The sequence below is a fragment of the Quercus robur genome, chromosome 3, assembly GCF_932294415.1.
Source record: "Quercus robur chromosome 3, dhQueRobu3.1, whole genome shotgun sequence".
NCBI classification, from domain to species: domain Eukaryota; kingdom Viridiplantae; phylum Streptophyta; class Magnoliopsida; order Fagales; family Fagaceae; genus Quercus; species Quercus robur.
In genome coordinates, this window is record NC_065536.1 from 48108441 (window position 1) to 48173110 (window position 64670).

The 64670-nt window shown below is 35.9% G+C and overlaps 2 protein-coding genes across 2 annotated transcripts; both read left to right on the top strand.

Annotated features, from left to right (window-relative positions):
- Positions 1-28444: 28444 nt before the first annotated feature.
- LOC126718137 (agamous-like MADS-box protein AGL27) lies at positions 28445-54734 on the top strand. The gene is made up of 7 exons (XM_050420219.1): positions 28445-28793; positions 49911-49989; positions 51248-51324; positions 51411-51510; positions 52602-52643; positions 54237-54278; positions 54408-54734. Exons 1-7 carry the CDS (start codon positions 28609-28611, stop codon positions 54522-54524), a joined length of 642 nt encoding a protein of 213 aa, XP_050276176.1. The 5' UTR covers positions 28445-28608; the 3' UTR covers positions 54525-54734.
- Positions 54735-59592: 4858 nt separating this feature from the next.
- On the top strand, positions 59593-60375 carry LOC126719689 (uncharacterized). The gene has a single exon (XM_050422218.1). It carries the CDS (start codon positions 59593-59595, stop codon positions 60373-60375), a length of 783 nt encoding a protein of 260 aa, XP_050278175.1.
- Positions 60376-64670: the final 4295 nt, after the last annotated feature.

Below are 64670 nucleotides of genomic sequence, written 5' to 3' on the forward strand. Positions count from 1 at the left end.
TGGTACATCTAAACTGAAGATTGAAGGTGATTGTTGAGTAGATGAAAGATCCATGCCCACCTCCTGCAAAAGATTCTTTCCATGAGCTTGTTAGTAATTAGTGATTATAAAAATGTTTTGGGCCAATGCCCTTAGTTTAGACATGCTTGCACAAAATTGATGATATGCTTAATGCAAAACAGATGCTCAGCGTCTTGATTTTGAGTCTTTGAAAATTTTTTTTTTTTTTTTTTGAGTGATTGTGACTAGGCCTTTTGAAAAGGTTGCCTACACACCTCTCTCATAGAGAAGTAGGTCCAAACGTAGTTCGAAAACAAAGTTTTGAAAAAAATGAAGTTTTGAAGAATATTTTTTGAAATGAAGTTTGTTTTTGGGTGATTGTGACTGGGCCTTTGAAAAGGTTGCCTACGTACCTCTCTCATAGAGAATCAAGTCCAAATATAGTTCGAAAACAAAGTTTTGAAAAAATGAAGTTTTGAAATTTCTTTTTGGGTGATTGCAATCGAGCCTTTGAAAAGGTTGCCTACGTACCTCTCTCATAGAGGATTAGATTCAGACATAGTTCAAAAACAAAGTTTTAAAATTTCTTTTGAAAAATGAATTTTTTAAATGAGTCTCTTTTCCCCCTTTTCTTTGGTTGAAAAAAAAAATTTAATTAGAATGAGATTTTTTGAAATTTTATCTTTTTCAAATGAACAAAAAGTGATCCTTTGAACAACCTCTTTGACCAATCATAATGCTCAATTGTTAACTCGATCTCATTGACTAGAAAGGATTTGAAATCATTAAAAACATGTAATCAAATTTGCTTCTTCATTCTAAAAAATTTTTAGATTAAGTCTTCAAAGAAAATCAAAGGAATGAAATGCTTGGGAATCACACATATTGGGAGTAAGCAAGAAAGGGAAAAATCCTAAGTTTGAATATTTGAAAATTTTTGATAATTTGGAAATTTGTTCTCTTGAGAGTTATTTTATGTTGGGAGCAAACAAAGTGAGTGTTTGGAGCTTAGAAAAAAAAATTCGGTCACTTGAGAATTTGTGAAATTTGTCTTTTAAAGATATCAGCCAATGGGGCTTGATAATCTTGAGCAATTTTCCTTCTTAATCCAAGAGAAATTATTATCAGAGCTAAATGTGTGCTTTCAATTAATAGGACTTCAATGAGGGCTTTATTCAAAGGTTGTAATGTAGGTCGGGTTTAGGTTATTGAAAGGAAGGATATAAAAGGCTCAAAACCCCTATGATATTTTCCCAAGTATGCAACACTTTAAATTCAACCATTGGAAGATTTTTCCATATCTTCCATCATTAACTCTTGTGCTAAAATCCTTGTCATGTTCATCATCTTCTCATCGGTCTTCATTGATTCCTTTCATTTACTCTTGATTTTTATAGCTTAACAACTTCCTTTTTTTGGTCTTCTTGGCATCCTATCTTGTGGTCAAATCAGTCACTCTCATTTCTGTTTTTCTCATTTTTTGAAAGATTTTTTTTTGAATTTTTTTTTTTGCTCTAATTTTTGCCTAGACTGCCCTTTCGAGTTTTCAGTCTAGTGAGCTCTTTTTTCTTTTTCTTTTTTATTCTTTTTTTTCTTGGATTTTTTTTTTGGAATTATTTTGGCTTTCACTCAACTGCATTTTTTTCTTTCAATTTGACAGACTTCAATCTTTCCTAGATGAATTTGCATTTCTCCTTGATACCCACTTATCCTTTCTAATGCACTTTCATTTTTCTTGACTTGATTGAACACACTTTTTTTGATGAAATGTATCTTACTTTTTCTTTTCCTCATCTTCCTCACCTTGATTAAATTTCTTCTCTTGATGAATCTTCATTTTTTCTCATCCTTCTCAACTTGAATGATCTTTCATGGAATCTCATATCTCTCATGTCTTTTGATGAATTAGAATTCTCTCACAACTTGATGAAAATTCTTGCATTCACTTCTCTCTCTCTCTCTTTTTGGTTGAAATCTTTTTTAGCTTGATGGCCTTTTTTTTTTCTCACAGTTTGATGCTTTCTCAAAATCTTATCTCTCCTTGATGGATTTCCTTTCTACCTAGCTTTGATGAACTCTCTTTTCTGAACTTGATGAATCTTCCTCTTTTGAACTTGTCATATTGTCTTCATTGAGGACCTTACTAAGTGGTGTTGAATCCATAAGGTCAACACTTGCTCATCTTGAGATTTAAGCATGCATACTTAATTTCTCCACCCAAGGTTTAAGTTTTTAGTGGGTTCATTGAAAAATAGGCTAACTGTTTAAAGGCTCAAGTTGGCTAGCGATGGATAATTACTGTAATAGGTGTCAAGGAATAATGTGGGTTATTGAAGGCGGCCTCCTATCCCTAGCGATGCTTACTTGTTAGCACAGTGTCTTAAGCTCTTTTAATAAATTATTCTTGGAATAGAAGCATAAATGCTCCAACAATGTGAAAAATTCTATAGAGATTGGGATTGAGTGTATGTGGTTTGAGAAATTTGGATGAATGGATGTATTTATTTGATTGCCTTTTAGGACCTTTTCTTATCATATTTTGAATGTTTAGTAAAAGTCCTTACATGGATTGAATGAAGTTAAATCCCTATTCGGAACAAATTGATTGGTAGAGCAATTAATCATCATGATTTGGAAGAAACTTTGTCAAATGGATATTCTTGTATTCTCTTGAAAAGAATGCTTTTGGAAAAAAATTTGGAGTCTTTGAAGGAACAAAAAAAGGGTTTTTAGGAAAAGGTTACTAAGAAGGCCCAATGCCCCTAGTGCAATTTTTTTTTTTTTTTTTTTTTTTTGAGTTGACTTACATATGAATATCATGGCAAACCAAATGCATCCAATCACAGCATGGATTTTATTAAGCAAATAACCAACTAGAAAGCAAATCCTAAATAAAAAATAAAACCAAAGAACCAAAATGAAATTCAAACAAAGTCAAGATGACTGGCAGATGATGATGGAGTAACAACTTGTAGCTTGATGAGATCCTGAATGTCATGCCTCATGTTATAACATTTATCAGTTGTATGGCCTTTCCCTTGATGACATCTACAATGAGCATTAGGATTGTATCTTCTATGCATGGGATGTGGTATTGGCTTGGGATCTAATGGTTTCAGTAATCCCTTAGTCTGTAATTTTTCCAAGGCTTCACTCAAAGTCATGTGTAACTTTGAAAAATTCCTTCGGTGCCTACAATTGCTAGTTGATGGTTTGATTGCACTGTTACTAATGTGGTAAGGCACTACCTCCTTAGGGGTTGAGTCCATTGACATGTTCTTTGATAGGCCAAAAATACATTAACCCCTTTGGTAAATTAATCAATTAATTATCCAAGTGAATTAATTAGATTCTATTACATGGAATAAGCGTGGTAGCACAAACAAATCACCAACTAAGTTAAATGTTTTAGTAATCCCAGTACCTAATCCTAGCCTATAGTTGAACCCTTATCCCAATACCTAATTGGACTTATGATGTAGCGACAATCTCTCCTTTCAATGCACGAATCCTAGTACGTGACTAACCAATGATGCACGGATCCCAGTACGTGACTAACACACAAACTTAAGGAAAATGTTGGTTGCAAATTTCTTCCGTTCATCCAACAATGAAGATCAAGAAGTTCCCTGGTCAAAAAACCCTTGGCGCAATGACGCAGTAGCTTCTAGAGAGAATATGATGAACTAGAGCAAATTGTCTCCAGTCACAATATGCATGTATTATCACTTTGCATCACTTGTGATGGCTCTTAAAATAATCTTTATATATGTCTAGGGTTGTGAGAAAAGAAATCCTACACAAATACTCATGGATATGCATGAAATCAGATCTGGGAATTCTAATTTTGTAATTCTCGACAGATACAGCTTCTGTCGAGCTTCAACATTAATCCTTGATAGAAATGATTCTGTCGAACTTTAATGAACAACAATTCTTCTTCACTTTTTTCTTGGTCAGACTTGCATAGCTTCAATATTAAACTTGAACACTTATTTCTTGAAGTACTAAACCTATCCTAGATCTACCCAATTACAAGTAAAGTGCATTTTGTCAAAAGATTAGCCAATTACATCAAATATGTCCCTAACAATCTCCCCCTTTAGCAATCCGTGACAAAACCACAACAAAAAAAATGAATTATGAGAGAAGTCTTAAATCACTAAACTCATAACCACTTGTTGGAATACAAAACAGATCGAACCCTAACATAGACTCTTGAAAAACTTTGCTAGAAGAGAGTTCATGGCATGATAGATTTTCACATTCTGTCTTTCTGAAACACTTTAAACAAAACTCATCAAGGCATCTTAGTGTAAAATAGAAATAAAGATTGCATACATAAAGAAACATGTATATAAAGAGAAAAAAGAAACAACACATCATCATATATATATATATATATATATATCTATATATCAAAAGATAAATACAATGTATGTCATAAATAAATTGTCACAAGACCAGTGTACAAGAGGATAATGTAACTAAAAAGTAAGAAAATAAAAATACATAAAATCCTCATTAAATCCCTCAAGAATATAAACACTCCCCCTAAAAATATATCCTATGCTAACTCTCCCCCTAAATACAAGACTACTCTCATCCCAAAATTACTCCCCAATTTTGTCACGAATGACAAAGGGTGAGTCATCGAGAGGTCGTCATCTCATTATCACCGGAAGAGCTAGCATCCTCATCCTCATTATCATCACCATCCTTATCTGCCGAAGCCTCTGGAGAAAGAGATGGAGTAGCGGTGAAGCCTCCAAGATGAGCCTATTGTCATGCTATAGAAATGACACAGGTGTTCACTTGACACAACTCATCAGAGAAAGTGTCAAGGGTGAGCATCCATGCGCTGAAGCTATGCCATGATAGCCTCGAGGGTCACATCACCAGTCGAGGAAGAAGGAGTAGAGGTGGAAGGAACAACTGAAGCTGTAGGACCAGTAGACTCCACACGTGGCTGCTTCGGTCGAAGCTAAGCCTCACTCCGTTGAACAAAACCAGCGTCGATGGCACCCATGGTGGTATAGTAAAGAGAATCAAGAATGGGGATGGAAAAATGGCGAAGGATCCATGTGATAGCTGAAGGAAAAATGAGATTATCATGGGTCGCCGTATCCCGATAGACATCAAGGATAGAAGTGATGAAGTGATAGGGGAAGTCAATAGAAAGATCCTTTAAGAGGGACAAAAGAAAACGAGCATGAGGCTTTGTGATAGAGTTATAGTGAGACAGTGGAGTAAGAACAAAAGTCATCACCATGTTAAGGAATCTCTGACCTTTTGCAAAGCCCGAGCATGGGGTGTTTTGCTTCCCACCCGATGTGGAAGGTGTCTCACAAAAATGAGACAGAAGCTTGTCTCTAGACACAGTCCGAAGACAATCACAACCGGGGTAGTCAAGATGCGCTACCCTCGAGACATGTAGTACCTCAGATATAAGATCTGGGGTAACTACGATATGTGTACCTTGAAATGTCGTGGCAAAACAAGGTACAGAGGTATCGATACCTTGTATGTTGAAGTAAAACTCTTGTATAAACACGACTGGACACCTCAAAGGTTCCTCCATAAGAGAATCCCAGCCCCGAGTCCGAATGACACTGGGTAGAGGAGTGTCAGAAAAGTCCGACAAAACAACATGACACTCCGAATGAACGCCACATTTCTGAAAGTTCTCTGAGAAGTCCTAACGGGCCTTCTCAAAACGGAATCGAACGTGAAGAAGGGGAAGAGGATTAGAAGAAGAAGAAGAACCAGAACCTTGAAGAGGATTCCAGCCTGGAGTAGATTTACGCTTAGATGCCATAGCACAGTCTATCCGAGAGAGAGAGAGAGAGAAAGAAAGAGAAAAAAAATAAACATCACAACTAGAAAAAGAGAAAAGAAAAGAAACGTATCCATGAAATATGTATGAACATGTGACGTGCAAAATATAAATTGCATCATGGGTAAAATCTTAATCCAAACATACCAGCACACATTCTAATAATCAAACACACATCTAAATGCATGAAACATTGTTAAAATGCAATTTGAGTGCAATGCATGAACATATAACAAAAATTCACAAAGCCTAACCCAAAAATTTCAGGAAAAACTCAAAAACCCCAAAAATTTTGAAAAACCCCAAAACCTAGGTCTAAAATGCATGAAAAGAGAGAAGATTTGAACACTTACCAAGTGTTTTGATCTTGATATAGGCCGAAAAGCACAAGGGTAGAAGGTTTTGAGTGAGAGAGAAGTGTTTGGGGCGAGAGAAAAAGGTTTTTTGTTGAGAGAGAGAAGAAGAAATGAAATTTGATTCGCGCTTTGAACTTAAATAGAAATCGCAGCTCGATGGATTGAGATATCTATAGAGCACTAAATCTCGATAGAAATGAATTTGTTGAGGTGTTGTCAAGAATCTATCAATGGAAAAAATACCTCGATGAATCGAGAAGCTGTCGAGAATTTATCGGCCAGACAGAAAGTTGGTTGATGGATCGAAGAAGCTATCGAGCATCTATCGAGAAGAAACCCAGAAACCTCGATGGATCAAGATTGTGATAAGATCTATCAAGACAAGAAGAAGGAGGGGCTCAATAAAAGAGAATCTATTGAGAAGCTGTCAAGTTTGAAGAAAATGAGTTTTTCAAGGAGGAAAAACACAAAGAGATGAATGCAACAAGCAAGCTACTCAAACATAGATCCAATCAACATATTAAGCTTTCAAAATATCTCTCAACATATATGCAAAGCATTTGAGATCCAAAACACACACACACTAAATAAGTCTAACCAATTTTATATTTCAAAAACAAGTTATGACAGTTTAGTTAGCATATATTAACACATGTATTCCTTGTGATGGCCAAATCACATTGTACCTGCATATGTATCAAAAGTAGTAAAGAATTTGCGTGTTGTGTGTGAAAACATAGCAAGAGTGCATGTGTCTCATATTATGAAGATTTGAGATATGTGAAAATCAATTTCACTCACACACAATCATAACTGTTTAATGGGGACTATCACTTTCAAGGTAAATCCTATAATTCTCATATCTCCTAGAAACGCGCTTGCAACCATATTTAAAGCATTTTGATTCTTTTTTTGCTTTTGATTTTATTTGCATATATTTTTTTCTTGAGCATATCATGCATGGGCATATATATATATATATATATAGAGAGAGAGAGAGAGAGAGAGTGAGAGAGAGAGAGAGAGAGAAGAAATACCCAATTATGTAAGCTTAACATCACAATTTTGCTATGCCGAAGCATACAGATGTTATTCATGATTGGCAAGCTTTAGTGGTGAGAATTTTGCTATGCCGAAGCATACAGATGTTATTCATGATTGGCAAGTTTTAGTGGTGAGATGGTTATTTATACCTTTCTTTTAGGATTTTCTAATCCTTTCCGTAAAAAAGAGTGATATGAGTGTTAAGTATAAGAGATTACTTAATCGTACTCGTCACAAACACAAGCCACAAAGCTCACTTGCTTAGTTATGCATTGAGATGCTCATCTAAGTTACAAGAGATACAAAGTTTAGAAAACTTTGTTTCAATAGCCATCCAAGGTACAAAAGTACCAATATACACAAACACACACTGTTTTTGTACTTTTTTGATTTTCCATTTTTTTTTTTATGAAAAACAAGATAAAGCAAAACTTAAAACAAACAAATAAAAAGATGTTAAACAAAACAAAGCATAAAACTAGACTGTCTCAAAAAACAAAGAAAGCAAAACAAACACGTAATGCATAATCATAAGGGGAGAGAGAGAGAAAAAGTGACTAAATCACTTTGAGCCTTTTTCCTTCCACACCTTGGAAGAACCTTTCCTTTGAGTGAACCTTTGATCTAGTGGTGAGGGGGAAGAATTGGAACCGTTCAAGTTCGAAAGGAACATGAGGACCTCGAGAAGATCTCCAAGAGGGGCAAAAAATGATGGAAACTAATTTTGGTTTCTGGACGAGAGCATACTATTGCTTTGTTGAGTGGCTAACCACTTGTAGGAATTTGGACGAGTATGCCCTGAAGCTCCATAGTGATAACAGAAATGCAGCTTCTTCGGTTGAGATTTTTTGTTGTTAACTTTCTTAGTCCTAGCATTTCTAGTCTCTTTCTTTTCTACCTTAGGGGGTGCTCCTAAAATAGATTTACCTTTATCTAAGTTCTCAGTAGCTATTTCAGTTTTAGCTTCATCATTCTTAAAATTAACATTATTAACAGGTAAGACAAACATAGTTGTACTAAATGAGGCAATATTAGGAGAAGAGAAATCATACCCCAAACTGGTTTTATCAGAAGCAGCTTTCTAAGCTTAGCATCTTATCGAACTTTGCACTGGAAGTCCTCTCCAATTGAGCTCTAACCTAGAATAGTTTCCCTTTGAGCTTCTTTGTCCTTTTAGCAAGGAAGTTGTTCTCAAATCACAAAGCTCCAATAATTTGATTTGCTTCATCAACCTTTGAAGAGAGGTCCTCTCGATTTAGCTCCACATCACTCAGCTTCTTGGTGGCCAGCCTATACAGCTTCTCATGCTTCTTAAAAACCTTCTATAATTTTGCATAGACTGTATGGATGTCATCTTGATCGTCTATTTTCTCAAACTTAGAATCCACCAAGTCCTCTTCATCATCTATTGTCTCTATAACCCCTTCAGTAGGATTAACTGTAACAGTGAAGGCATTTAAAATTCCCTCGTCATCACTGTCATCTGACTCAATCCTAGGGTCAGTGTCACTCAAGGCAGCAGTAAGAGCCTTGCTTTTTCCAACTAACTTGAAATATGTTGGACATTCTTGTTTCATGTGTCCAAAACCTTGACATTCGAAGAATTTTGATCTGGAGGGAATAGTGTATTGACCGCCATCCTTAGTATCCTTCTTTCCTCTATCTTGGCTCTTGAAATGAGAAGAACTACATTGCTTATGGTCCTTATCAAATCCTTTCGCATTGGTATTCTTCATGAACTTCTTGAACTGCCTAGTGATGTAAGATTTCATCTTGGAATCTTCAACATCAGAAGACTCATTAGGCTCATTACTTTTGGCCTTCAATGCCATGCTCTTACTTTTGCTTCCAATTTTAGTCAAACCCAATTCATAGGTTTGCAAGTTGCCAACCAACTCTGTCAAAGGAATAGAGTCAATATCCTTTGATTCTTCAATGGCAGTGATCTTGGCATGAAATCTCTCAGGTAGAGACCTTAGCACATTTCTTACAATCTTGGGTTCGAGAATGGTTTCCCCAAGATTAAAGGTTGAGTTGACTATGTTCTTTAGTTTGGCATAGAACTCAACAAATGACTCATCCTCCTCCATTTTTATCTCCTCAAAGCTAGTAGTGAGCCTTTGGAGCTTTGAATCCTTGACAGCCTTAGTCCCTTCATAGGTTATTTGGAGGATAATCCATGCTTCCTTTGCAGTTTTTGTCGAGAATATCTTCTTAAACTCCTCATTAGTGACTACACTAAATAGGGCATTCAATGCTCTACTGTTGAATTTCGCTGCTTTGATCTTGGCCTCATCCCAATCAGTTGGCACTTCCTTTGGCTTAGTCCAGCCAATCTCCATAGCTTGCCACACCTTCTCATCTAAAGACTGCAAGAAAAACTCTTATGCATACTTTCTAGTACGCATAATTAGTGCCATCAAATAAAGAAGGTATAATAAGAGATTGTCCTCTATCCATGACAAACAGGGGGTTAGTGGATCACACAACAAAGATTAAACCTAATCAGAGTGTACCCGCTCTGATACCACTTGATAGGCCAAAAATGTATTGACCCCTTTGTTAAATTAATCAATTAATTATCCAAGTGAATTAATTAGATTCAATTATATGCAATAAGCATGGTAGTACAAACAAATCACCAACTAAGTTAAATACAGCAGAAAATAAATTTGACATATGTGATTTGTTTACGAATGAGGTAAACTACCGAGGCAAAACCCCACTGGGTGAATTTAAGGTCACCACTCCTGAGAATCCACTATTATCAGAACAAGCGATTACAAGTAAAAGGAATCCCAATACCTAATACCAACCTACAATTGAACCCTTACCCCAATACCCAATTGAACTTGTGATGTAGCGGCAATCTCTCCTTTCAATGCACAAATCCTAGTACGTGACTAACCAATGATGCACGGAACCCAGTACGTGACTAACACACCAACTTTGGGAAGATGTTGACTGCAAAGTTCTTTAATTCATCCAATAATGAAGATCAAGAAGCTCCTTGGTCACAAAACCCTTAGCACAAAGGCGTAGTAGCTTCTATAGAGAATATGATGAACTAGGGAAAATTGTCTCTAGTCATAATATGCATGTATTATCACTTTGCATAACTTGTGACGACTCTTAAAACAAACCTTATATATGTCTAGGTTTGTGAGAAAAGAAGCCCTACACAAATACTCATGGATATGCATGAAATCAGATCTGAAAATTTTAATTTCATAATTCTCGACAGATACAGCTTCTGTCGAACTTCAACATTAATCCTCGATAGAAATGATTCTATCGAGACATCTGTCGAGCTTTAATGAACAACACTTCTTCACTTGTTTCTTGGTCAAACTTGCATGACTTCAATACTAAACTTGAACACTTGTTCCTTGAAGTACTAAACCCATCCTAGATCTACCCAATTACAAGTAAAGTGCGTTTTGTCAAAGGACTAGCCAATTACATCAAATATGTCCTTAACATTCTTGTTGATTGGAGAGGATAGTTGGAAAGACAACTCATTGAAATCCCTAGCTCTTTTCTTTAGAAATTGGAAGTGTGGGATCTCTTCGAGTTCTGGTGAATTATCCTTACATAAGGTAGAGAGCATAGCTTGATTGGCTAAGCTGACTTGTAATGCAAAGTTGGCTATTTGGGAGATTTGGGCTAGCTCTTCATTTATCTTCTCTTGACCTTCTAGGATGGAGTTGAGAACATCTTCAATTCTTTCTTGACTCATTAAGGTTGAACCTTCCTTGAGCTTAATGGGCTTGACTTTTGATGAAATTTTGATCTAAAGGGTTGAAATCTCGATGAACTTTGGCTTTGGGTTATCTTATAGGTTGAACATGGGATTGTGATATTGCAGCAGTGGAGTGTCTTCTATGCTCACCGGGCTTCAGTACCATGATGGGCTTGGAATTGGAACTGCTAGGTCGAACACGAGATTGTGATGTTGTAGAATCGGAGTGTCTTCTATGCTCACGGGCTTCAATACCATGATGGGCTTGGAACTGGAACTATTAGGTCGAAAACAGGATTGTGATGTTGCAGCAATGGAGTGTCTTCTATGCTCACTATCCTCACGGGCTTCAGTACCGTGATGGGCTTGGAACTGGAATTGTTAGGTCGAACACAGGATTGTGATGTTGCAACAATGGAGTGTCTTTTATGCTCACGGGCTTCAGTACCATGATGGGTTTGGAACTGGAATTGCTAGCTTGAGTGTCAGCCTTGGGTTCTCTTTGCAACCTTCCATCAGATCTTGACCAAATTCTCCCCTTTATCTCTACCTCTCTCTCTCTCTCTCTCTCTAGAACAGGCTTTCTTGGGTCAATTAAAGCTAGGTCACCATCTACATCAACCAACCAAGCAAAACAAACACACACAACATGCAATACAATTTTAACATGGACCCGCTTAAGGGTAGGTTCTAGGTCATTACATTGTAGGGTGGGTTTGTTGTTTCATTGTTTCCCATAGCTAGGACATTACACCTCCCAACTTGTAATGTAATGAACATTGTGTTGGTCCAAACGGTATGGTCTGTCCTTTACAGTTAGCAGGAAATGATCCAGTGACTTTAGGCTATGAGTTGTTGAGTTTGCTACTAGGTACCCAAATCTAATGAAGATGGGTGATCCATGGTTATACCACCACATTGTTGTTGAAAGGGGTGCATACATATTTGTTGTTTTGATGGCACACACTATGATAGTTAAAGAAAGCTCTTAACAAACAATACATACAACAAAATATCATACAATATCTCAACAAACATAAATAAACAAACAAACAACAATATCATGCAAGACCATGCAAAAACAAGGGTACACATTTGGTCACTTAAGTCTAATACAAAGTTTAGCCCTTGACATCCCTAGTGGAGTCGTCACTGTGAGAGACCGCAACTTCTTGAGAGGGTGCTCTCAAAAAAGAGATTTGGGTGCTTTGAAGGGCACACTCTTTTTGGGTAAGTGGTGTGGAGTCCCCACTTATTTTTTATACAAAAAAATAAGAAAAAATTAGGTACAAATTTACATGACTGAATTGTTCCATTCTCATTGATTGAATAAAAATACAAACTTAATAAATTGAGTATTACATGGCTTTGGGTCCTAATTACAAGCTACCAAAGATACATGGCTTTTTGTCCTAGTTACAATCTACCCAAAAAAAAAAAAAAAAACAAACAAACAAAGATAAAGCCTAGGTCTACCTATCCAAAGACACTAAATTTGGAGGCTGGGTTACGGAATGGGAAGATGTTAGGCACCCATTCCGCCCAGACAAAGTCTGGTCTTTTAGACTCCCATGACTAATGTACCCCTTTATGCATGATATGAATGATATGTTGCATACATGAAACACTTAACTAAACTAAGTCACATACATCTATTTTATGAATGTGTCCTCTTCTTTGTTAAAAATTCAGATCTTTGTTGTAAAAAAAAAAAGAAAAAAAAATGATTTGGTTCATAAAAAAAATCAGATCTATTTTGGAATAAAAAAAAAATTAGATTTGGCAAAGAAAAAATCTGATTCCATTTTGTTAAAAAAGGGTCTTTTGCTTAAAAAATATCAGATCTGTTTTCGAACAAAATAAAAATTGTTTTTTAGTTTATATGGAAAAAAAAAAATCTAGATTTGTAGAAAGCTTTTAAACAATCAGATCTGATTTGTTATGTGATATAAAAATAAAAATCTTTTTTTCTTTTTTAAGAAGAGAACTACATTTATGAAATAAATCTACGCTACCTGTATCAAACAAAACAAACATGACATTACTACTCATGACTTTCTTTTTTATTTCAAAATCTGCTATGTTTAAAAATTCAAACCTATATCTTAAAGAATATATAGATCAGTTTTTGTATTAAAAAAAAAAAAAAAAAAAAAATCAGATCTGCATCTAAAAAAGATACAAATCATTTTTTATGTTTAAAAAATTCAAATTTACATCTAATGAAGATACAAATCTACTTTTATTTTGAAAAATTCAGATTTACATCTAATGAAGATGCAAATAAGTTTTTTTGTTTTGAAAAATTCAGATTTACATCTAATGAAATTCAGATTTACATCTAATGAAGATGCAAATCAGTTTTTTTGTTTTGAAAAATTCAGATTTGCATCTAATGAAGATGCAAATCATTTTTTTTTTTAAATTCAAATTTGCATCTAATGAAGATGCAAATAAGTTTTTGTTTTGAAAAAAATCAGATTTGCATCTAAGAAAGATGCAAATCAATTTTTATGTTAGAAAAAATTCAAATCTGCATCTAAGGAAGATACAAATTTGTTTTTGTATTAAAAAAAAATTCAAATATGCATCTAAGAAAGATGCAAATCAATTTTTATGTTAGAAAAAATTCAGATCTGCATCTAAGGAAGATACAAATCTATTTTTGTATTAAAAAAAAATTCAAATCTGCATCTAAGGAAGAAGCAAATCAATTTTTATGTTAAAAAAAATTCAGATCTGCATCTAAGGAAGATACAAATCTGTTTTTGTATTAGAAAAGATTCATATCTGTATCTAAGGAAGACACAGATCTGTTTTTATGTTAGCAAAAATTTAGATCTGCATCTAAGGAAGATACAAATATGTTTTTTTGGTTTTGAAAAAGATTTGTTAATGAGCAGATTTTTGAAATTCAAAAGAAAAACCATAACAATAAAAGAATTAAGAACATGTTTTCAAGGAAAAATTTAACAATACATGGCATCCACATCAGAAATTTAAAAAAAAAAACCTAAATCTATTCATGCATCACCAATAAAAATTAATAAAAAAGAAAAGAAATTATAAAAAATCCTAAATCTATTCATGCATCACCAATCAAAATGAATAAAAAAGATTAAAAAAAAAGAAAAGAAATTCACTACCTCTTGCATGCATGCTCTTCGTTGTGAATGGATATTTTAGGATTCAAAGAAATTTATTCAATTTTCTTTGAAGCCTAAAATATTTTTCTTACAATAAAGAAATTCTTAAGGCAAGAGCCTCCAGAATGTCTTTAACGTAAGAGGGAAAAGAAAAGAATAAGAAAGAGGGAAATCTCAGAGCCTGAAAAAGTGTCTTGAATTTTGAGACCTAGCCTCTATTTATAGAGGTTGGGAAGCTCGAAAAAATAGCTAGATGATTAGAATACGAATTGGGATGCGTCCTTATCTCTAAAAAATAAAAAAGGAGGTGTTTCAACTTAATCCAAATGCCCTCGGGCCGGGGCCCGATTTTGTGCCATTTGGCACTTGGAAAGTGGCACTTTCCAAGTGCCGTTCAACACTCCAAAAGTGCCAAATGTGCTAGGCCTCCTTTCAAGTTTCAGTCCATTTTGGACTCCTTTTTTAAGATTTTTTTTAACCGGGACTTGCACTTAGTCGCATTTTTAGTCCATATTTAAATTAAACTCTTTTGTGGATAATTCAGGTCCTCAGCAACAATTATCTTGTAGATATTTACTCTAAAAAAATCTTGATTATCCTTAATTTTGTAATTATCTGATTATCCCCTTTATTCCCATGCAAATAAGCCTATTTTTGACACTAACTAACAACCAATCACAAAATTATTTAATTCATTTTAATTGTTTAACCAGCTAGAATTAATTTAAATTAATCATGCGTGATTGATTCTACCTAGGCACAATGCATGTTGACCATGCAAACTTGATTATGCGATATCTTTCGATCCAACAATCCGATTTGGAAACCGAGCATACCGTCGTGACTATTAGAATCTCAAGATTATTTTTATGATATGCAATGAACAAATTAATGCATGTAATGCAATCATGAATTTTGGGTACATGAACAGTCATTTTAGTCATCTTCCTTGATTAAATTATGGGTGCAAAATCAAGTGTCTACAATTTAATTTGTTATTTGTTGAGTGGGGACTGGGGGTGTGGGATAGGCCAAGAGTGATTGAGTGAAGACAAAAAAAAATTTTCTTAATATCTATTTAGGAATAGTTTATCTAACTTTTTACTAAAAATATAAAATAAGTAGGAACTCACATGAGACCCGCAAATAATAGGAAAAAAATATGAGGTAATAAGTTGGCTTATAATCAAGACCCAAACACACTTAATACAATTACAAAGAATAATAGCTGTCAAAGTTGAGTTGAATTGATAAATAAAAGAATTGTAAAGGGTTAAAACAAACTAATAGATAAAAAGAATTCTGAGCAATAATAATTAAAGTTCACTTAGCAAAAATAATTAATATGTTTATTGTATTTAGAAACCATTGATGATTTCCAAGATTTCATCTTAACAATAATAATTAATATGTTTATTGTATTATGAAATTATATGTCAAATGAACTAATAGTTTATATTTTATTTTCTTACTAGTACTATGGACAAATTTGTAATAAAGAAATATCATAGACCACAAGATTCATTTCCTATTTAAGATTTATCTTTTTATTGACCCACTAGAGAAAAAAAAATAAATAAAATAAAATAAAAAAAAATAATAATAAAAAAAAAAAAAAAAAAAATCTTGGAGCCAACACTAGTTGTTAGTTGGCAGTGGCAGTGGATGTGGATGTGGCTAATCAGAGAGAGAGAGAGAGAGAGAGAGAGAGAGAGAGAGAGAGAGAGAGAGAGAGAGAGAGAGAGAGAGAGAGAGAGAGAGAGAGAGAGAGAGAGAGAGAGAGAGAGAGAGAGAGAGAGAGAGAGAGAGAGAGAGAGAGAGAGAGAGACTAATTAATAACGGGCTAAGCGGTGTTTAGGACCAAATTGGTCAATTTTAAAATATCTTGAATTTATTTGGCATTAACCCAGACCAAATTGGTCAATTTTAAAATATCTTGAATTTATTTGACATTAACCCAAACCTCAAGTTATATCAATGGAATTTACTTCTTCTTATTATTATTTGATAATAGAAACAATTAACATAGGAAAGGGATTTGAACTTAGATGGCAAAATGTTTACATTTAACACATTAAATAGTTGTTGTATGCTAACAAGCAATGGCTCATTGCCCTTTCATTTCATAACTATCTTATTCCAAAAAGCAACAAAAGAATTTCTAACTCTTACAAATCCTGCATTAATAGTGGGTCAAATTCTAGATTTTGACAAGTTTGATTAGAGATTTTTAGTATTGTTGTTTAAGTGTGATGAAAATATGTGTGAATTGAAAAGTGTTGTGAAAATATGTGTTTCAGTATTTAAACACTGAAAACTATTATTTAAATATCCCTACTAAACACCCAACAAATATCATTTTATGAGACCATCATTTAAAACAAATTTTTTTTTTTTTTTTTTGATGAAACAAAAATGTTATCGAAATCTCACAAAGTTTATATTAAACAGGAAAACACGTACTTGTGACCTTCCGAATATAAATTAATTTTACTACGTACGAAGGCCACATCACATGGATACATTATAATCCAAATTTTGACAACTTTTACAGATAATATATTCCTCCTAAGAAACTGTGTGTACCAGATGTTAGTGCCTACATGCGCCGTACGTACATGCATGTCTTCACGTTTGAGCAAAGGTACAACGGGGTTGTATTTTATTCATGATTGTGGTACCACGAAGCTGTATTTATTCGTGATTGTGATTTAAGACATACTAGACTTCTCATAAAAGAAAATAAAAAGACCCAATAGACTTACAGATAGCCTGGATCAGACTTCTTGTACATGACAAGGCTTCTTCCAGACCTAGCGACTAATTTTTTGAGCTGAATTCTGAATATATATACTAAAAAGGCACCAAAATGATTTTTTTTTTTTTTTTTTTAATATCAAAAGGGGAGTAGTTAGGGGAGTACACGGTTCAGTTCGGTCAGTTTTTGAGAGATTTTTTGCACCACGCCTAGAGGGTGGGGTTTCACCCTATGCTTGACCGCACCTCACTTTTGGAAGGTAAGAACTAACCCACACAAGCTGCGGTTAATCTTAGCGGCTCAGTGCAATTCATTCGGTTATATGGGCTAGACTTTTAAAAAATACTATTCTAAGTTTCGGGCTTTTGGGCCTTTAAAAAATAGCATTTTGAGACCATTTTGACTTCTTTTTAACTAAGCCTTTCTTTATCAAGTTTCAACCACAAGAACACAAAATGTCAACCTGTCACAAGACTCACAACATTCCAAATCAAATACACAATTATAGAGTATCAAGTCTTGACTATAATATGACTTAAATCTCAACCTATCAAATTAAACATGTGTTTATTAAACACATTAACACATTAATAAATCTAAACTTGTCACAACAATCCAAATCAAACACACAATTCTAAAGTATCAAGTCTAAACCATAACAAGAGAATTCTAGTATAGAAAAATCAAACATTAGTGAACTCAAAAAAAAATTATAAATAGTATGAGAAAATACCCAGGAACTCTTTGAGCCTTTGAGAAATCTAGGCTAAAGCTGAATCTCTAAATTACCCCTGAAATTACAAGAAAATAACCCCCAAAAAAAAAAAAAATTAGAATCAACAAGAAATATTCAGTGAACTCAAAATAAAACCAAAAAAAAATAGGGGTTAGGATTACCAAAGACAGAACTACGTAGTGGCAAAGCCACGGTGGAGAACGGAGATAAGAAGGAGATTAACTGACTTAGGGATTAGGAATTCCATGAGACCTTGAGAGGAAAGTCTTTCATTGTGAAAGAGAGACTGAGAATCAGAGACGAGTCTTGAGAGTGTGAGACTGAGAGCCTTGTGTTCTTAAAGAGTAGAAGGTTAGGTCATAGGTGGGACTAGGAGCCTAAGATTGAGAATTTGAGAGGGAAAAATTATTGTTTTCTCAGCAGGATTAAGGTATGGAAAAAAAATTATGTGGCTGAGGGCAAAAGATTAGAGAAAAATGGTTAGGTGGGACTTAGGAGCTTGAGAATCTGAGATTGAGAGGAAAACTTTACTATTTGTTCAACGGGATTAGGGTTTGGAAGAAAAATTATGGACTGAGAGCAAAAGAGGAGAAAAATGGTTAGGTGGGAGAATGACATTGTGAGATTGAGAGGGAAACACTAGACTTTGTTTGGTGGGATTAGGGTTTGGAAGAAAATGAAGGTGACTGTGAGACTATCTGACTGAGCTAAGTGATGGAGTGAGTTGAGTCTGAGAGACTGAGAGCAAAAGTCTAAAAAAGAGACAGAGACAAGTTAGAGTGTTAGACAACTGAGTATGTGTGTGGCTGAGAGTAAACAAGAAAAAAAAAAAAAAAAAAGGTCTTACACAGTGACTTAAAACACTAACCAAATACGGCATCGTTTTTCTTTTTCTTTTTCTTTTTTTCTTTTTTTTTTTTTTTTTTTTTTTTTTTGTTTTTTTTTTTTTTGTTTAAATGCAAGACAACTTAGACAAGACCGAGTGAGACTATTCAGACTTTAGGACTGACGCACGCTAACATTTTTTATTTATTGATAGACACACTAACGATTTTTTTTTTTTTTTGACTTTGTACGCGGGTGAGAAAGAAACTAAGAGTCCTCATAAAAAATAAAAAAAATAAAAAAAATAAAAAAAAAAAACCTAAAGTTTGAGCACGATGTGCTCAGCACGCCATATATTTTTAAACAAAGCATGAGCCACGACGTGAGAAATTGAGAGCATGGCGTGCTCAGCACACCATATTTTTTTTTTTTTAAAATTATATATATATTGAACATACTCAGTGCGGTTCAATTCTCGGTGGTGTGCAGATCTCAGCACTGATGGCCGCACCGATCCGATGTTGGTACTAAAGAGATACTACTGATCACTGTGCTGGGAACTTTCAACAAAGCTTTGGGGGCGCGGATCGATGTGATCAAACCGGTTTTAGTTGATGCCGGTAGATCAACGAACAAGCCTTGGAGTAGTACTTGTATAATTATATAATAGAGCACCTGCATCAATGTATATATAATAGAACAAGCGGTATAAGAGTGGGCACACTTTGATTAGGTTTCTAATCTTTGATGTGTGATCTATTGACCCCTGTTGTCATGAAAAAGATGAATCGATTGCAAAATTGAATGAAGCCAATAAATTGAATGAGAATTTAAAAAATAATTTTTCATCTCACCACTAAAACTCGTCAATCATTAACACTGTTTGCAATTCATAAAAGCCATGCTTGGTAAGGTATAGCACTTGCACAGTAACAAAAATGGTGTTTGTTTTAAAAAAAAAAGGGTATATCTTTTCTCTCTCTTATATACTCATGCATGATATGCTTCATTGTGCCTAAAAGAAAAGAAAAAAACAAAATGATTCAAAATACTTTTAAATATGATTGTAAGCGTGTTTCTGGGAGATGTGGAAGTTATAAGATGTACCTCAAAAGTAATGGTCTCCATCAAACGGTTATGATTATGTGTGAGTTTTTATGATTCTCTTGTATCATTATTTTTGCATGATGAGACACTTATGCTTACTTGCAAAAGTTTCACATACAACACGCAATTCTTTGCTACTCTTGATACAATGTGATTTGGCCATTTAAAGTTACTCTTGTACTAGTATGAGTTTTTTTTTTCTTTTTTTTTTAATACAAAAATTTGTGTTTTTGCTTTTAAATTATTTTGAAACTTTGAGTTTTTCATTCACATGTTTAACTCTTTTTAATCTAGCTTGGTTCATGATTTTGATTATTTCATGTTTGCATACACTCCATTCTTTTTCCTCTTTGAAAAGTTCATGTTTTATGCATCTCAACACCACCTTGATGCATCGAGTTTATTTTCTCATATTTCTGTTTGCTCGATACCTATGTCGATCTATCAAAGTCTTCTCGACATGACCCTCGATACCTCTCAATAGATCAAGCTCCTCTTGCATGCTTTTCATGTGTGATTCATATTTTGCATTTTTGTTGTCCCTTTTGTGTCCATAGCATCTTGTTTTCATGTTTTTCATATTGGTCTATGGTTCCTTGCTCTCCTTGTTCCCTCTATGTCAGTTTTTTGTCTGTCTATGGTCAAGTTTTTTGGATTTCTATGCCCTTTGACAATTGTATCAAAAAGGAGAGAAATTTGAGATTTGAATGTTATTCCTCAGGAGAGTAATAGATTTAGGGGGAGAACTTCATGTTAAAGGGAGTTTTTTTTTTTTTTTTTTTTTTTTTTTTTTTTTTTTGTGTAACTAACTTAGGGGGGGTGTTAGTTTGATACACTTTGATATTGATATGTTTTGAGATGTGTATCTTTGTGCTTTGGTTCACATGCTACCATTGAGATATTCTTCTTGTTTATTCTACTAGCATTGTGAATAAAAGTTTTCTTGAGCTTATTTATTTAACTTGTCAATGTTTTCCACATGATACCTTGATGCATCTTGTTTAGCACCTTTCAAGAAAGATAGGTTAAAGCAAAGTCAAGATTCTGAGCTTTCTTCTTGCAACATCTTCCAAGGTTCAAATCTTTTAGACTAGGCTTTTGTATTTTTAGTGTAAATTAATTTGGGAGATTGTTAAGTTAATGTTCTCTCATGATTGTTTTTGCAGTTTTGTCATGGATTGCCAAAGGGGGAGATTGTTAGGGTCATATTTTTTACATATTGGCATATCTTTTGATAAAATGCACTTTACTAGTAATTGGGTAAATCTAAGATGTGTTTAGGATATCAAGAAGTGTGTTGATAAGACAAAGCAAGTGGTTTCATTGAAGACAGGAAGATTACTCAAGAACTACTCAAGAAAAGCTGAATCTGCAGGACCCGATACCTCTTCAATACCTATCAATCTATAGAGATTTAATGAAGCTTGATACCTATCTCGATACCTCTCGATTTATCGAGCTGCGGGATTTCAGAATATAGCATTCAATGTTTTAATCCTATTGGCTATTTGTTTTAGGGTTTGTGTAAACCTAATGAGAATAGGAGAGCCCATTTAAGAGGCCCATTAAGCTCCTATTTAAATAAGGAGGTAGAGAAAGAAAACCCAAACCCTAGAAAGGTTCATAAAGTTTTCTTTTTGAAACTCTAGCCTCCTCCTACAGAAGAAAGAGATATTGTTGCATTTCTTATACGTCTTTGGATTCTGTAACCAAGCAAAGTTTCTAACACCAACCATTGAAGATCTTATTGGTGTTTCTATGTGAAGTTATTTTTAAATCAACTACAACAATCAAAGGGTTGTTGTTGAGTTAGTCATGTACAGGGATTCAAGCAAAAAAGTTAGTCATGTACTTGGATCCGTGCAAATGAAAAATTCTTTTACAAAATCAAGTTCGATTGGGGATATGAGCAAAAGTTCAACTGTAGGTTTGTATTTGGGATAGGCCTGGTAGTAGTAAGACTCTTTATACTTGTAATCGCAAGTTATTAATTAGTGGATTCTTGGGAGTAGTGACTTGAAAATCACCCGGTGGGGATTTTGCCTTGCGAGAGGTTTTCCCCATTTGTCAACAAATCACCTTGTCAATTTAATTTCTGTTACACATTAGTTTATTTAGTGATTTTTTCATGCCTCCATAATTTGCATGTAATTTGACCTAATTAATTAGCTTGGGTAATTGAATTAATTAACTGGGGTCAATCTATAACCAAACATAACTAATGGGAATGGAAACTTTTGACCATTTTGGGTGAAACAGAATGAAATTGATAATTATGGTTTTGAATGCTAATATAACATTTTAGGAGTTTTACAAGCTTGGATGTTAATGCTCTTAAAGCATTAGTATTGGGGGTGCCAAAACTTCTAAAATGCTATAGCACCCAAAAAAACCAAAATGCTAACTACATCCGATCTTCAAAAGTTAAGAAATTAAATAGAACTTTGCTACAGTATTAGAACTCACATCTAGGTTTATAAAAAAAAAATAAAAAAATTAACTTTTAGCATCTCCAAAAGCTACTTTATCTATTTTAACACACCATTTCAATTCAAAACTCACCCTACAACCCATCTCTTATTTTTCACATCACACCCAACTCTACTCATTTATTTATTTGTTTCTCTCCCTTCCTCTTGGTATCTTTCTCTCCCTTCCTCTTTGTATTCTTAAGCAACCAGCAACCACCAAAAACCCAGTACCACCCCACGACCCACCACTGTAAGTATAATAGCAAAATCAAGTTATCCACCGTAGATTTACCAACAAAAAGCCAAATAAATCAAACCCACCAGCAAGTATCCACCCAAAATCATCACCATGCAAACCTACCACCACAAACTTGACTAAAATCACGACCAAAACTCGATTGAAACCCAAAATCAACCCACATTGCTCCACAGAAATCAACCAAAGAGAGAGGCAATGAGAGAGTCGGAGAGAAGTAGAGACTTGAGAGAGAGAGAGAGAGAGAGAGAGAGAGAAATTTGATAAATAAATAATATTTTTAATAAAATGTAGAGTAAATTAGATAATTTGATATATGGTATTTTGAAAAGTAATTGTGTATAATAAAATAAGTATATTCTTATGCTAAAATAGACAATTTTTTCTTAAATTAATACAAATACTATTTGATGACGTTGTCTATTAACTTCTCTAGTTAACTCCTGGTTCTGCTGTGTCAGTTCTGCCATTGCTGCTACCATGGACTGTAACTATTGTTGGACGGTCATGGGGGTGATGGCACACAATTTGGGTGACTGAAGGCGTTTCCACTCACCTGGTGTCCTGGACTAGTGGCCATTGACCTAGTTCGAACTATGCAACCTTTTTGTCTGGGAAAGAGCAAAGAAGTTAACACTTAGAAACTTTTTTCTTTAGCACTCTTATTCCCACAAACGGTGCCAACTAATGATGCACGAAAATCAGTAGGATGTAATACTTCAGGCTATGATGATGGTTGTAAGTCCTGAAAAGAAAGAAGAATTGTCAAAGGTGACCAATGTAACTCGGCCAAGGACCCTCCGACGGTTAAGTTAGTTTTCTCTCTAGGACACAAGGATGGAAAATAGTGAATGGTTAGAGCTTATCTTGGGTGAATGGAATTTGTTCCTTTTATAGAGAGTTAGTAGTGGGTCTACTTGTTTAGATCCACTATCATCATGGATGATATGGGCGGTTAATGGAGAAAATGGGGTATATGGAGCCAAGTTTGAGGAGTCTCTTCCACGTAGTAAAAGCAATGTGTCATGTTATGATTATGTGGAACATTTTGGAGAATTATTAGTAGGATTTATTGAGTGTAATTCAATCGTCTATGTATACACATATACTCGTCCATGTATTTAATCATCCATAAAGGAATACTAGACTGGACCATTTCATTATTAAAGGACGAGTGTTGTTCACTCATTCTTAGATTGCTTCCTTTAGACATGATTTGGTCATGGACGACATCCAAGGATAACTTAACCTTTGATCCCCATCAGTAGCTAGAGCACCCGTGGAATGTGGAGCACTTGAGGAAGTATTACCAGTAAAAAGGACTCGTCATGAAGGATAGCATGGACGAGTCTAAAGATTACTAGTGATTTCTAGTAGTTTATCTATGTAATCTTTTAGCACTTATGTTTTTCAACAGTATCTTATGTTTTCTAGCATTTGAATTCCCTAAAAAGCACTAGCTACTAGCATGTGCTATGGACGATGTCATGAACAAAGTCCTTGTATATAAAGTAATTTAAATTCCCTAAAAAATGACTAAGTACTAGCATAGACGATGTCTTTGGACTGCTACGTACTAAGTTCTCTGACGTTTATGGAAGATGTTATGTATAGTTATTGTATATAAAGTTGCTTGAATTCTCTAATTTAAGTGTATTGTGAAATTAATTTCCATATTAAATTAAAGACATTTAAAATCTCTGGGAGATATATCGTCATGAGCCATCCTTAAACGAGGAAAAGGAAAATTGCCATAAAATCTAAGGCAATAATGATAAGTGCAAAGGGAAGGAACAAACCTCCTAGTACACTCATCCAAAAAAATTAAAGACGAAGAAAAGCATGCATGCGATACTTTTTATGGACAACACGTCCAACCTGCCAAATAATCCAAGCTATGGATAAAAAGAATAACCAAACAAAGTTTCAAGAATAAGTCTAAGGACGAGGAAAATGTACATATATTCCAAAATGAAGTCCTAAACATGGACGAGAAACACTTGGACTTAAATTTGGCAATATGGATAAAAGTGCTTTCATAAATAAAAAGGGTAGACGACTATCTTCCAAAAACCCATAAGAAAGTTAAGCCTAAACAAGGCAATTGTATCAAGACTCGTCTTTAAACATGGACGAGCCAAATGTACTTGAATAAACTTAAAGTGGTCCATAACAACAAACCCTTTCTAAAAATTAAAAAATAAAATAAAATAAAACAAAACAAAACAAAAAGCAAGGAAATAGATAAAATGGAAATCATTTCAAGGGGATAAACCACTGGGGGCATCACCGCCAGATTTTGGACCGTCATTAGCAGGCTAAGTAGAAGCATCGTCTTCAACATTAATGTATAGAGCTCGTCTGGAGAAGAGAGCTTTTAGCAACAACACGAAGCATAATAGGGCTGAAATCTATCTCAAGGAAAAGCTCAAGCATGTCCATACGGAAATCTTCAAATCTCGCAGCGTAGTTCTTGTCCAAGAGATCAGTGTACTCACTAGATGCCTTGAACTCTTTGATAGCTACTCCTTGGCCTCTCTAAGAAGGGTATAGAGCTCGTCTATTCTTTTTTGCAGATGATCAAGACAAGTGTCCTTCTCAACAATGTTTGCTTTAAGCTCTTCAATAAGGTTCTTTAACTTCTTCACCTCTTCCTCAAGCTTAACCCTCACTTCAGCCCAACGATTGGACTCCGTCTGCATTTCACGAATCTGTGCCTCCAGTCTAACCCTTTCATGGTCCAACTCATAAGCTTGTTTGGACACTGCCATAAAATTTGACATAGCCTGTATAAGAAGAATTGGATGTACGATAAGTAGACGAATATATCAATTTATGGATGGTTCAAGATGAAGAAAATACCTTGAAGAGACTGTGAACTATGGAATGTTCAAATTCCTTCACAGACATGTCATAACATACAACAATGTCCTCTTTAGTCACAACTTGTTGGTACCTTTCCCAAGCAAGATCTTCGTTTTCAAGAAGATTCATAGAAGCACTTTTGGGAGGTTTGGACGAGCTAGTTTTAGGAGGGTTAGACAAGTCTAAGTCAAAAATCTGTACAGACGGTTGCTTAGTAGAGGTAGGAGGGACGACTGAGCCAGGTTTGACGATCTCAAATTTGGACGACTTATGCTTCGCCTTTTTATGGCCTCGATGGCTTGGAAGACTTCCCATGTCAACTGTCTTAGACAGAGTCTTCCTTTTTATCCCCTACTGCTAGACGAGGTTGGGAATGAGTCCCTTCTTGCATAGTTTCCTCATCTGCCAATCCCTTCCCCTTATTTTCTTTCATGGTTGTCATTCCTGCAAAGAAGAAAAATGTTAGAGTTTGGGCAAAACAAGTAATAAAAATGCTAAGGAGAAAACTCATGTCTTCGATTGTTAAGCTCGTGTGCAAGTGCTTCTTCAATAGGTTTAGGGCCAAGTTCCCAACTCGCAAGATGGTGAAGTGTCACTAAGTAGTGAAACGTCCTATTCGCAAAAGAACGAGTTCGCTGGACGCGGTCTAGATGGAATTTGGGCAAAGCAAGTCATCTTACAGCTATTTAAAAAAGAAAAAGAAAAAAAAAAAAAAAAAAGGTTAGACGAGTATAACAAAAGAAATGAAATAAGTAGTGAAAAAGGGACATACTCTCTGAACGAAGATCCCATCTCACCAGTATAGGGAGGAAATGGATCCCTGCCTATCTCAACAGGGTTTCCTGTGCAAAACCCGGAGATGAAGAAGAACTCCGTCTTTCACTTCCTATTAAACGTGGGGAGGGACTTTACCAATCTACAGTTTTAACCCCTAGCTGAGAATTAGTAAAAATCTAGGGATTGACTGATTTCAAAGGGCTTGTAACAGTATAAGAACTCGTCCATAGTAAGAGGACAGTTCTCATCAAATACTTTCCTCCACAAAACTTGCATAGAGACGATAAGCCTCCATGCATTAGGATTAAGTTGGTTATTTCCTAGACCTAACCTAAAGAGTATTTCTCTGGCAAAAGCATTAAAAGGTAACCTAAGTCCTTCTAGAAGGTAAGACTTATAGATACCTACCCCAAAACGAGGGTGACTACACAATTCACCACAGCCGGCCAATCGAGGATTAAGGTCGTCTGGGATCTGGTACCAACTCTTAAGGGAAGTAAGTTTTTTCTCATCAATTTTAGAAGAAATGCCTATTGCACAGCTATACAAAGTCTTCCTCTTCACTTGAAAAAGGAGACAAAGGGGCACTGGTGGATGTGCCAGCAAGTGACCCAAAAGCCATCCTTGTCCTCATCTCCTCTTGGAAAACATCCAAAGGAACTCCAGGAACCCCAGACGTATACTGCTTGTCCGTGGTGTTTCCCCCACTACTACTGTTGTTACTACTATCAATGCTACTACCACTAGGGTTACTATCATGGTACTCATCTATCTCCCTATCTTCACTATTGTTAGACGAAGACACTATGATTTCAGACATTTTGAAAAACTGAAGAAAAGCCTAAAGACGAGAAAAAGAGGATACCTAACTCTATACGAGGATGACTAAAGACGGAAACTTCTAGATGAGGCGCTGAACGACAAAGGTCAGAGGAGAAAATATAGGAAATGTGAGAGGGTAGGAGAGGAATTCCACTATTTATAGGCGATAGACCCAGTCACTAAAACAACGCAACCAACCAAATGGAGCCACGTGGCATTTCTCTCGAAGAATGAAACGACATTATGAATGAACCTCGAGATTGCACCACGTGTCAACATCAGGGACACGGTCTAAAAAAAATCAAATAAATAAAAAAATCAATCAAATTGCCACAAATCGAAGCAACAATGACTGACAACACAAGGATGAGGGGGCAACTAATGGGGATCAGAGGTTAAGTCGTCTATGACCAGATCACGTCCAAAGGAAGCAATCTAAGAATGAGTGAACAACACTCGTCCTTTAACAACGAAATGGTCCAGTCTAGAATTCCTTTATGGACGATTAAATACATGGACGAGTATATGTGTATACATAGACGATTGAATTACACTTGATAAATCCTACAGATAATTCTCCAAAAAGTTCCACATAATCATACCACAACACATTGCTATTACTACGTGAAAGAGATTCCTCAGACTTCGCTCCATATATCCAATTTTCTCTATTAACTGCCCATATCATCCATGATGATAATGGATCCAAACGAGTTGACCCACTACTAACTTTCTATAAAAGGAACAAATTCCATTTACTCAAGGTAAGTTCTAACCATTCACTATTTTCTATCCTTGTGTCATAGAGAGAAAACTGACTTAACTGTCAGATGATCCTTGTTCAGATTACACCGGTCATCTTTGACAGTTCTTTCTTTCTTTTCAAGACTTACAGCTATCATCATAGTTCGAAATATTACAACCTACGGATTTTCGTGTATCATCACTATTAAACTAACCATTTAAAAGTGGGTTCCAGTTAACTCAACTGGTAAAATCTCTGATAGTTGAATAAAAGATCTGGGGTTCAATCCCTACCTACACCAAAAATCGATTGATATCTTGATCTATTGATAAAGAGCTATCATTAATAGCGAACGCCGTAGATTAGAACTCTCTCCAAATAAAAAAACCATTAAAAAAAAATCCTATGCTAATGCTCCTGTAGACCTATTAGCTATTGGGCACAAGAAATTATAAACTGTTTAAATGATTGTACTTAAGAAGTCTGTTTTTTTCCCCCCAAGAGAGCATATTGTACTCCAACCCACAAGCTATCATTTCAGGCCGTACCCTAACCCCGACCACTAAATCCCGTATGATAAAGAAAGTTTGCAGCCACTCAATGGAAAAAAATATCTGGCTCCTGTATTCACTTCAACTCCTCCACTCCAGAGTCTCCACCAAGTTTCCTTTTTGGTTTATGATATTTTCTTTTTATGTTAAGTTTATCAAGACCATCTTTATCTGCTAGTACAGTACCAAACCAACCCAAAATAAGAAAAAAGAGGATTTACTATTCTAAGAAAAAAGATAAAGCTAGAATCCGTGGAAAACAGCCGCAATAGACACGGGTCAGTCAGACAGAGAATCATTTCAATTACACCACAGATTGACCGACTTTCACTTCTTTTCTTTTTATTTCTCTCTTTCTTCTTTCTACATGTATATCATCTCTCTCTCTCTCTCTCTCTCTCTCTCTCTGTGTGATAATAGAGAAAAGACAAAGAGACAAAAGAGTAAAAAAAAAAAGGCAAAGAGAAAATAAAAGAAAAGAAAAAACAAAGGGGAATATATAATAGTTAAGTGGGTGAGTAGAGATACTTAGGGTAGCGTGAAATTAATTAAGTAGCAAGAGAAATCGAGAATGGGGCGGAAGAAGGTGGTTCTGAAGCGAATTGAGGACAAGAGCAGTCGACAAGTGACTTTCTCGAAGAGGCGAAGTGGGTTAATCAAGAAGGCTCGAGAGCTCTCTGTTCTCTGCGACGTCGAGATTGCGCTCTGCGTCTTCTCCAGCCGCGGCAAGCTCTACGAATTCTCTAGTGGCAACAGGCAAGAGTTTTTCTTTACTTTTTTTTTTTTTTTTTTCCTTCTTGTTCTCATTTCTCAAATCCATTTCCATACACTATGATACTCTTTTTTAGGTTGAATTTACGGGCCGTAATGTTTATGCTTTGTGTTTAAAATTGCACTCATGATGAAGTATACGAAATTCAAACCCTAATTCTTCTTCTTCTTCTTCTTTTTTTATTATTATTTTTTTTTACTTTTTTATTTTATAAATAAGTATTTTTAACCCTAATTCCATATTTGTTGACACAAAAAATATATGAAAAAAATACAATTTTTATTTTTTTATATAAGATACCGAAAACTTAACTTCCGATCCTTATTCTCCACTCCACAAGAACATAATTTGTACTTTAAAAGTGCGGTAGTAAAAAAAAAAAAAAAAAAAAAAAATACTAGTTAAACTAACTTAATTTTTTTTTTTAGCATTTCATTTAGGTAATTAATATCAATTGGTTTGGGAGTTTTTCTGTCATTATTTCCGAGTTTCTCATATATATATATATATATATATGTCATAAATAATTTCTAAATTTCTCTAGATATATATGGTTTTTTATTAGAAGAAAAATTTCTCTAGATTTAGTGCTAATGTTAGTATACGCAGCTGAGAGTTATGTACAATATTGTGGTACTCCCAAAGCTTTAAACTGAGAGTCTCCTTTTTAAGTACTTTACTGGTATACTTTTATAGGTACTTTTTTGTTAATCTACTTTTATATATATATATATATATACTTCTTCAGTACATTTTTAATTGAATTGTTTTTGTAATTTTAATAATGTTTATAACGTGTGTAATTGTATAATCCTGTATTTTTATGGGTAATGTTAATAGATGTCTTTAAGAAAATTGTTAATAAATTATAATTAAAAAAATTAACATTAATTTTATAAAAAATATAAAAATCTGTCAAAAAAATTAATTGCTTTATCACTTATTCATAAAAAATGTTTCTAAAAATAATTTTTAATCTGGCTATTTGTTAACATTTTTTTTTTTTATTATAGAAAGTTAGAATTTTAGAATCCGATTAAGTGCATATAATATTATATTCATAACATCTTTCCAAAAATCCTCAAAAGGAAACAAAAGATCTCTCCGAAACTGGTGCCACCATTAGTTTATTTATTATTATTATTATTATATTAGCTGAATTGTTAGTTTAATTATTTATTTATTGCCATTATTATTATTATTATTATTATTATTTGGCTGAATAGTTCGTTTAATTATTTATTTATTGTTAAGTGCGTTATTTTTAGTTAAAAAATATCATGAAGTGTCCCTTAGTTGAGCTCTAATCCTTTTTTACACCGTTTAAAAAGTAATATTAAAGACACATTTTTATCAATCACAATTTATTATATGAATGAGTTATAACACAAATTGTGTTATTTTATATGCCTTTAGCATTGCTCTAACTTAAGTGGTAATAAGCGCTCATTTGTTAGTTAAGTACGACAGTAGTACCAGTAGTGGGTGGACATCCATCTCCATGGGATTAGGGTACACCATTATTAGTCATTTTCGTCTCAGTCTGTATCTGCATTCTGCAGACGGTGGTCCTGGTTCTCGTTTGTTGTGTTTCGTTTGTTGTGTCTCCGATCTTATTTGCCACATAATTTCCCCTACAGGCCTAGGCCTACTCTACACTTGTCTTTTGTTACATTTATGAAGCTAATCTAAACCCCCCCTCTCCCTCTCTCTCTCCCCCAAGTTTGTGACTTTCATAAACTCATAATGGTAAAAAACTGTTTTGTTGTAGACATTAGGGTTCAGCTGTTTAGTACCTTAGAAACATGAGAGGGTGGTTTATATCAAGTTAAGGGCACAGAATAATAACTTATCAAAAAAGAAAAGTGGCATAGAATAATAAGGAAATCTAAAGAAGACAGGTTGAGGTGGTGAAGCCAGATAGGATTGCCATTGTCGAAAATGTTTCATTAGATCAAGGCGCGTGGTAAAATATATATTACTAGTTGGCATTTAGATTCTACTGGAAACCAATAGTTTAATTCTCCTCTTTTTGGTCATGACTCATTGAATCTATGTGCATATGTAATTAGTGGCGGAGCTAGAAAAGCTTTTCAAGGGACCAAGCTAAAAAATATATATATATATATATATACACACACACATTCAATCTAAAGAATAACACATGCGCGCACACACGTATATATCTTATACATTAAGAATGTTTTTAATTTTGATTTAATATATGATATTTTCTTACGTAAATATAAATATTTATATGAAGTAAATATAAATATAAATATAACTGTTGGCATGCAATTTTGGTATTGGAGTGTGAGTGTATTCCCTTATCTCATCCCTCTTCCCTCATATATGTGTGTGTGTTTCTCAAATAAAAAAAGATACTTAGTGCTGTCGAGTCATCCCACATCGGTAAGATGTGATATTGAGAAGGGGTTTATCACTTGCTCCGCGATACTAACTGTTGGCATGCAAGTTTAGGTGTTGGCGTGTAAATGTATTCCCTTATCTCATCCCCCTTCCCCCATATATGTGTGTGTTTCTCAAAAAAAAAAAAAAAAAAAGGTAAATCTCTATATCTTTATGAAAAAAGAAGAAGTCTTGACATGTCTAAAAATATACAAGTTTTTTTTTTTTTTTGAGAAAAAAAAAAAATTATTAAATTATATATGGTATACATTAAATATACTTGATTCAATGAAATATGTATGATATAAGAGTGATTAAAGGGAACAAAAATGCATTAGTCAACTATATAAATACATTACATATGTTTAGTAAAGTAAAAAATCTAAGGGGGCCTTAATTTAAATTTATATCCAAAATTACATTGTTGTTGTTATTATTATTATTATAAGAATAAATGTAGTAAATCATTTTTGAACTTAAAAATACTCAGCCTAATAAAAATTAGTCCATACATTCAATATTTCAAATAGTATTATAGAAGTATTGTGCTAATTATAAAGAGAGAAAAAAAAAGTCTTCATTTATTTTTCAATGTGGGACTTAATACTTCTTATTAATACTTCTTCCTTATTTATAGAGGAAGAATCATAGTACCTTATTCCATTAATTCAATACGTGATTTGCAATACTTTTAAATATATATTCATTTTTTCAATGTGGGACTTACATATTATTTTATTATTAATATTCTATTATTTATGACATTATTACGATTCAACCTTTGGTAGAATCATTTTTTGACCTTAAAATCTTGAACCTTAAAATAAATATTGTTAGCCTTTCTTGACCTAATTTTGTAGGCTTGCAATAACCAAAAGTGATCAAACTCAAAATTAGGGTCACTCACCCACCACCAACCTAATTTAGCAACACTTACAACAACCAAATGTGATGTGACTCAAAATAAGGCCATTCATCCACCATTTTTTTTTTTTTTTGATAAGTAATAAAGATATATATTCAAGAAATTACCTCATGCAAAAAAACATAAGGCAGAGAGAAAAGTTCAACGGGAAAGAGAAAGAAAAAAGAAAAAAGAAAGGAAAGGAAACTAATTACACAGGAGAGAGTTAAGGAACAAAGGAAGGGAATCACTAGAGGTGAGTCTCCAAGCCCTAGACCAGTCAAACAGAAGGCCACTGAAAGAGGCCAATAACTGGTCATCCAAACTTTCCATGTCCTCAAACGTCCTCCTATTTCGCTCCCTCCAAAGACACCACATCAAGCATAAAGGAACTAAGTTCCAAATGCTAGACACATGCTTTCCAGGCCAATTCCACCAACCAAATAGGGTATCCGCAACCGATCTTGGCAAGACCCAAGAAATCCCAAAAGATCTAAACACCAAACTCCACAACCGATAAGTCTTACCACAATGAAGTAACAAATGATCCACCGTCTCCCCATTACAACGGCACATGATACACCAGTCAACAAAAACCATCCTTCTACCCGTCAAATTGTCTCTCGTAAGGATCCTATCCCATATAGCAGTCCACACAAAGAAGGAAACACGCCGAGGAGCCTTAACCTTCCAAACACCTTTCCAAGGAAAAATAATGGGCAAGGGGCTTCTCAACTTATTGTAAAACGAATGGATATCAAAATCCCTATTCTTTGTCAACTTCCATCGACAAGAAGGAAAAGCATCGGCCTTAATGTGATCACTGTTATAGCACTTCTATAAAAGAGGGCACACCAAAGCAAAGTGCTACAAACAAGCTCTACGGTTACCCACCAAAGTAATCGATTGTAGCCACTACCACAAGAGATGCCATTAATGCATCTAACAATGAGACACATTAGCTCACAGTGGAACAATATCAATAACTTCTCTCTCTTCTCAACATGAACCTCACCTAGGCCATTGCCAATCTCACAAGGAATTCCAATTTTTCACTTTAGGTTATAGATATTGACACTTTTATTATGTCTTCCTGTGTTAATTACTTGCCTCTTGTTCTTTTTGTTTCTAATGATAGACATGTACGTCTACATAATGGGGAATTTTCATCTATTTCTCTCTTTGGGATTGTCACTCTCTCAGATAAAATACAACTTATTAATATCATGTGAGTCCCGGATTTTATGTTTTAAACTTTTATTTGTTAGCAACACTTATTAAAATATATATATATATATATATATATATATTTGTTAGCAAACTCGCACATTGTTTAATGAACATTACATTATTTATCAACATACTTGCGTTGAGATATCCCAACAAAATGGTTTTGCTAAAGGTAAACATTGCCACATCCTCTAGGTAACTTGTGCCCTTCGCATCCAAGATCACTTACCACTCAAATTTTGATGGGATTGTGTCTTTATTGCTGTTCACTTAATCAGTTGATTGTCCACTCCTCTTCTTTAAGGCAAATCTCCACATGAACTTCTTAAATCTAAACGGTCATATGCACACCTTTGTGTCTTTGGATGTTTATGTAAGGGTCAAAATTTGTCATCTCACAAACACAAATTCTCTCATATAACTATCAAAGGGGTTTTTCTTGGATATCCTTTTGCTCAATTTGGGTATGGAGTTTACGATCTCAATAGATGTATTGTCTTCATTAGTATTGATGTCACATTCCTTACGACTATTTTTCCACCACAAGAGCTTGTTTCACTCCAAGATAAGATGATTTCAATCTTCTTAAAACTTATATCAAGCAAGAATGTCAACCCTAGAGAGAAACCGATCAGCTTCAAGTGGGAGTGTAAGATTAAAAAAAATCATTCCAATGGAGCCATGATGCAGATTGGTCAAGGGAGAAGAAAATATTTTAATATTTTATGTTGTTTTCTCTTTCTTAGTGGAATTAGGATTTATTTTCTTTTACAAGTTCAATTAAAATCATTTTCCTAGTTGAATTAGGATTTTAATTGTTTTTCTTTTCCTAGTTAAATTGTTTTTCTTTTCTCAAGTAGAAGTAAGTTTATTATTTCTTTTCCTAAAAGGAGTAAGAGATTCTATTCCTATAAATACTCTTTATAGAGAGGTGGATTATTGTTATGTTTTGATTAATAAAAGTTTGTTAGAGAGGTTTTCTCTACTATTTTGCCTATTAGCCTAATGTTCTTGTAGAATTTAGGTTTCATAGAAGAGTTGTAGTAATTGTGTGATACAGATTCTCCTTCTACACGCCTATGCTGCATCAGTTGGTATCAAAGCAAGGCTAGGTTCCTACCATGGCATGGAAAGGATCACGTGGGGGAAGACCTGTTGCCATAGATGATGTATATGAACGCGATGAGGTTGCACGTGATGCACAATTAGAAGCATTCTTTCAATGAAGAGAGGAGTGGTTTAATGCGCTTTCAAAGCAGCTCACTACCTTAGCTGTTGGAAATCAACCTCAAAACTGCCATCCAAATCCATGTTATGTGGAGGAGGAGGAGGAGGAGGAGGATCTCGACATCGAGGAGGAGGAATGCAATATCGAAGAGGATGATGAATACATTGACAGAGTTTGTGCAATGGATTGGGATTCTCCACCAATTTATGATGATTATCCTAATGAAAATAAAGTCATATACATACGAGGTGAGCCCATAACCCACATTGTTGATGAGTAAGAGATTCTATTCCTATAAATACTTTTTATAGAGAGGTGGATTATTGTTATGTGTTGATTAATAAAAGTTTGTGAGAGAGGTTTTCTCTTCTATTTTTCCTATTAGCCTAATGTTCTTGTAGAACTTAGGTTTTGTGGAAGAGTTGTAGTAATTGTGTGTTATAGATTTTGCTTCTACACGCCTACGCTGTATCAGTTGGTATCAGAGTAAGGCTAGGTTCCTACTATAGCATGGAAAGGATCACGTGGGGGAAGACCTGTTGCCATAGATGATATATATGAACGCGATGAGGTTGCACGTGATGCACAATTAGAAGCATTCTTTCAATGAAGAGAGGAGTGGTTTAATGTGCTTTCAAAGCAGCTCACTGCCTTAGCTGTTGGAAATCAACCTCAAAACTGCCATCCAAATCCATATTATGTGGAGGAGGAGGAGGAGAATCTCGACATCGAGGAGGAGGATTGCAATATCGAAGAGGATGATGAATACATTGACAGAGTTTGTGCAATGGATTGGGATTCTCCACCAATTTATGATGATTATCCTAATGAAAATAAAGTCATATACATACAAGGTGAGCTCATAACCCATATTGTTGATGAGTAAGAGATTCTATTCCTATAAATACTTTTTATAGAGGTAGATTATTGTTATGTGTTGATTAATAAAAGTTTGTTAGAGAGGTTTTCTCTTCTATTTTGCCTATTAGCTTAATGTTCTTGTAGAACTTAGGTTTTGTGGAAGAGTTGTAGTAATTGTGTGTTATAGATTTTGCTTCTACACGCCTACGCTGTATTAGTTGGTATCAGAGTAAGGCTAGGTTCCTACCATGGCACGGAGAGGATCACGTGGGGGAAAACCTGTTGCCTTAGATGACGTGTATGAACGCGATGAGGTTGCACATGATGCGCAATTAGAGACATTCTTTCAATGAATGGAGGAGTGGTTTAATGCGCTTTCAAAGCAACTCACCGCCTTAGCCGTTGGAAATCAACCTCAAAACTGCCATCCAAATCCATGTTATGTGGAGGAAGAGGAAGAGGAGGATCTCGACATCGAGGAGGAGGACTACAATATACAGAGTTTGTGTAGTGGATTGGGATTCTCCACCAATTTATGATGATTATCCTGATAAAAATAAAGTCATATACATACGAAGTGAGCCCAAAACCCACATTGTTGATGAGTAAGAGATTTTATTCCTATAAATACTTTTTATAGAGAGGTGGATTATTGTCATGTGTTGATTAATAAAAGTTTGTTAGAGAGGTTTTCTCTTCTATTTTGCCTACTAGCCTAATGTTCTTGTAGAACTTAGGTTTCGTGGAAGAGTTTTAGTAATTGTGTGTTACAGATTCTGCTTTTACACGCCTACGCTGCATCAGTTGGTATCAGAGCAAGGTTAGGTTCCTACCATGGCACGGAAAGGATCGCGTGGGGGAAGACCTGTTGCCTTAGATGACATCTATGAACGTGATGAGATTGCACGCGATACGCAATAGAGGCATTCTTTCAATGAACAGAGGAGTTAAACATGTGGAGGAGGAAAAGGAGGAGGAGGAGGAGGATCTCGACATCGAGAAGGAAGACTGCAATATCAAAGAGGATGATGAATACATTGACAGAGATTGTGCAGTAGATTGGGATTCTTTACCAATTTATGATGATTATCTTGATGAAAATAAAGTCATATACATATAAGGTGAGCCCATAACCCACATTGTTGATGAGACTTTATATGTTCAAGCACAAGAGGTTACTGATTTTATTGATTACAATCATACATTAGTACAATTAGTTTGTTCAGCAGTAGATGAGTTCTCTATTGATGAACGAAGTTTCAATCTACTAAAGCTTGAACTTGAAACATTAAATACTATGATTTCATTGGGGTTGATGAGCTTCTCTCAAATTGGGTTTGATGAGATAGACCATAATATTGAGGATGAGATGAAAAAACTGTTTGCACATAGAAGGAGGAAGGAGAAGCCCTTGGTTTCATACAATTCAAGTAGATGGGAATTTCAAAGGTTGTCTACAACCTGAAGAATTCCTAGATTGGATTGTTGTGGTTGAAGAGATTTTGGAGTTTAAGGAGGTGCCACAAGACAAGAGAGATTATTTGGTGGCTACCAAATTCAAAGGATGTGCAGCATCATGGTGGCAACAATTAAAGCAAGGCCGCATTTGCCAAGGTAAATCTAAAATCAATACTTGAGAAAAATTGTTGAAACATATGCGTGCTGCATTCTTGCCCCATAATTATATGCGTACATTATATCAACAGCTACACAATTTTAGACAAGGTACACAATCTATAGATTATACTCCGTGAGTTTTATCAACTTGTAGCTAGAGTTGACCTTGCAAATTCGGAAGATCAATTAGTTTCATGTTATATTGGGGGCATGAGGTAACAATTTTAAGATACTTAGAATTTCCTTGATTCGATTTTTGTATCTGAAGCTCATAAGAGAGCCTTGCATTTAGCGAAGACGATGAATAGGACTAATATGGTTTCAAATAGTGGTGGTAGCTAACTACCCCCAGTAGCTCCTCCTCATGATGCAACTACACAATCTACACAAGGAAAAGACCAAGTTAATCAAGCTAATCCATAAACCAACCGCACTGCAACTAGTAGTTCTGCCCCTCGATGTTTCAAGTGTGGTGAAGCAGGGCATAGAATGGCTAATTGCAAGAAGGGTGGCCGGTATGGTAAGGGTTTATTTATTGAGAGTGAAGAATGTACTGATGATCATTTAAATACCTTTGAGCAAGAAGTTGTTTATGATGCCGAAGAGGAAGTGGAAGAGGAGTATGTGCAAGGAGATGATGGCCCTTTTTTAGTTATGAGAAGGGCATGTTTCACATCTTGCAAATTTGAAGGTGAGGATTGGCTCCAAAGAAATATCTTTCAAAATACATGTACTATTGGGGGCAAGGTATGTAGACTTGTCATGGATTCTGGAAGCTGTGAGAATGTGGTATTAGAAGAGGCTGTTCGAAAACTGGGATTAACAACAAAGAAGCTCCCTAACCCTTACAAACTATCTTGGCTCAAAAAGGGTAATGAGGTAACTATATCTAAATGTTGTTTGATATCATTTTCTATTGGGATAAAATATAAGGATAATGCATGGTGTGATGCGGTAGTTATGGATGCATGTCATCTTCTTTTAGGTAGACCATGGCAATATGAAAGGAGGATTCAACATGATGGTAGAAAGAATACATACAGTTTCATGTTTGGTATGTGATACCCACCTACTCATGGTGATATCTACTAGTATGTGACACAGATTAGGGTTATTTAATTATTAATTGGTGGTTTTTTTTTTTTAAGTAATTATTGATTGGTAGGTTATACAAGCACTTAGTGTGTTTGAACCCATGACCTCACCCTTCACCAATTTATGAGAGGAAATGACTCTTAAGCTAGAGCTCATTCAAAGCATAGGGTTTTTGTTTTTATTTTTGTAAGGAGATTGAACCTAAGCCAACTTCAGGAGAGGGTAAGAATCTCTTAGCTAAAAGGGCATTTGTTAAAGAGATTTTAATTGAACTTGTAAAAGCAAATAAATCCTAATTCCACTAGGAGAGAGAAAACAACATAAAATATTAAAATATTTTCTTCTCCCTTAACTAATCTATATCAAGCAGCCATCAAACGCCATAAGGTGCACCTAGTGGTAGAGCGTTTGACTCAAACTGAAGGGACGAACTACCATGAAACCTTTGCTCCAATTTCCAATTTAGTCATTGTCAAGTGTGTTTTGGTTGTCACCATTAAAAACTGGACCTTGCATCAACTTGATGTCGACAATGCCTTCTTACATGGAAAACCTCTATAAAAATGTTTACATGAACCCCCTACTAGGTGTTCGCACTCAAGGGGATCACATGGTATGCCACCTTCAAAGTCCTTATATGGCCTCAAACAAGACTTACAAAATTGGTTTGAGAAATTTTCTTCAATTCTTCGCCTTGTAGGGTTCAACAGCCTCATTGCGACTATTCCTTGTTCACAACTATAAACTTGATGTCTACAATGCCTTCTTACATGGAAACCTCTATGAAAAAGTTTACATGAACCCCTACTGGGTGTTTGCACTCAAGGGGATCACATGTTATACCACCTTTAAAAGTCCTTATATGGCCTCAAACAAGACTAATGGAATTGGTTTGAGAAATTTTCTTCTGTTCTTCGCCTTGTAGGGTTCAATAGCCTTATTACGACTATTCCTTGTTCACAATTGTCGAAAGTTCTTTCATTACAATTGTGTTAGTTTATGTTGATGATATCATATTACCATTAATCACACTCATGCCATTAGTTCTTGAAGGCTTTTCTACATATTTGTTTTCACATTAAAGACCTTGACCCCTTAAAATAATTAATTGGCATTGAAGTTGCTTGCTCTAAACATGAGTTTTTGCATATATGAACTTTACTTTCGGCTAATGCATTCTATTGTCTTCCAAATCCTCCACCCATCTTGCAACCTATTATGATTCTAATTGTGTTGCTTATTGAACTACTCACTGATCTGTTACTAGCTATAGTATTTTCCTTCCTAACAACCCCATTTCTTGGAAGAGCAAAAAGCAAACTACTGTCTCTCGCTATTGTCTTCCTTATCCTCCACCCATCTTGCAACCTATTAGAGCATTAGCATCCAGGATTCTAAAAAATATCTCATTTTACCATCTCAAAAGCTACTTTATCTATTATACAATACCACTTTACAACACACCCAACATCCCAAACTCTATTTTTTTTCCACTTTATTTAAATATTCTTTTTTTTAAAACTATCTTCTCTCTCTCTCTCTCTCTCTCTCTCTCTCTCTCTCTCTCTTCCTTTCTTTCTCCCTCTTCCTTAAAGCAACCAACCAACCAACCAACCATAACAACACATGACCCACTACCACTCACATCCTAGCAAACCCTCCCGCCAGCAACTGCCACCACAACCACAAACACAAACACAAACCATGCCAACTACCAAAACCCATTAAAAAAACCACCAAACAAACACAACACACTGCCACCACCACTCACATCCTAGAAAACCCACCAACCTCCGACCAGAAACTGGCACCATGAACCCACATTAGCCACCACCACACCACCACCAAGAGAAAAAAAAAAAAAAACACATAACACCCAAGCTCATAAACCTCCACAACCATAACCACAACTACAACAGCCAATCAACCACAATAGCCAATCAACCACCACCATCAATCACCCACCCCCACCACCTTGGTAACCCTCCACCACCACCATGAACCTAACAACAAAAATCCACTGCCACAACAGCAAACCTCACTGAAACCCACCACGGCAACCCCCCACCTCCACCACCATGAACCCATAGATGACCCATGACAAAGACCCACCCCAGCACCACCACCTTAAAAAAATCCATCTCAAAATCCAAATCCAAAAGATGACCCACAAAAAAAAAAAAAATCAAGTTAAAATCCAAACAAAAGAAACCCACAAAATCCGAATCCAATCCGAATCCAAAAGACAAAAACTCATCCCAAAATCAAACCCATGGCAAATTCCAACCCAAACCCCATCAAAACCCACCCACCTCTGCCATGACCCACCCAATCTCACAATGCCGTGACCTTGCAGAAAAAACACCACTGTGACCTCGCCACATCAATCTCCACCACAACCAGGCCACCACTGCACATTGATCTCAACACCACGACCCACACGCCCCACCATGATCTTATGCAAAACGGCCCAACCTAGTTCTGATAGCAAGTTTTGAATGCGAGAGAGAGAGAGAGAGAGTGAAAATTGAAGGAAAGAGAGAGAATTGGAGAAGTGAGACGCGGAGAGAAACAAAGTAGGAGATAGAGAGTGGGACATGGAAAGAGAATAAAAGAGAGAATAAATTAATTAAAAATTATACAACCTGCTACAGTAAGGTTGTAGAAGTAGAACCTTACTGTAGTGTGATTGTAAAAAATTTTAGCACTACCATTCCAAATAATGCCCACTTTTTATGGGTTGATGCTATAAATTTGCAATTTGGGGGTTTTACAACCCCCAATGTTGATGCTCTTATGATTCTAATTGTAGTGCTTGTTGAATTACTCACTGATCTGGTACTAGCTATTGTGTTTTCCTTCATAACAACCCTATCACTTGGAAAAGCTACGGCAAACTACTATCTCTTGCTTCTTTGTCAGACCACGCCATGACCTCCATCAAATATAAACTCATTTGGCTTTTATGGCTTCTTAGGCACCTTAGCATCATTCACAGTGACACTATGAGACTTTACTATGACAATAAAGTAGCACTCAAAAGAGTCTTAGTTTTAGATCTGGACAAAAGAGTCTCTCTGTTTCTACAATCTTCTCTGTAATTCAAGCTTGGATTCTTCATTTTAATGCAATTCTACCTCAGTTCTTAGTTAGTTTATCTTGATTTCCATTATTTAGTATTAGATTAGAGATTTGGTCCTCTTTTCCTAATTGATTTTATTATTTGAACCCTAGATTTCCTTGTGATCCTTTTTTTTTTTTTTTTTTTTTTTTTTTCTCTCCATTCAAGATCCTAGAATTCAGATTTAGGTTCCTTGTGCAGATTAGATCTGTATTGTGATGCTATTACTGAAGCAAATTATCATAGACTTTATCAATTTGTGTTGTTGCTACTGTTTACAATTTTTTTTGGTGGAAGAATCTGAAGCTTCTAATGACCCAATGAAGGAGAGGAAGGAAATGGGGAGTAAGGGGAAATCAACTAACATTTCTTACATAACAAACCTATTTATATTATCTAACTACTAGGAAATAAACTAACTAATAGTTATAGCTAGGCTAGCTGTCATCACCATAAGTCAATGTTGAAATTAAAGACAACACATGGCAGATTTGAGAAGTCAAAACAAGTGGCTGGTTGTCTGCCCTAAGAGGTCAGAAAGGGTGGTTGGCTATTTGGCTTAAGAGAAAAAGGTGGCTGGCCTAAGAGTAAAGGGTGGTTACATCATACTCTCCTCTATAAAGGAAACTTGCCCAAGCTTCAAATGCTTCACATTGAAGACATTAGACATATTCAAACGAGTGGGTAGTTGGATTGTGTAGGCATTGTCATTGATTTTAGTCAACACTTTGCATAGACCCACTTTCCTTGCTCCCAATTTGTAATAGGGGCCATGAGGACACCTTTCCTTAGTCAAAATCAACCATATGAGGTCCCCTTCCTTGAAAATTGGGGAATGTTCAATTCTCTCCTTGATTTGTGCATGGATAGATTGCATAAACTTTATCATTTTTGTTGTTCTTACACTCTCCTTAGAAACTGGAAATGGAGCCAAATCTGACACCCACAAAGGTTTATTCCCACACACAACTTGAAAATGAGATGTTTTAATAGTCCGATTAAGAGAAGAGTTGTATGAAAATTCAACCAAGGGAATGATACTTTCCCAATTCTTTGGACTTTCACCAATCAAGCATCTCAAAAGATTCCCAAGACTTTGGTTGACAATTCAATTTGTCCACCTATTTGAGGGTGGAAAGAAGTACTAAAGTTCAATTTGGTCCCTATCTTATGCCATAGAATTCGCAAAAAATAATTAAGAAGTTTAGCATCCCTGTTAGATACAATAGAGAGGTTTACACCATGAAACATATAGACTTCTTTGAATAATAAAACAACCACATTGGAAGCATCTGAAGTTATCTTGCATGGGATAAGGCGAGCCATCTTAGAGAAACACTCACTACCACCATGATTAAATCATTCTTTCGTTGTGTAGGTGGAAGGTCAAGAACAAAATATATACTAATACATTCCCATGGTTTGTTAGGTGCTAGAAGAGGATAAGACAGACATGCATTAGCAGTTGTACTCTTTCCCCTTTGAAAAACTTGGCACCTTTGAACATGCAGGTCAACATCTTTAGTCATTCCTGGCCAAAAGTAGTCTTGTTGAAGGAATTCTAGGGTCTTCGACTTGCCAAAATGCCCCAAATTATATTGTTCAATAATCATCAACTCCCATAGAGAACATTTAGGCACACATAACTTCAACACTTTGAAAAGAAATCCATCCTTTAACTAGAATGTCCCTGCTGTAAATGCTAATATAAATTACCAAAATGTGGGTTATCTTGGTAATTCTCCTTGGCCACAACCTTAACTTACATTTCCACCAGGAGATTAGTCCTACTCAACCTATTAACCACTTTGTTGAGAATTCCCAACTGATGTTTCAAAGAGAAAGTGAATTGTTACAAAAAAAACTTACCAACTTAGCTTGTCTTTTGTTTACATTAGATTGACTATTGAGATATTTCAAACCCTCGTGGTCGATGTGTAACATTAACTCTTTATAGTAACTCCAATGCTTGATGGCTTGAACAATAGCATAAAATTGCTTGTCAAAGGTAGAATACCTAAGTTTTGCCTCATTCAATTTCTCACGAAAGAAAGCTATGGGCTGCCCTTTTTTGCTCAGGACACCACCAATTCTCACTCCAGATGCATCACAATTAAGCTCAAATATCTTGTCAAACTTGGGCAAGGCAAAGGATAGGAACTTCGATTAACTTCCTCTTTAGAAGTTGAAAACTTTCTTGAGCTTCATCAGTCCAAACAAAGGACTTTTGTTTTGAGACAATTAGTGGGATGTGCTGCAAGTGTGCTGAAATTGCTAATAAACCTTCTATAGAAGGTAGCAAGGCCATAGAAACTTCTCACCTCATGTACAATAGAAGGTGTAGACCAGTTAACAATTGCCTTAACCTTATTTTCATCCATGAACACTCTTTTGGAAGACACAACATACCCCAAAACACTACTTGATCCATCCCAAAGTTACATTTCTTTCTGTTATCATTTAACTTTTCTCTCCTCAAGACGTCAAGCATGAGCTGTAAATGCACCAAGCGATCCTCCAAACAGAGATTATACACCAAAATATCATCAAAATACACCACAACTCAAACCCCCAATAATGGTTGCAACATTTGTGTCATCACCCTCACTAAAGTGCTAGTTGCATTTATCAAACCAAATGGCATAACAAGCCATTCAAATAAACAATAATGCATTTTGAAGGCCATCTTCCATTCATTTCTCTAGCGAATTCTAATTTGATGATACCCACTTTACAAATCAATCTTGGAAAACACCTTTGAAGTCAAGCAATCTAGCATGTCATCCAATCTAGGAATTGTAAAGCATACTTGATTATGATTTTGTTGATAGCTCTACTGTCCACAAACACCCTCCAAGAACAATCCTTCTTAGGATTCAAGAGAGCAAATACCGCACAATGGCTAATACTGTCCCTGATGTAGGATTTATCAAGAAGCTCTTGAACTTGTTTTAGCAACTCTTCCTTTTCCTTTGAAGCCATACAATATGCTGTTTTGTTTGGAAGGGCTGCTCTCAGTACAAAATCAATGGTATGCTGAATTTCTCGCATAGAAGGCAAGTTGAAAGGTAACTCAAGGGGGAAAAATCACCATATTTCTCTAATAACTCACCGACAACACTAGGAACAATAGTTCTAGCCAATATGTTGACTGCTGCAATTAATGCCAAAATGTAGCCATTATCTTGAATTTCTTGAATGAAGCTTTTAGAAATAAGTAAAGAAGTTGTAGAGGGTTAGCAAAGTAAATTGTTGATTATCTTTGCTTAAGGTATAGGTGTTTTTCATTTCATCATGCATTGTTTGACAATCATATTACAAACTCTTCCTCCAATGTTGCAAGTTGTATAAAAAATATTGGTTCTCAACCAATCTTCTTCGGAATTGAGTTTGAGCTAGATGAGTCTTCCTCATCACAAGTGTCAAGTCCCTTCTTCTTCACAATCACCACAAACCTCCTCATTTGAAGGTTGATAAAAAATGGGTTCTCCATCTAAATGTTCAAGCTATTTTACTTCCTCTAACATAAGAGTCTTCTTCCTACAATTCAAATATTGATGCCTTAGCTCTCCACACTTGAAACATATGAAAGTACCCACTACCCCCACCAACAGTGGCTATTTGGGACTATTTAGGGACTGTAATAGCAGGCTTAGGGCCTATTGCTTGTTGTCCAACCTTATATTGGTTAGAAATACCCTGACCAGACCTGGAACCCCACTGTCTAGACCTCAAAGCAGGCCTAGGTTTTTGTTTCTCCACCAATAAAGCCCAGTTGTACACTTCCAACACGTTCCATAATGATTGAAGGCTAAGGACATCTTGGATGGATGGCTTTGATCCACTCAAGTACCTTGCAACCATTTCTTCATCACTTTCATTTAATCTACCCTTACTACAACGCCTTCGTATACTCCCCTACACTACCTTCTTGCTTAAGGTTGTGTAGGTCTTTGTAGAGTGCTTAAGCGTAGTTGAAAGGAAGAAATTGCTCTCGAGGCTTTTTCTTCATCTTTTCCTAACTCATCTTGACTTTACCATTTTATAGGCGAGAAATTTGCAATTGTTTCCACCAAGCGAAAGCTCTCCCCTAAAGGCGAATAGTGACTAGCTTCACTTTATTTTCATCCATAACTTCATAATAATCAAACACCCTCTCAACGGTGTTAAGCCGATCTATAAAGTCTTTCAGTTCGAGACTCCCTTGAAACTCCGGAATTTCAACTTTGAAGTTGTAGTCAAGCCTTGGCTCATTTCTTTCCATATAAGGCCTGCCCCTTGGAGGAACTCCAAAAGGGTTCTCAAAATGAGATTGAGATTATTCAGATTCATTAATAGCCTTATGAGGATGCTGTAAACGCTACACCACATCCATAAGTGACGCAACTTGTATCCTTAACTCTACAATCTCATCTCTTCTCTCCATATTTTTATTTTGTCCACCATTCCTCCCCATCAGTGGGTTGGCTTCAACTACTTCCCAAACATCCAGTGGATGTCTCCTTACTTTTCTTATTTGGGCCATTAAAATCTTCACAATCTTCAAAAAATTGCAAATAGCAGTAGCAACAGCACCACAAGTTGATCAAATATGTTATAATTTGCAACAACAGCTGCAGCAGCACAATACATATTTGATTTGCACAGGTTACCTAGATGTGAATTATAATGTCTTTTAAAAAAAAAAAAAAACACTAGGAAATCTAGGGCTCAAATAATCAAATCAGTGAGGGAAAAGAGAACATGACCTATGCTCTAATACCAAATGATGGGAAATCAAGATCAAATAACTAAGAACTAAAATAAATTGCATTAGAATGAAGAATCTGAGCTGGAATTACAAAGAAAACTGGGTAAACACAGAGAAAGTCATCTGTCCAAATCTGAAACTACAATAAAATTACATCAAAAACTAATTTTTCTCTTACATAACAAGCGTATTTATAATCTCTAACTACTAGGAAATAAACTAACTAATTCTTATTAAACAAAAACTATTATTAATAAATTGCTATCAAGTTATTTTCTGTCATCTGCTGGATTTGAGAGCATTTACTTGTGGATTCAAAGATCGCCATATGACTTTTGAAGGTTTGCATTTATCTAGAACTATATTTAGTCTTTTTAAGCTTTCCATTTCATGTCAATCGGTATCAAAGTTTTTTGGCAACTTAGCATCCCGATATTGCATAAGGCTATGGCGAAAGCAACCAACCTATTGACGAAAAGCATGGGGTACAAGTCCTCAAAAAGGCAAGCTAGCAGTGAGAGATTGACCCATGGTCTATACGAGATGTGTGACATGGTCATCAATATGGGTTTGAATGCCAAACAAGATTGTGAAGATGATGGACATATGATTATCAAAGACTATGCTTGTGACCAACCTATCATACAAAGAACATTTCATAGATTGGATCCTTGCTCTTGAAGCTTATTCATTATGCAAAGATACCAAAAGATTTTAAGGTACAACTTGAATCAAGCAAAAGCTTGAGAGTGGTACTACAAATTAGTGGAATGATATAGAGTATTTCATAATGAGAAGAGGCAAGATTGGCATCGATAAGATCATAAGAATGAAAAGGATTATTGTAAATTTTTCTTTCCTCGAGATAACAATGAAATATTATTTTAAGCACCAAACATTAAATTTTAAACATTGAGAAATTGGAAGATAAAAAACTTGGAAGTAGAAGTTGCACAAGCCAAAGATGAAGTAGAATAATGAGTTAACAAGAAATTGAAGATAGTTTTTTGGGAAAAATTCTTGAGGCTAGAAAAGAAAATATGGAGTGATAAAGAAATGGTCATTTGAAAAAATTCCAAGAGTCATTCATCAGCTGGTCAATGATAGTCAATGGTTGGTTTGTAAAGAGAAATGAAGCAAAAAGAGAGAAATTACAAATATATGATTTTTGTAGTGTGGCTTTTATTTATAATTGTCTATGGAGTATGTAACATTGAAGAAAACCTTTTTCTATTCTTTAAAAGTGGAAAATGTTTTTCACTCTATTGGGCTTATTTTCTGTTAACCACGAAAAAATGTTTTTCATTGGCTTATGTTTTTCCGGAAAATGAAATGGTTTTTGGAAAACATTTTTCGCTAAAATAAACAAAGTGTTTTTCCTGAATATATTGAGAATCAAGAGACTTAAATTTAGGTGCCATTACAAAAATTAAAGGTTGTAATCAAAGCTGAAATCTAGAATAGATATGAAGTCAGAAAACCTAATAGATTCAACCCATATGTTTTATACCCTTTGTAACATGAGTTAAAAATATAATTTTTCTTTGAGCTAAGTTTAGATGTTGAACTTAAGTTTCGGAGAGAAGCATGATTTTTCATGGTCTCTAAAGGTATTAGCTTTTGTTAGGTTATAGAATTTGCAAACTTCATGTGACAAACCATGCATCGTAGGGGATTGTAACATGGTCTCTCTTTTCTCTATTTCTAGTTGAGTCAATCGAATCATTCAAATCAAATAAACCCAAAGATTTATACCCAAATACCCATTGATGTTTTGTTGCTTACTTTGATTTGAAGTTTGTTGTTTGTTATTTTCTGTGTTACTGTCTCATTATTGATTGTAGCCCAAGCCCGGTCACTTGATGGTTTTGACCTACTCAACTAATGACCTGAAAAAACCCGATTTCGACTGACCACTCAATTGACAACAAATGATAGGGTTGAGTGACGGTTCAACCCCAAACCCAACTAGACCCAACTCGTGGACTGCCCTAGAAAGGATAGCGAGAAAGATTGTTGGTATTTTTTTTATTTTTTGAAATAGATTGATGCTACTTGGCACCTTGTGAAAGGTAAGGAAAGAAATAATAGGGAAAGCTTAATCCTACATGGTTCATTAGAACGTCCCCATGAAACTTCTTATAGGGTTACTATGTATCTTGATTAATGCTTCTCAATTCCACGAGAAAGAATATAGGAACTTCTTATGAGTCAATGAGTGGATCTATAGGTTCATCGATAACTTTAGTGGCTTTCCTATTCAATTAATGTGGAATATGTCTCAAGTAAGAGTTAGTAATATTTTGGAGGAATATGTCTTAAAGTAACTTCAGAAAAATGTCAGATTTGTGGGACAGTTAGCCACCCTAGTAATAATTTACAAAGTTCCTTAAAAGTAGGGGAAAATGGGTTATGTTACTAGAGCAATTTCTAAGCCTAACACTAATGATCCCACTGATGATAGATGAGATTTTGAAAACTCCCTGATAATGTCATGGCTATTGGATTCAATGGAACTTGAAATTAGTTGTGACCTACTATTGCAAATTCCCAAGGAGATTTGAGAAGCTATTACTAAAACTTATGCTCAATATGAAAATCTAGCGCATGTATGTGATTTGAAGTGCTGCTTTCACGAGGTCAAATAGGATGGTTGACCTTTTGACAAAAATTTCAAGGCACTCTGTAACTTGCGGCAAGACTTCGACTATTATCAGAATTTTCAGTCTGGATGTGCTACTAACACTACAACGTTCAAGAAAATGATTGAACAATAGTGTGTACTTGAGTTCTTAACTGAATTAAATCATGAATATGATCCTATTCAAATACAGTTGTTGGGAAAGGAGAATCTTCCTCCTCTTCAGGTTCAAGAGGTCTTTGCCTATATTTACAGAGAAGAAAGCCCAAGGGTATCATGCTCCATAATTGTTTTCAGGAGCAATTTGTGTTGGTCACTTCCTTTTCTAGGGATATTAAAGGACTCCATGACGATATTTCTATTACTAATGAAAAGGACATGCTATTTAATCACTACAACAGAGACACACAAGAGAGTGTGATTGTAAACTCAGAGGTCACCTTACCATAGTAGCCTTGTAAGGGAAACCAAAGGCATACCCAAATATATCATAGGCGGAGAACCCACCATTCAAGAAAACACCACCATTTGTTCTTCCACATCTCCAACCTCCCCCATTGAAACCATTGCACTCTTATTCAGATTTATCTTCAATATTGAGACAGCTTTGGAAAGAAAGAGTATGGCTCATATATGTGGAAGGCATCAAAAATAAAAAAGTGTCATTTGCAAAAAGTAGGTGAGACATTAGCAACACTTCAGAGGAGTCTTCACGCACTCTAAATCTATCCAATAAACCTTACTCTATGGCTCTAGAAAGCAAATGACTAAGAATCCAAAACCTTTCAAGCAACCAATTTCTAGTACCATGTTGAAGGATCATCAGTACTAAATTTTTAGAATTTTTCAAAAATTGCTTGGCTATTAGAATCTTTATACGCAAGTTTGCATGGTCCTCGAACTTCTATTTATTGGCCTTCCCAATGTTTGACTGTTTAAACTATATTGGATGCTTTTCATTCTTTTGTGTAATTTTGACCGTCACATTAAATCCTGTGTAAGTGTTCCAATTTATGCAAGTTAACCATAGAACTGTTAACATTAAACACAGTCATCAAAAATCTGATTATAAATAAACACTAGTATAGTTTAACATACTTTAGACATTATGATCTCTGATACCTTTTGTGTCTCGCTCATAGTTTGTCTTTATTGTTGAGTGTTATGATTAAACTAACTAGTTCTATAATAGTATGGGTGCACCACTTCTACTGACAGGTTTATGTAACTTATTTTTATTTTCAGCTTGTCCAAGATCCTCGACCGTTATCAGAGTCGCTTTCAGGTGGAAATGAAGGAATCCAAAGGTCTTAATGACATAGAGGTAAGCAGTTTAACCTTTTCCATCTATCTCAAAGTCAAACACGCACTCCCTTCCTTATCATTTTTCTTCATTAGGTAACTCAAAATGTCTACTAATAAGATCTGAAAACTTTATTTCCCTATTTCCAATTAGGGCTTCAACTGCACGTGAAGTAAACCATAATACTAGGACCATTGGATTCAAAATTTGATAAGTACAAAAGTAATTTATGCATTTAAGTGATAGAGTTGGGTATGTATATCTAGTAGAAATGTCTAATTAGTAAGTAGAAAAAGAAAAATAATAGTAGAAATTCAAAATTCGAAATTCGAAATTTGATTAATAGATTTTTTTTTAGAGAGGTTTATCTCGTCTTTCTCTGATGGAATCCATATTTCTCCTTGTGGATTCAAGGATTATTATCGTGAGACAAACTTGTTCTATTTCTTATGGCTTTCAGTTTGTGTCATTACTGCAAGTAGATGGATTTCGTTGTCCTATAGAAATGATCAATAACCATGTACTTTCTAAAAGCTACCTTATGCAGGATTTAAAGATACAAAAGGGGCCCTTTTTGTACTTTCTCCCCTTTTGTTTTTCCAGATCCTTGTCCTTGTAAATGCTGACCCAATTCATATTTGGGTGACGTCCTTCTGCATTCGTAGTATTTCAACTTGTTTATCATCATTGTAAAGGGAGTATGGCACTAAAGGTCTCATTTTATTTTAACTACTCATTTAGGGTGCCTGTAAGATCAAGCATGGACTAATAGTTTTAGACTAGAACACAAGAGATTGATGCCAATGACTAACATTTATCTCTTATTAGATTGATTCTACTAACTTGCATTCGGTGTTTGAACCTCCATTCAATGAGGAACAGCTTAGTAATATCTAGCTTTGGAAGTCTACAAATTTCTGTGACTTCATCAAGAACAGCTCTGGCACGATAATGGTATCAGTGATCATGAATTTTCTCAAGGGGAGAAATTAAAAGTAATTTCTGTGACTGCATACAGTAACTAGGTGTGGGTTCTTCTTTTACCCTGTATCTTCAGTCTGATACAGATGTGTACAATAATCTCTCTCCCCAAATGCCCCCTTCAACAAACCAACACCCCCCCCCAGCGCCCCCCCCCCCCCCCCCCCCCCCTCCCGGGGACACCCCTTTAATAAAAAAAATTTGATTGACCCAAGACCTCCTTATTATAGAGGACAGGTAGCACTTTTCTGCAAGGATTCTGTATCTGATATATCATAGTCAACTTTCTTGTCAACAGAAAAACCACTTGGAGGATGCAAGTCTAGAGGATGTGAGTCTACCATCACATGCAGAGCTACTAGAAATGGTTCAAAGGTAATTACTAACTCTTCTTTCCTTGTTTTTGCACTTCCTAAAAGGCATTATAGTTGATTGATTGAAATAAAAATTTGCATCAATAGTCAGCTCGAAGGGCCAAATGTTGAGCAGTTGAGTGTGACTGACCTTGTGAAACTAGAGAGACAATTCAATGCTGCACTTTCACAAACCAGATCCAGGAAGGTCAGTTTTATGTCTTTTGTCAATGAGATTATAAAGTATAAACTGATACTTTTTGTAAGCCTTAAATATTGCATCCAACCCAACTTTGTTTTAAATGCTGAATGCTGCCACACCATAAAACTCATTAATGTCTAGGTTTATCACTCTTGTCATCTTGTTCCATCTTAAGAGTAGTCATACCATAAGATTTTCAACCGTCTAGATGACAAATTTTTGTTTTGAAGGGTGACTAATACTTCTAAAATCTTATCTTGCATCTGTGTCTCGCTTCAGCCTAGAATGTCAAATGCCAGATGCCATGTTTGTGTGCTCAAGTGTGTAATGGCTTTCTAACCATATGGTTCATGAAGAAAATGCAAGGAACTATACAAAATTTACCAGCACATCCGGTTGTAGTCTTATATCCAAAAAACTTCCTTAATCATGAACAAGTTCATAAATATACTCTCCAAAGACAAGCGGGTATAGGAAGTTAAGTTGCCAAGATCTATGTAGTTCTAAATATCATTGAACACATAATTTGCTGAAACAACTTCTGTGACCAGCCAAAAAATAGAAACAGCTTCCATGATTACGTGAAAACAGAGTATTTTATGGAATTCTATGTGACAATTTCCTCATTAACTTATTCTTTGTAGTCTAGCCAAGTCTTAGACTTTAATGCTGTTGGTAACATTTCTTAGGCTTCTTCTACTATCTAATTAATGGTTGAAACATAAGAGATGTGTGTTGGATATCCTTACTATGGGGCTTATTGAAGTTCTTACTTAAGGGACATTTTTTGCTTGTTCTTCTTCCTCTCTTAACATCGATAAATCCAGTAGAAATATAAATTTTCAAATAGAGCATCAGGGAATCTGCATTTAATGCTAACAAAGGGATCCTGATTTTACTTAACTAAGACATAACTTACTAAACTATGTCCTAATGAACTATAGCTAAACATCTGTAGGGACAATTATACAGAACTTTGTATTGGCCTATTGGGTGCTCCATTCCGCCTGCATAAGAAATGCTATTCTGTTACAGTGACTTAATATTCCAGCTCTAAAAGTTATATATCTATGCCTAATTATTTTTTTATTTTTCAGACACAGCTGATGTTGGAGTCCATAATGAGCCTTCATGAAAAGGTATGCAATTAACACTGTTCCTTTGGTATCTTTTTTTTTTTTTTTTTTTTTGAGAAACCTCTGGTATCTTACTTGGAAGACCTTGTTCCTTAATGTCAATTACTCAACTTGAAATTGGGATCTGTGCCTTGAAAGTTTAGTCTGATGTCGTCAGTTAAAATCCCTTTATTAGCTGATTTGTCATAAGACATTTATTGCAACAGCAGGAGTGAATTTCATCTTTTACATAAAACTTTCATCAGTGCATCATATCTATCTAAACCTGCATTTACTACCTCCTAAATCAGCAAGGTTTGAACAATGTCTCCTAAGGACAGGTGCATGTTGTGAAGATCTATAAAATAAATTATTACCACTTGATATAGATTTGCTCATCATCCAGTTGTTTCCCTTCATGCCATACTTTGAAATTTCCCTCTGCTCGTGCTTTAACACCTTGAAGTCACCTGCACCATCTGTTGTCTCCTTTAAGAATTCATGATTCTTACAATATATTAGTGTAAAAGACCTAAATACTAGATAGAGCTCTTTATTGAATTGTCCTCTCAATGCTCCTCAACTTTTTATTATTCTTGAACTCATAATGATCAAACAAAAATCTAGGTTTTCTAATGTATTCCAATAATTCAAATATATGCAATTAACAATTGCTGTCGTAGATCATCCAGTTTACTTGCTGAGTCTACTTTGGTTCATGTTGTAGTTACCAATTTGAGAATCTAGTTCAAACTCATGCATACTCTCTGACCTGGTGGTTCGGCCCTAAGTCAGATCAAAGGATGAATTTGAAAAATCTTAAGATTATCACCTTGAGGGACCATAACTGGTTCAACTTTCCGCTGTGGGTTCAATCATGTTTGGGGACATGGTTAGCAATTGTAGCATGTCTAGATGCTCATCGCATTTAGTTGCAGTATGGAGACAATTTTTACAAAAGAAAACATATAGGAATCTATTTCCGGCTACCTTCCTCAAAGGCGGGTATGGACCTCTTCTGAACTCAGTATGATATTCTTTGGAAGTTTAACTTTTCACACACAGATTTGAATCCTTGTGTCTGAAACCTCCTACAGAGTTAATTTACAACTTTGGGTGGTAAGGTGATCTAGGTTGGGTAATGGAAGCTGAACTGTTTGTTAAAGGATCTAACCATGCCTAGTCCTTTGGATCATGCTTACCAACTTTCATATGGGGATTTCAATATGCAACCTAAGAAATTAATAGAACATCTAGAAGAGGCAGCATTAAGTTATAAATTTAATATGAAGAAAGAAATGAACTGCTATAAATATCTGTAAGGAATAGCAGATAAAGCCCTTGTATTTAGAAATGTAACCAACTACATTAAAGAGCTACTGCAAAAAGAGATGAAAATTAGGGTCCGTTCCTTGGTGTATTTGCTGAAATGCTAGAACTGATAACTAAAATCAAGGTAAAGAAAATTGAAAAAGTAAAAGCAAGGCATAGTTCAGTTTCTAATGTCAATTATCTGTATGTAACTCTGTATTTTTATGTACAAATTGCAGCGTAAAAAGGTAGGATTAATTTTAAATGCATTTGCAATGGCCAATTCCTTTTTGCTATGATGAACAGGAAAGGATGCTGAGAGAAGAAAAGAAGCTATTACAGAGGAAGGTAGAAGCATAGATAAAAAATAAAAAAAAGAAAGCCCACATTCTTGAACAATTTGTTTAAAGAGTTTATTAGTGGCAACATAATGAAGGGAACTAAATCATCATTGGAATAATTGCTTGTTACTTACAGATCAGAGCGACGCAGGATACTAAAGACAGAACTGAGGTGGTGCTGGGGTTAATTAAACATTCAAATAATCAGTTGGCCCATCCACCGCAACTGGAAACACTTAGTTTGCTTCCATAGCAGGTTGGGAGATGGCACAGTCTTTGTGCTTGAAAGGTGCTTCACATTAGCTGTGGGATATGCTGACACTTATCAGTCCCTTTTAAATATTTGAGTGAATGCATGTTATATATAACCTACCATGTATGTATAAGATTACTTCTGAAGTGGTATCCTTTGCTCTTCTTAATTCTACAGTGGTATCTATTAATTCTTAGCTGTGTTCTGTTATTGATTGAGTAATCCATACTCTGAATTCTGGTTGTTCATTATGCCAATTAAATGATAGGTAGTGTTGTTGTGCAAAACAATATTCAGTTTTGGAGGACATTAGTAGCATATACTAATTGTTCTATCATCATGATTGTCTGACTAATCAACCCTTCTAGTTTTATCTGGGCTCTGAATATATCATGCACAAACCATTTTATTACATTTTTCATTTTTTCATATGTGAGGGATTCCATCAATTGCAAGTATTAAGGAATGATGGTTATATCTTTGTGTTATGACAAATTATTTCTGGGAAGTTTTACTCATTTGAAAACTATTGACTGCATAAAGAAGCCGGTCGAGATTTTTCCATTGCATGGGTCAAAAAAAGGGCTTTGATTGTTTTAATTCACATCCAATAGTGTTTACATTCTTTCACATCATGTACACACTCTTTCATATCATGTGTACAATGTGTGCATGTAGTGTAAAAGTATCCAAGAATGTGAAACAACAGTTAGCCGTCAAAAAATGCTTTGCTTCTAGATTTTTACATCTTTAAAAAGACAACCCAGAACAAGTTAGTATTTTAAAACTCCTACAAAAAGGGTTTCAAAGGTATGATGAATAGATATGATGGAGTTACTCCAAAGGAAAATGCAATATGACAAAGCTTGAACTAAATAGAAAATGAATATTGAAACCAAATGAAAGAGAGGTAGAGAGTGAAGGAACCTAACCGTTTTTGGCAGGAAAATTCAGCATCAGATGGTTGCAACATCTCACGTGCCAAGTTTTGCAAACCCAGTTCTCCGTCGTTCAAAGCTGACGAGAACAAAAATAAAATGAAATTCTTCTACGGGGGGAGAAAGGTAATTTTGAAGAAAAAAGTTGCATGTATATTTTATATGCCATCTACAATGGAGTATCTAGAATTCAATTAACGGTGTATTTGGGGGGTTGGAAGGAGAGTAAAGAGGGTGAAGGGTACCACTTTCAGTAAAAAAAAACAGAGGGTGAAGGGTGAAAGGGAGAAGGAGAGGGAGATGGAAGGGTTTTGGCTGTTTCAAAAATGAGAAATGCTCTGTTCAAAAAAAAAAAAAAAAAAAAAAAAAATTTGAAAAATGTGATGTCAACACTTTCGTAACAAATCTCATGTGCCAGGTTGTTATTTGCTATTACTAGTGTGAAAAAAATAATTTAAGTGGTGGATTCAAATTAAAAACCTGTAACAACTTGCTAATCGTGAATGATTAATGATTAACCTCCACTTTTTGTGTAAGTATTTTAAAAGTTAAAATGGAAAGAAAAATAATGATAACCGATAAGATATGAATTGGCTCTTTTTTTTCTTTTTCTTTTTTTGAATTTAATATAATTTTTCAATTTGAATTTATCTATTATTAGTGAGGTTATATAGGAATGGATTTTTATAAAACTAAAATTTAGAATTTGAAATAGAGTAAATTGTTAGATTTAATATATGCAAGTTTTTAGGGAAAAAAAATGTATTAAACGTACGTTGAAATATGTTTAGATAGAGAGTGTACTTATATTTAGGAAAAAAGTTTCTTTCGAATTTTTTTTATGGAAGTGTTTTTGAATTTTGTGGAATTACAATTTTAACCCTATTTTTTATTTTTTTTAAGAATAAAGATTATCTAATTAGATTATGAGTATTTTTGACATTTTTTGAAATCATAACTAACTTTCTGAATCCTCTTAATGTATATAACCTCTGAGCATGCGCTCACACGCGTACTCAGAAGCTCTTTTATTTTTTGGATAAAGATTAATAATTTGCATTTATTATAATTTGGGATTTCTACTTTGAAAAAAAAAAGGAAGGCAAAAGAAACAAATACATTGTGATGAATTAAAAAAAAAAAAAAAAATGAATACGTGGGGTACGTTTTGTAGATTGGAGGAGTTTTAAAACTAACAAAAGAGTAATCCTATTTTGTAGAAAGTTAGTGAATAGAAGTAGGAATTTAAATCAACGTAAAAGTAAGAGTTTATTAGAAACATGAAGATATTTCAACGTAAAAGTATGAATTTATTATTTTTGTCAATTTACTATTTTAACCTCATTTTTAAGTTTTAGGTAAGAGTATTTTTTACAGTAAAAAAAAGCAATAAGTAACTTTCTTTTGTCAATTTACTATTTTAACTCCATTTTTAAGTTGTTGGTTAATTAATTTAGGGGTATTTTTAACAGAAAAAAAGCAGCAATAACTAACTTTTTGAATCCACTTAATATATACAAACTATCCTCGTCACACGCGTTTCGCACGTGTATTGAGGCTTTTTTTTATTTTTCTTTTTGGTTTAGTGAAAACGTTGGACTTAGTGGTCCTATTTTATAGGCCAAAAAAAAAAAAAAAAACTCTTTATTATATATATATATATATATATTTTTTTTTTTTTTTTTGAGAATCTAATTTATAAATGGATAAAATAATTTGAAAATCAACAAGAGAAGGACCCTACTTTTTAGGCAATGTTTTAGTGGGAGTTAAAGTTATATTTTTACCGAATTATCTTTTAGTTTTATCTCTGCATAAACATAGGAGTGTAGGGGTATTTTTGAACAAAAAAAAATAAGGATCCCAAATAGGAGAAGCCTCTTAAATAATAGTATAGAAAATAGAGATAAGAGAATTTTTCTCTTTCAACTGGACTTTTATGTGGTTCAAAAATACTCTCATTAATGAAGGATAACTTCATTTAGAAATAGTCATAAATATCAAATAAAAAATTTCATTTTGAATTCAAGAAGATAATTCTTAAAATTTAGATTTTTTTTTTCCCTTTACGTTCAAAAAATAAATTATAGTTACTGCTTATTTCTAAAGTTTATCATTTTTATTTGTTTGAAAAATAAAAATATATATTTCTAAATTATAATAGATGCAAATTATTAACTTTTACCAAAAAAATAAAAGAGCATCTGAGTACGCGTGTGACTGTGTGCTCAGAGGCTATATAAAAATAGGCACCATTGAAAATAAACTTAATTGATAATTTATATATTTTTTTAATAAGTAAAACTCTTTCAAGCCAAAATTGTTTTAATTTTAGTCAAGTATTCCATTGTAACTCAATTAGCATCTCTGGATGTTTCTAAGGAAGAATTTTTAAATCCCCTTATCCTGTCATCCCATTGCATCTATCAAATTTATCAACAAAAAATCAAATTTATGAACAAAAAAAAAAATGGTGGATTTTAAGGAACATTTTATCCCTTCAAATCACCTCAAACCCTTTCTCCTCAATTTAGAAAAATATCCAAATAAGATAAGTTAAACACCCCCACATCCCTCATCAAAATAGAAAATAAAAAATTAACTTAAAAAAAATAAATAAATAAAGAACCCCACAACCCTTCCCTCTATTCCCTTCTCTGGCTCTCCCCTTTCCATCCAAACAAAGAGAACATGAGAAGATGAAAAGATATGCCTTCCATTTACATGAATGTTTTTTAAATTAAAATAAGAAAGAGAGTAATTAAGTGACAAGTAAGACACCACGTGATAGGCTCGATCAAATCATCAACGTCCATTCATTCACGACTAGGGATGGACGACCTAACCAAGCTCGTCCTGGGAGAAGTGGCCATCGTTCCTGGATGATTGAATCCACCACCACTCCTCGAGAAACTGTTATAAAACATTAATCAGCTTCCAAACCGTTAGGAGGGGCAACTCACCATTAACACCCCACAGGGGCGTTACCAGGAAAGAATAAAGTCTCCATCAAGGCTCCACCAACGGCTAGAAGAAACCACCTGCGAGTGCATGCATATAAATACATAACCCCAAAAGGGGAGGAGGTAAGGCAAAAAAACTCTAGCATATTATTTTTCACATCTTCTCTTTTATCAATCTTTCTGACTTTGGCATCGGAGACTTTTTGGCAAGCACCACGCCAGCGAATCACATCCATTCTACCCTTCATTCATTCTTAAAGATCGGGTTGGTCAAGGACGACATCAATCTGAACGATCATCCTTGGCTGACGATCTGAGCATCATCAGTTTGGTGCCGTCTGTGGGGAACGATTGCCATTCAACACGTGATCTGTCCCAATTAACTAGCAAGTCCAGATGGAATCTAGTACTAACCCAGATCCCGCTGCATTGGCCCTACAAATCTAGTCGCTGTCAGCCACTATGGAAGAACTCACCAGGCAGAACCAAGAGATGAAGCAACGGTTGCTACAAGAAAGTAATCGTGTAGACAGGGGTGACGACGAAGACAGCAACAGAAGACGAAACAACATTCTGAAAGAGGCAAGCTCGGATCTCTTAAGAGAGATGAGGAAAGAGATGGACGAATTGAGAAACGCCATCAAAGGGAAGATGGACCAAAGCCTGGAGAGGATCGTCCGAAAGATGGACTCACCTTTCACTATGGCCGTCTAGGAGTGTCCAGTACCCTCCAAGTTCCGTCTACCACAGCTAGAACCCTTCGTCGGGCTGAAAGATCCCCTGGATCACCTGAATACCTTCAGGACGACCCTAGGCCTTCAACAACCAACTGATGAGATTTTGTGTCGCTCCTTCCCAACTACTCTCAAAGGGGCGACTAGGGAGTGGTTCAACAAGTTGCCAACATCGTCCATTGACAACTTCGAACAACTGAGCGATTCCTTTGTTCGTCATTTCGTAGGCGAGCAGCGTCCAAAAAGGACTGCCGACCACCTACTCACCATCAGACAAGGGGAGAAGGAACCATTGAGGTCTTATGTGACGCGTTTCACCCGGGGAATGCTGGAAGTAGACGAGGCGGATGACAAAGTACATCTCATGACTTTCAAAGCGAGGTTGAAATCCAGAGATTTCGTGGCGTCCTTGGCAAAGAACCCCCCTAAGACAATGGCCGAAGCATTGCTGAAAGTGCAGAAGTATATGAATGTGGAAGAACCTTTAGCAGCCATTGGCGGAGCAAAAAAAAAGAAGGAAAAGGAGGACGATCGGCGAGGACAAAAAAGGGACCGGGTGGATCGACGGAATGACGAAGGAAATAGGCGGAGGGAGGACAAGAACCCTCGTCCAACGAAATTCACACCGTTGATGATGCCCATTGACCAGATTCTAACGGAGATAAGGGACGAACCGTCTCTCAAGTGGCCAAGACCACTCCATTCAACGCCTAGTTTGCGCGACAAGAGGAAATATTGCCATTTTCACAAAGACCATAGACATTACACAGAGGATTGCAGGGATCTGAAGGAGCAGATTGAAGAGCTCATCTGTAATGGGAAGCTACAACAGTATGTAAAAAGGGGAGATTCCGGCAGGTACGTCCAAAAAAGCCAACAAGTCGGTTCATGGAGAGACGAAGACCGCCCCCCACCTCGTCCACAAAGCGCACTGGGGGAGATAAAGACCATCGTCGGGGGACCAACCACAGAGGGATCATTCAAATCCCTCAGGAAGTCATATCAAAGACAGGTAAACAGTGTTCACAGTATACCTCCCTTGAAGCAAAGACGAACCAACGGAGATATGTATTTCTCTGAAGAAGACGCCAGAAGTGTAAAGCAACCTCATGATGACCCACTCGTCATTATGATCATGATCGAGGGGTTCAATACGCGAAGAGTCTTGGTCGACAGTGGGAGCTCAGCCGATATAATCTATCTTCCCGCTTTCTAGCAACTAAAACTAGACCCAAAAAGGCTTCGTCCTTTTGAGTCCCCCCTCGTCAGTTTCAGCAGAGACAAAGTATACCCTAGGGGAATAGTGATGTTGACAGTGACAGCCAGATCGTACCCCCTCCAGGTAACCAACCAGCACAATTTCCTAATAGTGGACTCGCCCTCGTCCTACAATGTGATCATAGGACGACCTATGCTTAATCGCTGGAAGGCTACTATTTCCACATACTGCTTAAAGGTGAAGTTTCCAACAGAACAGGGGATCAGAGAAATTAAAGGAGACCAGGTGTTGGCAAGAGAGTGCTACCAGGCCGTCCTGGCCTCAAAAGAGAACCATACGTGGACGATCGAAGAAAAATCACCAGAGATCGTGGAGAAGCTAGAAACAATAAAGCTGGCTGAAGGGAGTCCACCAAAGACGACCCAAATAGGGACAAACCTAAGTCCCAGGATGAAGGAAGGGATTGTCAGCTTCTTGAAAAATAACCTTGATATATTCACTTGGAGCCACGAAGATATGCCTGGAATCCCAGCAAGCCTCATCCAACATCACCTGAATGTTGACCCGGGAAAGAAGCCCGTCCAGCAGAAGAGGAGAGTCTTTGCCCCCGAGCGGAACAAGGCAGTGATGGACGAAGTAAATAAGTTACTTGCAGCGAAATTTATTCGAGAAGTCCATTACCCCGAGTGGTTGGCCAACGTTGTCATGGTCAAAAAAGCAAACGGGAAGTGGAGAATGTGTGTCGACTTTACAGATTTAAATCAAGCCTGCCCAAAAGACAGTTTCCCACTACCCAGAATCGACCAGCTAGTGGACTCCACTGCAGGACACAAACTTCTCGCGTTTATGGACGCATTCTCCGGATACAATCAAATACAAATGGCTGAAGAAGACCAAGAAAAGACTACTTTTATCACCAGCCAGGGGCTATACTGTTACCGGATCATGACTTTTGGACTCAAGAATGCAGGTGCCATCTATCAAAGGTTGGTGAACCAGATGTTCGAGAAACAAATTGGGAGAAACGTGGAGGTATACGTTGACAATATGCTTGTCAAGAGCAAAGAGGAAGAGGATCATCTGGACGACCTCAGGGAGACATTCAATACGCTCAGGCAGTACAGCATGAAGCTGAATCCGTCCAAGTGTGCTTTTGGAGTTTCCTTAGGAAAATTCCTCGGGTTTATGGTTTCACAGAGAGGGATAGAAGCAAACCCCGAAAAGGTCAAGGCCATCCTTGAAATGTCTTCACCCAAGATGGTTAAAGAAGTGCAATCCCTCACAGGAAGAATAGCAGTCCTCAACAAGTTCGTCTCAAAGGCTACAGACAAATGCCTTGCATTCTTCAAGACTTTGAAGAAAGTGTTTTCCTGGACAGAGGAATGCGAAACGGCGTTCCAAGAGTTGAAGCACTATCTTACAACCATCTGCTCTTAAGCCCGTCGAAAGAGGGCGAGGACTTATTCCTGTACTTAGCTGTGTTTATTACGGCCGTCAGCGTAGCGTTAATCAGAGAAGAAGACAGGTTGCAACTTCCTGTGTACTACGTCAGCCAGCCTTTCCAGGGTGCCGAGGCGCAGTATCCTCGCATAGAAAAGATCACCTTCACCCTGATTGTGGCTTCGAGAAAACTTCGTCCATACTTTCAAGCCAACCCCATCATTGTAATGACGGACCAACCCATCAAAAAGGCAATGAACAAACCCGAAGCGACAGGACGAATGGTACAGTGGGCAATCGAGCTCAGCCAATTTGACATAAAATACCGTCCACGGACAGCCATAAAAGCTCAGGCGTTGGCCGATTTCATAGCAGAATTCACCACCCCCGAAAGCATACAAAGTCTCTGGACGGTAAACACTGATGGGTCGTCCACTCAGAAAGGAGGCGGAGCAGGCATTGTTATCATTTCCCCTAAAAAAGATGTTCTCAAATACGGGGTCCAGCTCAAATTCCCTATAACCAATAACGAGGCAGAATATGAGGCCTTGCTGACGGGATTGAGAATAGCTCGGGCATTCGGAGGTGAAAATATTGTGCTCAAGAGCGACTCGCAGCTCGTCATAGGGCAAGTGAGAGGGGAATTCGAAGCAAAAGAGACAAGGATGCAGAAGTATCTCAAATTGACAAACCAGCTGGTAAGTGCCTTTAATCACGTAGAGTTCGTTCAGATCCTCAGGGATCAGAACGCTGAAGCTGACGAGGTAGCACGAAGCGCCTCAACGGACAACCAAGATAAAATGCTTGATTGGAGGCTGGAAGAACAAAACTCTCCTAGCATCCAGGAACTTCAAACTCTCTCAGTGCACACAAACCCTGGATGGACGAGCCTTATTTTGTCGTTCCTTCGAGAAGGACGACTACCGCCAAATCCAAAAGAAGCTAAGAAGATCTAGAAACGCACCGCCAGGTTACGATACTTAATGATGAACTCTACAAAAGGGGTTACTCCCAACCATATTTGAGATGTGTAGAAGAGGAAGAACAAATACATCCTGGAAGAAGTGCACGGGGGAATCTGCGGAGACCACATAGGGGCAAAGTCCCTTGTCAGGAAGATCATGAGAACGGGCTACTTTTGGCCGACAATGCAGCAAGACGCAACTGATTTTGTGAAGAAGTGTGATAGTTGCCAAAGGTATGGAAATGTTCAGCGAATCCCTAGAGAAAAGATGACCACAATTTCCTCACCTTGGCCATTCGCACAGTGGGGGATCGACATCATTGGTCCCTTGCCCCAAGGAAAGAGACAAATGAAGTTCCTGCTCATCGCGATCGACTACTTCACAAAATGGGTGGAAACCGAAGCCCTGGCAATAATCACCGAAGCAAAGGTACAAAATTTTGTATGGAAAAATATTGTTTGCAGGTTCGGGATATCCAAGACGATCATATCAGATAATGGTCGTCAATTTGACAGCCAGAAATTCAGATCATTTTGCTCGGGCTTGGGCATCAAAAACAGGTACTCATCGCTAGGTCACCCACAGGCCAATGGACAGACGGAAGTAACCAACCGGACCCTGCTCAAGATTATCAAGTCCGGTTAGTGGGGGCAAAGGGAACGTGGCCTGAAAAGTTACCAAGTGTCTTGTGGGCATACAGGACGACAGCACGGACACCAACAGGAGAAACACCATTCAGTCTGACGTACGGCACAGAAGCAGTCATCCCGGTCGAAGTAGGGCTCACTAGCCTTAGGAGAGAATTCTTTGACGAGCGAATCAACGACGACCAACTGAAACAGAACCTGGACTGTCTGGACGAAGTTAGAGACTAGGCATCCCAAAGAATAACCAAGTACCTGCAGAAGATAGCCGAGTATTATAATCGAAGAGTGAAGCTGAGAAGATTCAACGTTGGAGATCTCGTCCTTAGAAAAGTCACTCCCGCAACAAAAGATCCAGCACAAGGCAAACTGGGCCCGACCTGGGAAGGGCTCTATAAAGTCGACCACTATTCACGTCAGGGAAGTTACCATCTAGAAGACTCAGAGGGAAAGAGACTACCTCGTCCATAGAATGTCGAACATCTAAAGAGGTATTACGAAAAGGAACCATAGCCTGATTAAGGAACCATAGCCTGACTTCTTGTCTTATGTAAGCAATTATTCAGAATCCATTACGTATTATTCAATTCATAAAGTATTATTCAGCATTTCATAAGTGTTATTCAGCAAGCCATGCGCTACAATTTTTCCCAAAAAAAATGCAAACGATCGTTCTAAACAAAGAAAGATGATAAATGGATGTACATTGTCCAACAAAGAAAGACGATAAGATTCCTTAAATGGATGTACATCGTCCAACGAAGAAAGACGATAAGATTTCTTAAATGGATGTACATCGTCCAACAAAGAAAGAAGATAAGATTCCTTAAATGGATGTACATCGTCCAACAAAGAAAGAAAAGAAAGACCATAAGGTTCCACGAAGGGATGGGCATCGTCCAAAAAGACGAAATCCCCAAAGAATGCACGGGACAAAAATCCCCCAAGTTGCACAAAAGGACGAGGATAAATTCAGTATGCCAGCAAACTTTTTTTGCGTCCCTAACGGGGAGAGATGAACATCCAAAAGAAAATCTTGACGCAACACATACAATCATAAAGGGCAAAGGTAAATAAATAGACGTTTATATAAAGCCAAACTGTTAAATAGACTTAATATATAAAGCTAAATTGTTCAAAGGCAAAAAGGGGCCCCGAAAAACAAATGGGGCATCCAAACATCAACTATCTATAAAACTTAATACATACATACATACAAAAAAAAAAAAAAAAAAAAAAAAAA

What these genes read in the sequence shown, in the direction of transcription:
- LOC126718137 (XM_050420219.1), top strand. Translation starts at nt 28,609, where the DNA reads ATGGGGCGGAAGAAGGTGGTTCTGAAGCGAATTGAGGACAAGAGCAGT. An exon ending in AAGGTCTTAATGACATAGAG is followed by an intron (nt 49,990 to 51,247) that starts GTAAGCAGTTTA and finishes TCTTGTCAACAG; the next exon opens with AAAAACCACTTGGAGGATGC. An exon ending in CTACTAGAAATGGTTCAAAG is followed by an intron (nt 51,325 to 51,410) that starts GTAATTACTAAC and finishes TTGCATCAATAG; the next exon opens with TCAGCTCGAAGGGCCAAATG.
- LOC126719689 (XM_050422218.1), top strand. Translation starts at nt 59,593, where the DNA reads ATGGCCGAAGCATTGCTGAAAGTGCAGAAGTATATGAATGTGGAAGAA.